The sequence below is a fragment of the Atractosteus spatula genome, chromosome 3, assembly GCF_055471065.1.
Source record: "Atractosteus spatula isolate fAtrSpa1 chromosome 3, fAtrSpa1.hap1, whole genome shotgun sequence".
Taxonomy (NCBI): domain Eukaryota; kingdom Metazoa; phylum Chordata; class Actinopteri; order Semionotiformes; family Lepisosteidae; genus Atractosteus; species Atractosteus spatula.
In genome coordinates, this window is record NC_142708.1 from 14,266,096 (window position 1) to 14,327,043 (window position 60,948).

The window sequence follows — 60,948 nt, forward strand, 5'->3', positions numbered from 1 at the left end:
CATATCTAAGATCATAATATGCAGTATTAACAAATCTTTAAATAGGAATTTATATTAATTGATATTTCATTACTATCTTGGGTCTGTGTAATTTACAGTATATCCTATGTCCAACAGGACTTTTTGAGTCTAGGTGTTCCGTTCTGATTACATTTTTTACAACTCCCTCCAGACACAGATATTAAAACTCACTATGGCATGATGATAGAAGGACATTGCATCTTACCAAGCAGGCCTTTGACGGCAGTGTGTGATGTGGCAACCATTGGGATATGATACAAAACAGGAGCAGTAAAGAAATGCATTGTACTCAATAGTCTTAAAACTTTCAGAACTGATTGAAATAGCAGACGTCAGAGATCTACCAATAACTAGTCAGTTAATAGTAAAGCTATTTTTGTCACTTATTAGATTTCACACCAGGCTATTTCCATTAAAGAACATTGACATAAGGACAGGAATGTTCTTAACGCATTTGAGATGTAATTTAACTTAATTATATAGTGAAAAGGCCGAGACCTGCAGAGTGTTTCACTTCACATTGGCACGGCACTGTGTTCAGCGTGAGTCATTCTGGGAAATGAATATATTTAATGATAGACATATAGATTTTGAAAGATCTAGAAATTAAAATCTCTATGGGGCTTATTCATTTACTGTATAAGTGCTAAAATTATTACCTTCTTCACATCACATGTAAATGGTTTACATAAGTAACTCAAGTTAAATACGTCATTTCCATGCACCATACCACATACGGTAAAAAAGGGAATAGTCACACAAAGAGAACAGAGAGATGCAGCTGGCTAATATTGAAGACATCAAGCGCCTATACATCAGGGAGCGCAGTCTAGTTGTACTGATAGTTGAAAAGCAGTCCAATGGCAGGGACTGATGTTTATAGGCTACAGGTCGGAAGAAAAGGTTAAATATAATATAGATTGTAGAGTGTGCTAGAAGCTCCACTTCAATGTAGTTAGCAAAGCTGTGTGGTACAGTAGCTGTTCTAAGCAATATGAGAAGCATAGTAAATCTCAGTTTCTGTTTTCTGGCTCTTTAAGGACAGTTGTAATTACAAGAATAAAATGTGCTGTTGCTTGTTGTATTAACCATGTCTTGCTGAGACTGTGAAAGTCTGTGCAAACTGTTACATTGCATATAGTACATCCAGAAAGTATTCACCCTCCTAGAAATAGCAAATAATTGTGTTTCTATTGAAATTAATTTTGTTCCCTTTATTCATGCAGCACACACAACAATTTAATGAGGCCAAAACATTTTTGTTGTGTAACACAAAAGCTATGATAAATGACAAATGGAAATATCTTGGTCACTTCACTCATTGAGTAAGTACTCTGTAGAAGCACCTTTTGCAACAGTTGCAGCTGTGAGTCTTCTTGGGTAGGTACAGTATATCAACATTGTACAGCACATCTGGATTAGGTGATTTTCACTCTATCTTCCTTGAAGGTTTGCTTAAGCTCTGTCAGGTTGGATGGGGAATGTCCATAAACCACAGTCTTCCACAAACTTAATGGAATTCAAGTCTGGGCTTTGGCTGGGCATCTCAAACACATTCACCTTCTTGTTCTCAGGCCACTCCAGTGCTTGGGGTCGTAGTCATTCAATAATGATTTTGTATTCAGGGGAAAGATGTATAAAATGAATAAAGTACATGGTGAATCTGATTTTAAAAATGAAGGAAAAATGCTTAGAAATGAAAAAAAAAGTGTTTTTGTTATTATCAATTACCTGACGTGAAAATTCTCTCTGGCTTTCATTAAGTGAATGAGTCATGCCTGCAAAAAAAAGTATTATAGTGGAAAAAAATTATATGTGTTTCTTTGCAGTTTCTACATTATCCTTGTAAATTAAGATATAAGGCTTGGTTACGTTAAAATTATTAGTTAGGAATATTCTGTACTTTTAACATTTTTTATAGTTTGTACCTTTCGAAGCAACATTAGTAGTATAATAATCTTGAATTGAACTAATTAGAACTGAGTAGAAAAACATTACAGGGTGTAAATTACTCCAGCATGCTGCCTATTCAATGTGCTTTCTTCCCATGCTATGTTGCATGCCACTAATAATGCTGCTCTTGGATAATATGATGGGTATGTAATGCATCTGGTAATCATCAGGCATTCATTAGCCACAATTAATTAAGTTGTGGCTATATATTATACATATATATACTGTATATCCTCTATATATTATTCACTTGTAACTACTTTTTACTTCTGTTTTGTTTTCACAGCATCCAGGTCCGTTTCACTTTGAAGCAACTAATGAGGTATCACAGATTACCGGGCACAGAGAAATGAGCATTAGAACATGGAAATGTAATGTCCCCATGGCTCCATCTTTTTCTTTAATTTTCTCATACAAGTAAATGGTTGAGATATGTTCTTCTGGAGACTGAATTCTGTCCCTTCCATTCTGTCTCTCTTCAAGAAGACACCCTCCCCCCCTCCCACTAGAATAATTTATTTTCATATGTACTTTTTGTAATACAGTATAGCACCAAGGGCGTGGTCTATCAACTTTTGTCTGTTATTCATCTTCTTCTCCTTCTCCTTATTTGCTGTGATATATTGTTTTTAAAAAATGGGATACTGAAATTAATCTTGCTCCTTCTCTCTTAATTCACTCAGTTCCATGTTTTTCATTTCATTTTTGTTTCCCTTGTTTACTAAAAAGAGAGGCTTTCTATTCCTACTTTCTCTTCCTTGATGGCAAGCATGTAGTTTCCTGTTTTGAGGAACACAGAACGTCAAACAGAGGGGGGACTGGTTCAACTGAGTCCATGCTGAGTGATCTCAAAGGAGCTGTCGAAGCTGGTATATTCCGACTTTCTAATGTGATGTCATCAGGGCATCCAGTCCATCTCAGACCTGAAATTCCCTCCCTTTACTGGAGTTGTGGTCATGGTGGTTTCTCACTTCCATTCTCGCTCTGGAGATAAAGAAGTGCTTCTTGCCAACAGTGTTGTTTTGGCCCCTCATCTGCTGCAGGACTTATATTCAGGATAATCTCACATGCCCAAAGAGGAATGGTGTTCCAGTCACAGACCCGAGATCCCTCGACAGATTTCTCAGAATAGTGTACAAGCATGCTCTCCAGTCCAGGTTTACCCAAGCTGCCCAAATCACAAGAAGTGCATTTGACTGATTTTCTAGAAAAGCACATATAGTATGAATTTTGCATTTTCCCCTTTAGTCGGTCTCTTGCTCCATGCACATTTGCACATTTGATGTACGGTACAGGTCTTAGGGATGTGAGAACACCCTCACTGCCCACTCTTGCTTTGATCAAGGATGGAGACAGTATACTGGGTATTGATTATTTGGCACACAATTGGCATTACAGCTGTTAATACACCTTCAGTAACCCCTCTTCCTATATTCTTGAAGAAAAATCAGGAGAGAATGAGGAGTGGTGCTGCTTGTGGCTCTCTGTTAGCCACATAACCCTGACAGCTTCTGAATAGTGCCTCAGGCTTCAGTGCACATTTTGGCACCCCATCCTGCCATGTAGCATCTGTGGCATCGGCCCCTGAATGGGAACATCTGTCTCTTCCTAGTTTTGTCTCTGTCCATTGTTACCATAATACATGCTGCAAGGATGCCCCCTCTGCGTCACCTCTACTCTTAGAAATGGAAACTGTTTCAACAGTGGTGTTTGGATCAGGTTCGGAACATAGTCTATTAGCCAGTGGCAACAATTCCTAGTAATGTTTGCAGTCCCTTTCAGATGAGAGCCAGTTGCCATATTTCAGGTTACCTCCTTGTCCAACAACCGTGCTGCAACCAGTTGCTACTCTGGGCTACTCTGCATACTATTTCAAATTTTACTGTCTGAATCTGACTGGTCTCTGGACTCCCTCTGTGGCCTCCATTGTCTTGGAGACATAACTTGGAGTATAACTGTCCCATTAGATGGCCACTATTTTTGCAATGAAAAGGAATGTTAGGTTACCTTGTAACCCTAGTACTCTGAAAGAGAGGAGTGGTCACACAGATTTTTGGGTCACTTGGCAGCCCTTGAGCATGTTTGTCAATGAGAAATGGAATTTCTTTAGTTTAGGTATTGAGATAGGAAACACGGTTACAAGCGTAATGCACTTTAAAGTAGTGACAATCTACAATCATGTTTTATTTGAAGCATTATAGTGTTTGTTTTTTTTCCGTTTCTGCATGGCTGTTGCCTAACTATTATAAAACTATGCTTCATTTAACATCTGTGCTGCGCCGCCTGGGACAAACAGTAAAACAAAAGAAAAAAATTGACACTGTTGCAGTGGAAGACTTGACATCTTTAATGATCTCTTAAAGAGAGGAAATAGAAAGAAGAAGGAGATGGCAGTAATCTGCTTTTATTCTACTGGGTAAAAATGTCACCTTGATTCTAAATGTTTGATTGTCTTTCTATTATACCATTATGATTCACTTCAAATAATTATTTTCCTTCTTTAATTATAGAGCTAACTAAAGACATTTGCAGCAGATTATTCTTCCAGCATTATTTACTGTATGTTTTATTTTTTTCCCCAATGAGATTAACTCTTCTTGCTTTGTTATTTTGTACACATTGTGATGAAGCCTGGACTTGTTTTCATATTGCTATTTTGAATTCTCTTATGTATACGTAAATACATGGATTCTTTAATTAGCAGGCAGTGCACACTAAACACATTTGAGAAATAGAGGTCATCATATCAAGTTCAATTCATTTTCTGGCAGAAAGACAGACCTGAGGTGCACTGAATGGTAGGACTGAAAAGTTGCCAAAATTGCAGCAAATCTCATTCATGCATCTAACCTCTCCTAACCTCTGGATTGTGAATAAGTACTGCCATTTTATTTTTTATAATTATTTGTTCTTAGGTTTACAATCCGAAACAGATTTAGTTTTCATTGACATATTTATTTATTCACTGGTTCATTTCTACATTTTTATATTAAACTGCTGATGTTTAGTCAACAATCACAATTATGTTGATAAAATTGTATTCTACATGAGGGTTAAGTGTTTTGAGGGTAGGAACAGTTTTATTGAAGATTATGCATATACATTTAGTCTATTTACTGTGTATTAATTTTTTTTAAATTAAAAATGAGAAATGCATACATGGTCTCCAGCTCCTTATAACCTCCTACACTTAAAACAAAAAGCCATCCTCCACAGCAATAAAGGTATGAGCTAAACTAAGGTGGCTCACTGAGCTATGGTGTGAAGACGAACAGTGAAAAGGAGCCTCTGTTGTGGCAAACTCTCCATAAATCCCCGTAAAGACTTGCTCTACAAAAACACCAGACCAGTAGCTACCACTGTAGAGAACGTTATATATCAAACAAGCCAATTTCCATTTTTGAGAATGTGTTTTCTTGCCCTACACAAAGTATCCTGAAATTTCAGTCTGTGACTGAACAAGTCTACCACATTTTCTCCCCCTCAGCTTGAAACCAAAGTAGAGAGCTTCAACCTACTGTACTTCAAACCAGGGCAGGATGGAGACAACCGTGTTATAAAGATTACCCCTGGAAATCCTCCACCATGTAGCCTGCTCCAGGAGACAGTGAGGAGCCTAAAAGTTTTCCTTTATAGGGACCTGAATTTTGTTCATTGTTGTCTCCTGGAGGCTGTGCTCAGGTCGCTCTAGGCCCAGTGAAAGTCCTCCTCCAGGAGAGAGGCAGCGATGTCTTGTCATCCTGGTGACAAACTGTTACCTTAGACTTACACATCAAGAAACCTCATTGAAACCCCTGAGGTTGAGTTTTGTTACAGCTTTATTACGTATTCAATCCATTTTTTAACCACTTTATCCAATACAGGATGGCGGGAGAGTTGGAGCTTATCCTGGCGAGCAATAGGCACATTTCAGGATACACCCTAGATGGGATGTGTCAAGGCCCAAACACTCACAGCAAGGACAGTTTTCCCAGAAGCCAATAAACCTGACAGTATGTTCTTGGACTATGGGAGCACTCAAAGGAAACCCATGTGAACTCAGGGAGAACATCCAAACTCAATGTAGAAACCTCTACATAGTGAAAAAGGAATGCTAACCACTGCGCCACTGTGCTGTCTTTTCATGTATATTATTTTTGTATATTTTGTATCCTTTGTGGGGTGGCTTTTCCTTCGTAGATGTGTTGGGTCCTGGATTTGTTTCTGGACTGAGTCACTATATGGAGTTTTCATGTTCAATACATTTGCCTAGGTGCATTAGTATCCCCAAATTGTCCCTGTGTGTTTGTGTGAATGCTCTTAGATTCACTGGTTCCCCATCCAGGAAGTAGTCTCATTTTATGCATACAACCTGCTTTTGAAAGAATAAGTGGCTTTCTTCTAATGAATAGGTGGAATTTCCTTTCTTTATAAGATGTAAAATTAGTGTGAAAAAAGCCATTACTATTTCAAATTGCATTAGATTTACAGTATATATTCACAATGTTTCAGTAGGTTTCTGCTTAGCTTGATGCCATTTATGAACAAAATCAGATCCCAAGCGAGTAGTTACTTAGCTGAATCAAATTTAGACATTGCAATGAATAAAACACACACATTGCAAGAACAGATCAGAAATCTAAACGGTATTTTACGGATGAAAAAAGAAATATTTTTCATGCTGTGACTTTTTGTAAGTAAGTAAAATCGAGGTTCCTTAATGAGTTCATAAAATTGTCTTTTTCAATTCAAAAGATTGTGCTTTCAGAAATAGTTTGATAGATGTTTTAATTGCATGATAAACATGCAGGAAGAAAATAGGGGCCATACGTACAGACTGTCTATGCATGCTGTGAAGCATGATGAGTGTGTACTGCCTAACAGCTTTGACAAAGAGACCCAATAAGCTATGAAAGGTTTTGAATGAATGTGGAGTTCATAAAGAGATGGAATTCAATACCTGGTGAAAGAGAAGGGTAGATTGCAGGATTTGTCACTGCTGAGCGATAGCAGTGAGTAAATCCCAGAATGACAGAAAGCTGAAGCTTACCGTGATTTATCACTCTTCGTTTTTCAAATGCCAAATTCTGGCAATCCTATTTTGTTCTTGAAGTAATGCCTCAAGTTACTCCCACAACCAGTTCCAACACATACCAATCACACAGTGTCCACATGTGCATTGATATGAACAAAGGTTTACTTTTATTTCAACACTATCATAATACACAATTAAAAAACAACTTTGATTACATGTTTTTCTGTTTAGAGAACCATCATATAAAAACAGTTTTATCATATCATCATAGAAAATAACCTTTTTATCATTCACTACAGGATATTAGGTACTGCAATTTATTAATAGCAGAGTCATTCATTTACCGGTTAATGTGTGTTAACTAGCAACAATTTTGTAAACAATTATTCCATCAAGGGAGAAAACATCTAATTATAAAAGTCTTTTGTTTGAATAAAACTCTACATCACGACATTTAGCAGTTATTTACATGAGATGCAGTGTGATTTTGAATATTGGTAATGTCAGAGTTTTATTTATATTAATTTAATTTATTCATATTAATTGCACGCATCTTTGTATTTTCTGTTTGAGTTAGTTTAGTAATTTAAGTAGACAACATCAATAGGAACCAACTTATTTAAGTCAAATAGCAAGTATGAAAATGCTAGTCAATTACTGTTGTTATTGTATTAAATTCATTGGAGTTTTCAAAACTGCTAAACCCAGAAGTGTACTTTTAAAAAAGGTGATCTCTGTATGTCCACCTACTGTGTGTTATTGTGCTGAAAAACATTTTCATGCTCACATACCTGCACTTCTGTCACTGGCAAATGTTTATTCCTGCAGAACAACCAGAGTTTTATGTTTAAAGCTGTTTGATTCACCCAGCAACCTACACTTCATTATTTTGGACAGCTGCTAATTTAGCATATATTAAAGGAGTTAATATATGTGTTAATATACAGAAAGGAGTAATTTAACGACTACTGAATTCTTAATTTACAAAGTTGAAACAGAATATGAATGAGGATACAATTCGCAGGGCAAATGACAAAAGGACAATTTCAAAGGTTGATGCAAGCCTGACTAATTGCTCAACTTAGTGCCTCACTAAAAGCTCCAATACAGATACTAAAATTCTATGAAGATTCAAAAGATAGCAAAACATTTCTTCTGTTAATCCAGGATACAAGGTGGGAGAGCCATCAGTGGAAATAATTGAGGGAGAAAGCAGAAGGCCAATACTGCACCATGTACTGTAGGGTGACAGCAAGGAATCATAAGAAGATAAGGAAAAATTACAAACAAGAAGAAGCCTTTCAGCCCATCTGGTCCATTTCGTAGTTAGTAGCTTATTGGTCCAGGGTTGTCATCCAGCCATTTCTTGAAGGAATCTAAAGTACTGGCTTCAACCACATAACTGACTAGCTTGGCCCATAGTTCCACAGCTCTTTGTGTGAAGATGTGTCTCCTCTTTGGAATATTTACTTCAGGTCCTTTTGTAGCCTTCTCTGTTCAAGGCTAAAAAAAGTTCAGTGATCCTCAGCCTGTCAGTGTAAGATATTCCCTTAACTCCCAGAATGCATGTGGTTGCTCTTCTCTGCAGACTGATTCCAGCAATAGCAAGATCTTTTTAGTAACACGGTGAGTAGAACCAAACACAATATTCTAAATGAGGCCAAACTTGTGCATTTTACCATCTTTAACATACAGTAATATCCGTTGATTTATGGCAAAAGTGCCTAACATTTTGTTTGCTTTTCTATTGCTTCCCTGCATTGCCTAGAGGATGTAAGTAAACACCCAAGTCCAATCATCTTTACAGACACAAGGACTGTGACCAGAACGTTCACAGAGAAAGGACCGCAGACCAAGCACTGAGGATGGCGAGGCCAGTGAAAAAGTTACCCTGGACCCACAGTGGATGCGAGCGCCCATCAGCAGCCAAGTGGAAATTAGTGGTTGAGGAAAGGGAAAAAGACAAAATGCGACAGGGTGAAGGCGAAGGTGCAGTGAACAGAATGTTGAACAAGGAAAAAAGGAGGTGAAAACAGAAGACGGAAAAGGGGAAAGAGCGGACCAGGAAGGAACCGCTGGTCATGGTCTGAATGACGGCAGCAGTAGTATTTGAGACCAAATGAAGGAGACAGATGTGGGACACAGAGAACTGGAATGAGAAAAGCAAGCAGTAGGGGAAGGGTGATGGCAGATTCAAGCTGCATTTCTGAGGAGTGTTGAGTTTTGGGAGAAATGCAGCTTTTGAGTTGAGCTGGATGAGCAGGAACACCGGGGTGTGATTTAGATCAAACAGGTGAAAGACCTGTATTAAGCAAAAAAGTAAAAGAGTGAAAAACAGCTAAATACTGGGGTAGAGAAGCAAGATTTTCATTTTTGTTGTGTACTAATGAGTTGCAGATTTGAACCAATCAAGGAAACGTGACCAGATACAATATCAAGTCAATTTGTTCCAATACTGAAATCGGGAGGGACTGAACATAAAAACATTCTTATTCTGACATGAGTTAACATGTATGCAAAAAAGATTTAAAAATAAATAAAATCTAAATTATAAATAAGTTGAAATTCTGTATTTTTGTCTCATATGTATCTTTTGATTTTAAATACAAATTTCAGAAGTGCACGACCCAAATGACAAATTTTGCGTCACTGTCTTATAACTCACACTTTTCGCTGTAAAATAACAGTATATGAGATTTAGACTTATGTAGGCAGTAGTGGGCGACATAACCTCTTATTCTTGAATGGACTGTTTTAGATACATTTTTCTTTAAAAAAGATACTTTTTTATGAGCCTTGGTAACATGTGACTCAAGAGGCTTATGGAATTCGAATGTTTTATATTTTAAAATGGAGGAGAGAAAAAACACCATCAATATTTATTTAAAAGACTGAATTGGGTCTTTTCATACTTTCACTTGTTTTTTTCAGTTCCTTTTGAAACCCTTACCAGTCTAATTGTGTATATGACACGGATTCCTCTTGCCTTACAAACATGCTTACTGTATGTTCCATTCTTATAAAATTGGGGATCAAAAATAATTAACCAGCAAGAACATGGCTCCTCCAACTGCATCACTGTAAGATACTTACAGTAAATTCATGCTTAACATATTTTAAATTACACATTATGAATTAAATTAAGGTTTTATGAAGCACAGTAAATTGAATATTAAAATGAAGGTCAGCCTTAATTTTTACCTTTAAAATGAAAGGTAATTACACATTTTCATACCAGTGTGACACATTTTCATCCTGAAAATATGCCAGGAAGTTCAAGTGTTATTTCATTTCTGTCTCTTTAAGAGAGAGAGAGAGAAAGGGAGAGAAAAAGATCAGCCCCGTATTTGTAATAGCTTTTTTAGTCTCACAGCCACAGATGCTCTCCCTATTTCCTACAAAACGCAGTGGACTGAGTTAATTTTCACATAATCTGTACATAAGAGCTAATAACAGTGTTCCACACAAAGAGGATGCAGAATTGCTCTCAGTGGTGAGGTGGAATGAAAATTCACAATTCCTATTTTAAATTCAAGTTAGACTATAAACCACTCACCTTACAAAGTCTGCATTTACAATCCCTTTTGACAATTTCATCACTGGATGGTTAAAGTCTCATAAAAGGAATCTTCTTGGCAAGGGATCAAGTACTCACTAATCTGAAGGCATTTGGTAAATCATAGGTAAGTTGAAAAGCTGTTGGGAATCTTTATGTATTATTGTAAGATGTACAAAGATGTAAAAAAAGTGTCAATTGTCTTTTTTCAAATATAAGACTGAATTCAGTCCTGAATGAAATTAAAAGTTTACGTTTTTGACACCTGAAAAGTAACTGATTTTAAAATTGAAGCACAATTCCATGGGATAATTATCAGCATGTTTACTGGAACATCAATCAATCCATCATCCTTTACTGCTTCATCCTAGGATGTAAAACATTTCCATTTATTGAAGAATGCCACATACAGAAAAGCTGTAAACCCTATGTTATCATCATCAGATTATTTACTGCTGCCCTATGTTATCATACAGAGGCAGAATCTGCGCTGAGATCTTCCTTCACAATTTCTGCAGAGGTTGACTCTTCATCCCACTGTTGTTAGGAGGACCAAATTAATGCTATGGTGGAAACAACTCCAACTGCAGTGAACTCAGCGAATAATTCTGGACTGTCCTTTTGTCACAATGGCTTGGATCTCAGCATACCCTCAGAAGGATCAGAGGCTGCTTTTTCTCTTGGCTCAGGGTGCAATGGGTCAACTGTCAAAGAGCAACAAAGCCCTCCACTACTGGTTGATGCCTGGCTCGTTCCTCTCTTTTTTGCCCTAATTATGTTGGTAGGGCTGATAGGAAACTCTTTAGTGATTTATGTGGTTACTAAGCACCGACAGATGAGGACTGTCACCAATTTTTACATAGGTAAGGCACACTGCAATATTTCACAATACTGTTTGTGGCAGTTATTAAGAACAATATGTTATAACTGTAAGTGAAGTGAATATTTTAAAAATCATATTTTAAGTTGATTATTTAGAATCCTTTGAACAGTTCTTATTTTTATCATCTTTATTTTACCTTATGAAAAGGAATGTAACCCCTTAAGCCAGTTTGTAAGGTTTTTCCATATATTGTAGTTTCTCTTCCTAAATAATAATAATAACTTACAGTAATTATATATAGTGCCTTTAAAGGTGGCTTCTCAAAGTGTTTTACAAAATGACAAGAGCAACAACAACAATTAAAAATAAACAAGGATTTTGAAAACCTGACAGGAACCCACTGCAAGGACTTCAGGATAGGAGTAATGTGATCACTTGCACTAGACCTGGTCATGATTCTGGCTGGTGAATTTTGGACATACTGGATACTAATAATAACCACCTTACTTTCTTTTATTGATGAGGGGAGAAAACTAAAATGTCTGCAATAATAGTAAGAAACAATGCCCTCTGATCTATGATTTAACTGCACATTTTTTATTTGCAAATTTTACAATTATTAGTAATCAGACTATGCTAAGTCATATGTTTATTACATTTTAGAAAAAAACAGTTTTAAGTTTTTGCTATACTCCAGTTGCAAACCTAAAAAAAGCACTCGGATATATTGTTCTTTTCTGCAGCAAATCTGGCAACAACAGATATCATATTTCTGGTTTGCTGTGTGCCTTTCACTGCTACTCTCTACCCACTGCCAAGCTGGGTGTTTGGAGACTTTATGTGCAGAATTGTGAACTATCTGCAACAGGTTAGTTCCTTTTCCATGGCTGCTCATTATTTACATTTATCACCTTTTAAAAATTGGTTTTAGAGTTGAAATCTAAAATAAAATGGGAAATTCTGAAGAGTGTGGTTATTATAAATTAACATTTTGAAATATCAATGAGAATATTTATTGTTCATAAAGAGGCTGTCAATAAAGGACTCATCCTAAATAAGGTCACAGAGTTGAAATTTGGTGGTTGTTCCACCTTACAGCTGCTGGGGTCAGAGCTCTTGGCTCCATTATGTGTTTCTAAATTCTGCATATCAGTGCGAGGCAGCATTGCTAGTCATAGCTCTCGAGGCACTGTAAGACATAACACTGAACTAATTTGACAGACCTTTAAGTTTAGTCGTAGAAATGACTACTGACTACTACTGACATACTGGAATTAAGCAGCAGGGATTCAGCTAAACCAAGGGCAGAATATAAAAGGAATATTCAAGGATTTTGAGAGTGTGAACATTTTTAACAAACAAAAATTGAGGTTGTGGGGTTTGGGTATTCAATATATTTGGAAAAAAAATGATTATTTTTAAGGTTTCGAGCTGTAGCCTAAATGTATTGTTTTTCACCTTGACAGGTAACAGCCCAGGCAACATGCATCACCCTAAGTGCGATGAGTGTTGACCGCTGTTATGCCACAGTCTACCCACTGCAATCACTGCGCCACCGCACTCCCAGAGTAGCGATGGCTGTTAGTGTGAGCATCTGGCTAGGTACTGGCAGTATTATTTATTATTTTATTTTTGAGAATCAGGTACGTTTAGGTATTTCGTTGTGCCACTCCACTGTACATGTACTGACTATGGACCAGATCTGTCATTATCTTGTAACAACACAAATACGAGGCGTGCCTGCTTAGGTACAGTAATGTGACTTCAATTAATACAGATGGTTATATTTCAATGAGTGGCTTGCATTTTTACTGTATTTCATCAAAATTCTTGCACAGCAGCATCATTAACAATTGTCCCTTGAATTTTAGAATTCTTGAAAATGCTTTTGCAAATATTCTTCTTTTTCTTTCAGCCTAGAATATACTCAGTACTACTGTGGTCTTTGACTTCCGTGTATTTTATAATTCATTTTTTCCTTCTAGGTTCTTTTGTTCTGTCTGTGCCAGTTGCTATATACCAGAGGCTGGAGTCAGGATACTGGTATGGACCTCAGACATACTGCACAGAATCTTTCCCTTCAGCATACCACCAGAAGGCTTTCATTCTCTATACCTTCCTGGCCGTTTACCTTCTACCCCTTATTACCATCTGTTTTTGCTATGCATTCATGCTGAAAAGAATGAGCAGGCCAGTTGTTGAACCAGTAGATAACAACTATCAGGTGAGATACTGAATAATGCATTTTATACCTCTTTAGCTGTGTGTAGCTCTTAATAAGTGTCTAAAATAGAATGATGCCGATGCTTCATATTTTTTCTGTTTGATTAAAGGGGAACTGGAGTCTCAATTTCTCGGACCGGTTTTTAAATCTCATTAACAAAATTACTTAATTGCCAGTATCACGAAATCCTGGACTTTGTGAAAGTACTGAGTACTCACCATGTTGTCGCAACGGGTGAGACCGAGAGTTTGCAGAAATTGTGACTTAAACCAGCCCTTCCTGCTCACTAATCACCGTAATGACTAATCTACTGCGATGCACGAGCGAATAAGCACAGGTTGTACAGCAGACATTTCACTGCAAAAATGTTCCAACATTACTTGTATGCAGAGTTATCAACTAGTATTTGATGTCTCAAAGTCCAGAGCAATATTTCTATTGGGCTAAAAGAGATATATTCACATGCCTACTTGTGTACAATGTAGGGCCAGTACACATCATCAGGTATTTAGACATTTAGTCTAATTTTTTATGTAAATTGGAGGTTTAACTCGTTCCCTTGTACATTTTATTTTCATTGTGGTTTGAAATGCACTCATCAATGGCAATGCTTTCTAACCCCGAAATATAAAAATAGCATTGCAGTTCTCCTTTAAACGCATCTACAGTATATCATGCAATTGACAGGTTTATTCACACACACATTAAAAAATCTCTAGAAAAACATACATATTATTATTAGAACAAAATATCACAATGAAATAAGCATTATTCAAAGTTCTGAAATTGTTCTAGCACCTTGAAGGATGCAGTGAAAACTGTGTTTTAAACACATTTCTTTATGGGAAGGAACAATTTTACAGCTCTGCGACACAGAGCTGCAGTAGTAAGCATTGCCACCTCCAGCACTGTGCTGGGTTCCTGCACTGGGGCACTGTGTTCAATTCTTGGGGTGCTATCTGTATGAGTTTGTATGTTTTCTCCCTGTTCAACCTGGGCTGTTATCAAGTGGGGATCTACAGAGACTTAAAACTCCTGGCCAGACCATTATACATGAATTAACCCAAAGAGTGTTTTGCGGTACAAAACAATTACTTTATATGCTGGGAATAAAAATCATCTTCTTCAAACAATCTTCTATATTACAATGCTTTTTAATAGAGGAAAAAACACTATTCCAGAAATAATCTAAAAGAAACCTGATTATTTTAATGGCTCAAAGAATGGCTCAGAGAAAGGTTTTGTAACATATTCTGTAATCACATATTTCTTGAAACATTCTAAAGAATAAATAAAAGAAGAGATTAAATACATAGTTAAAATACCCAAAGGATGTTCTTTCATACAGTACATTAGTTCTGAGATTATTGTTAAATAATTAGGAGTCACACTGTAAGTGATATTGAATTTGTAAATCATGATAAAGAAACCTTAAGGTAAGAAACCAGAAAGAAGAATCCAGATTGTATGAAACATAAAATTATTGTCAAAATACATTTCTTGTAAGCCTGCAAATTTTAACAGGATTTACTTTTATTTCATCACCTTGGATGACTGAGCAGATTGCGTAACTAACTTATCAAACCTTGAATAGCTGAACACATTCTATACTTAAAACCCTGTTGCTGTGATACCCTGAAAGAGCTTCTGCTACAGAGAGGAAATCTGTATTTTTAAAGATTTCCTTTACACAGCTGTTACAGTAAGGTGATGGCATGAATCTGACCCCTCAAACAGATTGTCTTAGTTCTGACATTTCAAGAACTCCTCCGGGAATTTTGCCATCTTCCACTTTGCATTTAGTGCTATAAAGGCATGACCAGACTCACTAATTAAAAATAAAAATAGAATTAAATATAAGGATGGTCAACCCCTAATTCTTCTGCTCACATAAGTATGTATATTCTTGAACATCTGTCTGTGCTTGATCACCTCACTTTACCTCATCTCCTTCCTTGTAGCAGCTACTTGGCTTGTCTCTAATTAAAGGAGGGAGGGATTCTGATAGCAATGTCCTTATGTTCAGGTACTGTAGTTGCTTTCCTCAGCCAGGTACTGTACTGTAGGAAAAAACATCATGAGTGACTCATAAGGAGTCAGACTCTTTGCCATAGTCTGTGAGAATGAGTCAGGACAGACTGCCAGGGCATTCATCTCAAGGTGAAAGAAATTTATTTTCTTTTATGCAGTAGACTATTAACCATGTACATGGTATTTGCTTTCACTAGAGCAAATTCATTGTTTTTGATTAATTTTAATATTAATAGATCATTGACACTGTACTGTATATTGTATTGAGCTTTATGAGCTGATAACGTACAGGCAAATCTATAAAATAATATCTTGATTAAATCATATGCACCTTGTTTAACGGCATTAAGAAAGGTTACAATGGAGGCTTTTTGGCCTACGTGTATCTAGCTCATTTAGTGGTTAATAGTTAATTGCTCCTGGGAGGATCGAGCTGTTTTTTTAAAGAAACCAACTCCAGTAACATCCTTGGGATGCTTGTTCCATACTCCGTGTAGATAAAGAAGTGACTCTTGCTCTTGATGTTTTTTTCTGGACAGATTACAGAACAGCATTATCTTTTCGTGTATGCACGCTTGCGTCGTTGCGCCACTCCTGTGCGCGTTTTCGCTCAAGTCTGCAAGGGCTAACTAAGGCTGTCCCATTTCTAACGAGCGCCCCCAATGCGCAGTCCTCTGAAGTCTCCATCGGAGCGGACTCCGCTGAAGGGAATCACCCCCCAACTATTTGCGGACTGGTGACGTTTCAAGCTGTAGCGGTAGCCTATCAAAGCGGAGAGAAGTTGCCATGGAGAATAACATTTTCAAGCATTAGTATAACAGACATTTTTTACATTTTTAAAACTCATAATATTTTATGTAAAAACAAAATGTCATTAGACTACTTTAGATGAATAATTTATTTTAGGCACGACGTTTTGACATAAAGCTTGCATTTCGTCACCCTATTTCGACTGATGAATATCCATTTACCTGTTATGTGCTCTATACACGAAATGTTTAATACTACTAGCCGCATTTAATAGTAAAAAGCTTTGAGGTATTGCCAGGTTTACCTTACTTAGTTTACTTTGAATGAACGCATTATGTTCCCCGTACTGTCATTTTCTTTTACAGGGACAGACGAGATTAAATGCATTTAGTAGTACACAGCTTTAAGCAACCTTGGCAAAACCACTCTGTTTATTCAGTTTGCCCGTTTTGAGTCGAGCCTGCTCAACATGAATGAATCATTACTTTTGTGCAGGTATAGACGAGACATTCATTGTCATTAAACTGCGAGAGGAGAACGAAACATTCCTTTAAAAAATAATTAATGGTTACATGCACTTAACCACTGGAAAAGAAGCATCAACACTAGGAGGCACTTTGACCCTGAGCCGTGTAACAAACGAATGACGTCAAGCGAGAGCGTCCCACTGCGCACTTGAAGTTCGCACTTGCTTACGTCACAGACATGAGGTCTTGGAGGAAGGGCGCGCAACAGAAAAATTCATTGTAGTGGCTCTTCACTCACATTTGAAAACGTGCCGATAAAAAAATATGCTGAAAAGAGAAGATGGAAAACACTGCGTTTCGGCTGTGAAGCCTTCTTCAGGCTTTCTGTCTTCTCTTTTCAGCGTGGAATAAACCTATTACTTGTTCCTTTGCAGACTACGTATGCATACGCAGCTACTAAAAAGTATGTTGTGTTGCACGTTAGGGGGCCTAGTTCTCCTATGTCTGGCCCTGCTTTAACCTTAGTTAAATTCCCTTAAACTAGCTTGATATATTTTTGTATTTACTGATTTGTCAATATATTTATTAATTGTCAATCGGTTTTGTTTATATTGACACATGATCATGCTCAAACCTGCTCCAATAATAACAATAATCTTTTTTATGTGTGTACTGTACTTTGGACTTTACTATCTCTCCCCTATATTAGGCTGCCATTGCTTCCATGCATTGAGTTACTGAGTTTGTGCTCAGGAATGTGTTAAAATGAATATACATCAACTTACTTTGATTGGAAGGACATTTTTTTTTATTTAGGCCATTACAAGCAATCATAATGTAAATGTTTAATCATTTAATTAAGGAATGGCTCTTAATTTTGGGTCCATGAATGTAACTGAACAAATGTTATTCAGCCTTTACAGAATGGTAATGGAATCCTAAGCAATTCTTCCATTCCAAACAATTACCTTGATCATACGCATTGCCTTATAAAAATTAATGTGGCTTTTACATGTGGAGATTGCAGAAAAATCAAGCATCACTACCTTGTGCACTGTGCACTGAAATTCTGACATACATACAGAGTATGTGGAATTGAACTTTTTTTTCTAGCATATATAATATCAAAATATACAGTACAAGATAATACTCAACACTTTTTGAAACAGGTTAAAAATGGCCATTGTTAAATGATCATTTACATGTTCCGTCCTACTTAAAAATATGCAAATTCTAATATCATCAACACGAGTAATGGTCAAAGGAATGAAATAACTGATTATCGATCAAACCAGATCAGACTGTAGTTTTAAAAGTGAAACCTCTGAGAATACTAATATACCGTGTGTCATGTTCTGAAGGTCCAGCTTTTGGCAGAGAGGTCGGAAGCCATGCGCACAAAGATTTCCAAGATGGTGGTTGTGATCGTCGTGCTCTTTACTATCTGCTGGGGCCCCATTCAGTTCTTCATCCTCTTACAGGCCTTCTACTCCAACTTTCGAAGGAGCTATGCGACATACAAGATCAAAATATGGGCTCACTGCATGTCCTACTCCAACTCATCTGTCAATCCGATTGTGTATGCTTTCATGGGGGCCAACTTCAGAAAGTCCTTTAAAAAGGCCTTTCCTTTCATCTTCAAACAGCGCGTCGGCACCACTGGAGTTGCAGCTGTGAACACTGAAATGCAATTTGTTTCATCAGGAACATAAATATGACGAGATGTTATGAGCTTTTTTAAAAATTTGATGACAGACAAGATAACAAAAGATCAAAATTTTAACACTCATTAATGTGTATTTTTGTCACTTGTGTCAGCCAGCATGGACAAAACAGATAATGTTATGTTGCAAAATTATGCAACTCTCTTTCAACTTTACTTTCAACTGTGTTGAAAAAAAAGATCATGCTGTTATCTATTATTTCCACAAGATTAAATTCTGTTGGATTCTGAATTATTTGTATCTTCTTGCCCCTTAACAAGACCAGGATTAGAACTATCATTTTATTTTTGTTTCTTGGCTGAAATTACCTGAACTGTTTCATAGTGTTGTGAGAAGAGTGTCATTTAGTGGTCCATATATCAGGAGAAAAAAGTTTAATGAGAGGGGAAAACAGTTTAAGTGCTCTACAAAATTAAATCACTTAGAAAAACTTTACAACAGCAAACGTTAAATGCAGCAGCAAAATACAGGGTTGTTGTTTTTTTTGCCACAACACTGGATCAGAAATGTAGATTATTTTTCACAGTTTAAAACAAAACTACAGCTTTAGGTCATATTTCAACATGAGCATGAGGTGCTAATCTGTCCTGGCATTGGGTGTCCTTCTACAGGCGTGTACAGAGAGTAGTTGCACTCTCCTATCCACTGACCATGAGAATTTCTTTAAACAGCAGAATAGTATTCGTGCAAAACTGGATCAATGTGAGGTGACGGAGGCAGACTTCTTACTGATCAGATATTTGAAACTGGTTGGACTAGAAAATGACTCCCCTGCCACTGAAAACAGAGCTGTTGGGCTTCTAATGTCCACACCATACAAAGAACTCCTCTCCAATATCTCTTTAAAACAATGGCACTTCTCAAGGTGCTTCATCCTGTACTATACTGTGCTGAAAGTTCCTTTGCTCATTTGAAAAAAGCTTTATCATGTTGATATGTGCCTTTTTTGTAATTGTGTTCAGAGGTCTTTGATAGCATTTGTGCTTTTTCTTTCTAAATATATTTCAAAAAGAATCTTTAAAAAAGCATTCAAATTGCAAATGACATTAATTGACAGACTTGATGGAATTTTGTTTAAAGGTTCTGTCAAACTGAAATACAGAATGCAATTCTGACTACTTTGCTTATGATTTGTGTATTGCTAAATATGGTTTGTGACTATTACCATGTTAGTGAATTTCGGTTGTCAGTTAAGTGCCAGGATGCTATTTTAAATGCAGCAGCAAAATATGGTCTGTGAGTTATGTTCTTTAAAATAAAAAAAATGCACTCAGATTAATGTGTATGTGAAAAGTTCTTATGTAAAGATGATTAAGATGCAGCATATATTTCATTAACAAGAGCACTACATTAGACAAATAGCTTTTTAGAGCTGTTTTTATCAACATAAGTAAACTGCTGAACTTTGATGGCCTCTGAAGACGGAGCTGTTAAATCACTTAGTTTCAATGTTTAATCAGTGTATGTCAATTTATTTATTCCAGAAATGGAAGGAAACAACAGTTGTAATTTGTGCTTTAACACTGAATCTAAGAATCCAGGACCAAGGGGAATACTAATCCTTCTATTTCCTCTCAGGTCTCTAACATCACGTCACCTCTCTGTATGTCCCTCTTCCTTTAAAGCAGGGATCTAATCATCCATTCATCTGCCTAGTCACCACATTTAAACCCGAAACCATGGTAATTCAGTGCTCTGACATTGAGCTACTCAAAGTATTGTAATTGCCTGCCTGCTTCAGGAATCTGTGTTGTAAAATCCTGATTCTCCAAATCATTGTTTTCCTATCTTAGCATTGTTGAGATCGCTCTGCAAAAAGCCAGGTTTGTACAATTATTCCCAGTGAGTCAATACTTTTTGAGAGCACCTTTGATAGAAATTACAGCTCCAAATTGTTTGGATAAGCCTCTACCACCACTGCATATCTTTCCTGGTCCTGATCTTTCCTTTCCCAGTATGGAGCAATTTGTGCCCAATCACCTTTGCAGTCTTAGGCCGTAGTGTAGCTGGAGTTTTTTATATCATTTTTAAGCACATTGTCTGTGTTTTTCTCCTTTTTATTATGAATTCCCTGAAACACCAGTTTTCTTCTCCTACCCTGACACTGAGGGTTTAATAGTGTATCTTGAGTGTAGCATTCTCTTGGGTAGACTTATTTTGTAATTACTATACAGTATCTTTTAGCTCAAAAGCTTCCTTCTTCATCTCTTTCAAAGACAAGTGCAAAATCCAGGCTATGAAACAGACACATGATCTAATTAAACCCTTGTAAAGTAAATGGAAATGATCTGCATTGGCAAGTTGCATCTGCAACCACACATCTATTGCTTTGTGCTCTGCAATATTTAATTCAAAAAGATTTAGATAAATGTAAGATGGGGCAAACACATCTACATATAAAGTAGATGAGTGTAGAACATTCAGGATCATTGCACATGAAAGTGAGATACACTCTTTGTAGTCATTTCTTGCAGTCTAATGTGGCACAGGTATTGGGGCAGTTCTGTCAATAGACTTGACCCAGGAAGCAACAGCACTTGTCTCAGGCCACACATAGGAACACACTACATCATACAAACAAAAGGGAAGAGACTAGATCATACTGTCTCCCAGAGCATGACCTTCTTTTCCAAGACGTGACCAGAGAAGTCACTCCACAATTAAAAGGGACACATTCTGAACAACTATATCACAAGCAGCTAAGCAGGTGTGAGCCTGACCAGTACCTGGATGGGAGACCTCCTGGAAAGCTAAGGTTGCTGCTGAAAGTGGTGTTAGTGGGACCACTAGGGGGCACTCACCCTGTGGTCTGTGTGGGTCTTAATGCTCTATTATAGTTATGGGGACACTATACTGCAATAAAATACACCATGCTTCAGATGAGATATAAAACTGAGGTTCTGACTCTCAGGGGTCATTGATAATCCCAGGCTGTTTCTTAAAAAGAGTAAGGGTGTTACACTGGTGTCCTGGCCAAATTTCCCCCTGACCTTTACCAATCATTTCCTCCTAATAATCCCGCTTTGAGTGGAGTGTTCAGAAAAGCACTTTATAAGCATAATAATTATTATGATTATTATAACCAAAAACAAATATCTGCCTTTGCTTCAAAGATGAACAAAAAAGCTTTGATACTTGCTTTGCTATACACATAGAGCTGGTTAGGTCAGCATCAGAAAATGCCCAAAGAATGCAATTGCACCCAGGCACAGGCTTTGTGTGTACTCAGGTGAACCCTTTTTTTATTTTCATCCATTCTTTTATATTTTTATTTTAGGCAGTTATTACAGAACTATATTTCATATTTACATGTAATAAGCAGACACAAAACCTAAATTAATTACTGGACATATAAAAAATAAAAAAGACAAACACATATGAATTTCAAGACTAACCAAGTTCACAATCAAAATAAAATTACTGTGGGTCTCACAATGCTCTGATGCTAGGTCAATATTGAGAATTATTACTAAAACATTCTGACACAATGTGCCATTTACCAAGGGATATATGTTTAAACAATTTTTCACAGTGAACAACCAAGTAATATAATTATTTTTAGCTGTAAATATTGAACAAAAGTAATTAAAACCAATTTCTTAACACCAATCCATCATGAAAATCCCACCATGTCCTCACCCTCAGCCCCCTTTATCATTATCACAACTTTGTCCAGAAAATAAGTTATCATCCACCAAAGGTAAAGCAGGAAAGTAAATGACTGTGAATTGAAAACTGAGGTTGAGAAAAACATAATGAAGCTATTGGTGAAAAATGTAAAATATGTTAAGAGGGTGGATGGCAAATGGTTTTAACAAGCACAGAAATACATTATTAATGCATTAGCAATGGATGAAAGCGCCAAGGATTCTAATGTTGGGCATCTGCCAGCCTCTGCACATGAATCATCAAATGTCGACCGGGAAAGATACTGTAGATGCCAAACTCAGAAATACTCAATTTGAAAAGTATAGCAACATATTCAAGGTATCGGGTCATGTTGTGATCTCAGGCCTCAACCTATGAACCTAGTCAACCTAATCCGGCATCTTCTTCCAATTATTATGATCCAGTTTTGTGGCCTGAAGTCTGTACCACAGATCTTAGAAATGCAATTGTGAAGGAAATAGGGCACTAGGGCATTGTCACTTTTACCCCATGTTAAACAAGAAACGGATTTTCACCTGGATGTACAGTACAACATTGAAAAACACTGTAAAAACTCCAACTCTGGACCCTGAATGCCACATTTTATCAAGAGTTAATTAGGATTACATTTACGCAGTGATTTACTACAGATTTACTACACAGTGCCTTCTTGTATCCTTATAATATCTTGTATACTCTATACAGGCCTTTCTAATAAGATTATTATTCCTTTTACTTTTATCTTTAAGATGTATCATTATTTGATCTACTATGCCTTTCAAATCCATGTTTATTGTGGTTGAAATTAATGTATTTTTATATTCAGACCTGTTGTAATGCACCAAGGTGAGTCGTGGCAAGAGTGAACTTTGCCTTTGCCATGAATTATTTGCTATATTACAGAACACAAATAACAGAAGCAAAAGATCTTTAATTTTTTTTTAAAACTAAAAAGGTCACAAAATCTATGCCTCTCAGCGCCCCTGACATTTTGCTTCCAGGACCACAGTGGGAGATTAATCTTTTATTCCTGGAGTATCCTCCCACATGTTTCTATTTAACCCAACTAATACTATGCAAATGAAAGAATCAGCCTCAATTCATATTCTTCTGGTCTGTTTTGTGTTATTGTTACATCATGCCATTGTCCATTTACATGAATTTTGCCTGGTAAACCACAAAACGTCTGCTTATGTCTTGCTGCTGCATATCTGTTGGCCATTCTTTAAAAGTGAAATTCTGGGCACAGCTATTGATCTAGTATGATGAGGGTACTTCTTTCCCTCCCACAGAAGAAGTACCATCGAAAGCAATCAACATCAAAATATTTTAATCAATATGAGCCTGTTTAATCTTGTAAAACAAAATAAAGCAACACCAAACATAAAAAAAAATATTTTTATGAATCAACATACAGTACATGGAATGTAATCAATCAAATAAAACAAAGTTCTTAAAAATCTTATTTTAGAAAATGAGTCTTTTATTGAGCATGAGATGCATGTAGAAGAGCAACCACTGTCAAGTTGGAACTTTGTTATATATTGTAACGCTTACGGCCGTCAGGTACTGTGTAAGAGCCGGCGTACCAGAGCAGGTGACGTCACCGCCCTTCCCTATGATAGCAGGACTACAGCTACTGGGCTGGAGAGAGATCTCTCTTTAGCTCACGGGGCTAGGTCGCTGCAGAGAGACGCGGAAGTCCCGGGTTCGAGCCTCAGTCGGGATGGGGCCGACCAGATGCGGCAAGGGCGCCCGCCGGAGCCCCCGTTGCGTTACATTGGTGTCAGAAGTGGGATGGGATAGCCCTTCGCCGGGGACGGCGATTTAAGCGGGGGAGAGTGTAACGCTTACGGCCGTCAGGTACTGTGTAAGAGCCGGCGTACCAGAGCAGGTGACGTCACCGCCCTTCCCTATGATAGCAGGACTACAGCTACTGGGCTGGAGAGAGATCTCTCTTTAGCTCACGGGGCTAGGTCGCTGCAGAGAGACGCGGAAGTCCCGGGTTCGAGCCTCAGTCGGGATGGGGCCGACCAGATGCGGCAAGGGCGCCCGCCGGAGCCCCCGTTGCGTTACATTGGTGTCAGAAGCGGGGTGGGATAGCCCTTCGCCGGGGACGGCGATTTAAGCGGGGGAGAGTGTAACGCTTACGGCCGTCAGGTACTGTGTAAGAGCCGGCGTACCAGAGCAGGTGACGTCACCGCCCTTCCCTATGATAGCAGGACTACAGCTACTGGGCTGGAGAGAGATCTCTCTTTAGCTCACGGGGCTAGGTCGCTGCAGAGAGACGCGGAAGTCCCGGGTTCGAGCCTCAGTCGGGATGGGGCCGACCAGATGCGGCAAGGGCGCCCGCCGGAGCCCCCGTTGCGTTACAATATTTTATATTAGAATAACTATAACTGGCATGTCTGATGTCTTTTTAAGGGTGAATGTATCATTTGCACAATACTATGCATCCCTAAAAGTTATCTACAGCAGATTGTCATCACGTTTTCACTTTTACTTCAGAAGAATATGAATTAAGCCTGATTCTTTCATTTGCAATTAGTTCAGTGGTCATAAAAATACTGACAACTTTGAAAGAATTACAGAGTTCAATGGTTGAGACCTTGGAAATCATTTTAGCCACTCCACAAAGCTGGCCCAAATGACAGAGTGGCAAACCAATCTTAAATACAATCATCATGGAGTTTGCAAAAAGGATTAAAGCATTTTGTTAGAGCTGCTTTTCCGCTTCAGGGACCGGAAAGTGTATCAAGATTGAGGGAAGAATGAATGGAGCCTCAGTCTGCTCAAAACATAAAACGTATGTAAAACTCCGATGTATTTATTGTTCTGAGTTGCTACTGTTTAATACGTACCATTTTGTAATGTACTGTCTACATCCTGTGGTGTTGACTGTTGCACTGTCATCTGCTGTACTGTGCATGTCCTGAGAGATCAGTGCAAATAAGAATTCCAGTGTACATGTACATATGGCAATAAACTCCTCCTCTCTACCCTCTTATATTATTATTATCTTTACCACTTTTAAAAGTAGCTTCTTAAAGCAGTTAAGTTTAAGAAAAACAAAACAATGATAGGCATTAGCACAATTAAAAAAAGGTTTCAATGTAGTAGAAAATGGAAAATGGCAGGCACAGATATCAATCAAGTAAAGTTCTTTCTGAAGAAGAAGGTTTTGAGTCTTGATTTGAAAGCAATCAGGGAAGGTGACTCACTGATATCCTTGGGGATAGAATTCTAAAGCGCTGGGGCATAGCAAGAGAAGGCCATATTACCCATAGAATGTGGACAGGTTTGAGGGACAGAGAGGAGACCAGAAGAATGAAGGCTGAGAGGAGGGGAGTAGGACAATAGTAAATCAGACAGATACTGAGGTGCCAAGCCATGTAGTCTTATGGAGTAGGTGAGCATGGAAATTTTGATGTCGACACGAATCTTGATAGAATCCATGACAGGAGTAATGTGATGATTTGTACATGACCCGATCAGGATTCTGGTTATATGGACTTACTGAAGTTCGTTTAGTGTGGATTTAGATGCAGTATACCTGCAAGAAGGACATTGCAGTAATCAATTCTACAGAAGATGAAAGTGTTGACCAGCAACAGTGAGAGACAACATAGAAGTAAGAATGTAGTCTGGCGATATTTCTGAGATGGAACAATGATGTTTCTTACAATATTTTTCACATGTAGGTCAAATGTCAAGCTAGGATCAAATATCACCCCATGTTCTTCAATTTAGTCTAAAATTCAAGTACAGTTGAATCCACAGATAAGGTTACTTTCCATGGTTGATGGTAGGTGCCAAGAAGCATGACTTCAGTCTTGCTGCAGTTTAAATTAAGGAAAGGTTTTCATACAGGTTTTTATGGCGGAAATACAATTATAGAGTGCGGAAACAGCCACTTCACTGTCAGGTTTAGTAATGGATGTAGTTTTGAGTATCATAAGCATACTGTAGAAATGATAATTCAGACCATGTGATCTTAATAGCAGACACACAAAACTAACTTAGTAAGACATTCACATCAAGTTGAGAGAAACTAGAAAGAAGGGAGCCAGCAAGACCAGGCACGCAGGGAGGAGGTATAGTAATAACATTCACTGTGGAGCAAATGTGATGCTAGGTGTTGCCAATCAATTGTGTCATTATGAATTTTATGGCATATACATTTTGCTTCAAAATAATACATTCTCTTTGCCGAAGTCCAAATCTAGACCAGATAGGAATTTATTATATTATTTGGGTTTGTGTGAGTGAAAGATTCTGTAGATAATTGAAATATTGTTTGAATCGACAATGAGACATGAATAATAGCACACAAACAAGCATTTGTTTTCAAAAAAGGAAATGGTTGGATAAAATCCTTAGATCAATTAGTGAAAATCCTCATTTACAATATTGGCTGAAGTTACTCCTCATTTGCAACTGTTTTTATGTAATATGTAAACAAGAAGTACAGGCATATAACATTCATTAGTTTAAAAGCCTTTTGCTCCAGTAACAGATGCAATTGCCTGGCTACATTCTACATCTAATGAAATAGATTCCTGATATGTTCAGGAGAGGATGTTTCACAAAAAAGGTTAAAAAAAACCACTATGTTACATAACCAATTAAACAATATCTCAGAAAAAACAGTGGATCCTGTTTCAATCTGCAGTTCATTTTCCTGCTTATTGCTTCTGATAATTTTTAAACCAATATTTTGATTGTAAAGATATCAAGGTTCATAGAAACTATTAGGGCAGAGCCCAAATACATATCTTAACCATCATATTATTCTTATTTGAATAACTTTAAATAAGTACATCACATAATTAATACCATAACCAAAAATATGAAAAAATACAATAAAATTGAATGCTCTACATAGTCATGAATCAATTGAATAAACACTCTCAAATATAGTTAATTATTTAAAGCCTACTGTATGTAACCAAATTGTGTAACTTAAAATCCAAAGAAGTCTCCTTTTTCAGTAATACTTTAATTCTCCATCACATTTTGGTAGCACTGAACTATATATTTAAAACCAACTGGAAAGTGTTTAGCAGGTTGACAATACATAATTAGTGTACACTATTACTAGGATTTTACTCTTTTTCCTTACCTCAGTTACCCTTTTTAAATGCAAAACAATTTTCTGCAGTGCTTATTCTTAGTGATCCTGTAGTCATTCCAGCATACACTTCAATACAATTTTATTTGATTACACAATGAAGTATCTAGGAGGAGCAATTAGTAAAAAACTAATTTTCATCATGAAATTACATTGTTTGCATTGTATACATCCATTACACTGATAATTACAATATACTAAATTATCACCTATTCTAAACAACATGTGGCAAAAAAAAACACATGTGGAGATTTGGAGATTCTTGAAATATGCATCCAACCTCTGGGTTAGGTGTCAGGATATGCCAGTGTTGATTAACCACACTTTTTATGTTTATATTGTGTTGTTCCTTTTTTTTCTTTCTACTGTTCATCTTGAAACTAACCTCTAGTCTTTTGCAGACATTCCATAATCTGTAGAAGCATTATTGGTAGGATCAGAACATCCAGAACAATTTTCTTTTTATTTGTTCATAGCAAGAATGTTCAATCATTTCATCGCTGTAACATTTCTGTTCTGATTTACTTCTCTCATTAATACAGTAGCTTCTCATTATAAATCCTCTTCCGCAATATTTTAAATTGACTAATTGGAATAAATCACTCAGTTAAGCTCTGATTGTTTCGATATAGCTCTTTAGTCACCTGTTCTTTATTGCTCTGTATGTTTATGTCAAAAAGTATTTATTTATCTCAAGTCATTAAAAAGTAATTTAATGTTCAATTACCATCTTGGCATTTTCTGATTTGCAGTGAAAAACATCAACATGACTTCTGAGATAGAAATTGACTTGAGTCTGCATGGAGTGTCATTAAAATAAATTTGTAGGATTTGTAAAAATCCAGTAATGAGTCTCAAAGTAGGTGAGTGACATGTAGCGCTCTCGGGTTCACATGGGTATGTGCCCTTGCCGCTACCACCTCAGGTCAGCCCCCCCACCGCAGGGGACTCAAACCTGGGCCTCTGGTGTCACTCTACAGAGAACCAGCCAGTTGAGCTAAAGGGAGATCTCCCCTAAGCCCACGGCTGTGGTCCCTGCTATTCACAGGGAAGGGCGGTGACGTCACCACGTTGGTAAGCCGGCTCGAACAACCTGAAATGGCGACCGTATGCGTTACAGACATCTGACTGGCCACTTTGGCTCGAAAGAGATTGTCTTTGGTTTTCCTCTTAAGGTTCTGTACATCTGATAATTTGGGATTTATGAAAGTAACTATATTGATTCTAGACCAAGGTCTAAACAACGAGTGACTGAGCAGGATGTTTAAATTTGTATGAAACATATCTGTTACTCTTCTCTGCTATTTGTAACAAGAAAACTCTGCCACCTCGATGGCAACATGCCCACTTGGTGATTCATGAAATATGCCAGGGCCAGTATTGCTTTGGTTGGACAAACCTTTTCTCATATCTTATCAATAACACTGCAAACCCAAGTGCTGTTTGTGGAATGCCACACATGATCTATCTAAACAAAATGAGTGAAATAAATGGGATTATTTTTTAACATCACTTTATTAACCCTTTACAATTTCTTGCATTAGGAATTATCTTTTTGCATACCCCAGCTTGCTCTCCATGAGACACAGACAGACAGGGAGAGAGCCTGGGGTCAGAGCACAAGGTATGCCATTGTACAGCACCCCTGGAGCAGTTGGGGTTAAGGGCCTTGTTCAGGAGCCCAACAGAGTAGGATTCCTCTGCCACCTGTAGGATTTGAACCAGTAACCTTCCAGCCACAGGCACAGAGCCCTAGCCACAGAGCCACCACTCCACCTCAAAGACTTTTAAGCATTATACAGAAATAGCTTTTAAATTCATGACCCAAGGAACTCGTACAAAGTGGCCACTAACTCTTCCTAGTCTCCAAACAAAAATAGAGTACAGTTTCATAAACATTTCCTTGATGTGTATCACCTTGCTTTGATTGCTTTATTTTGTCACTTACAATATCAACTACAAACATAAACAGAGGCAGCATCCTTTTCTTCAGGAAGGAATACTTTTTGAATTTACCTCTAGGAACTCATAGCTCAGTGGTGAAAAATAAAATTTTACTACCTTACTTGATAAGTTTGTGTGCCTGAATACAGCAGTATGGGGACAGTCATGAAGAACCTGAATTTTCTAGGAAAGGATGAGAATTGGCACTCACTGTCTTTATCAACTTGTACCTTCAATCTGCAGCAAAGGTCAGGATAAACCTCCTTTGACAACAGCTGACCAAACTGACTGGATCAACATTGTTACCCGGGATGAAAGGATCAATGCTGTGAATCCCAAGACCAAGACTAGCAAAATATTAACTGATTCATATTAGCAGTAATATTACTCTGTTAGTATTAGTATTTTGTTATATGTTATAAATTGATATTAATTAATATTAACTTTATAAAATATTGTAAAAACATCATGCTTCCATCATATAGCCATTCATTTTTTCTGGAATTGTTTACTGTAATGCCTTATTCACTGGTGTATCTAAATCCAAACTGAACAAACTTCAGTATGTCCAGAATTCGGCAACCATAATCCTGATCGGGTCATTTGCAAGTGATCACGTTACTCCTGTCCTGGAGTCCAGACTCAAAACCTTCTTCTTCAGAAGGGCTTGAACTTAATTGGTTCTATGTCTGCCCCTGGCATCTTCTTCTGCATTCTAAACCCTTGTTTCGAATTGTGCTAATGTTGTTACATCTTTTCATTATTAACTTCTTTTCTCTTACCGTAAAGCACCTTGAGGAGTTACTTTTAAAGGCACTATATAAAATACAGTTTATTATTATTATAACCCCAAATCGCTTCTGGAAAACTGGAAGAACACTGAGAATTGTTAATCTGGCTGGATAATAAATAATTTCATTAAGATGAATACTGTATATATTATTTAAAATAAGACATTCCAATAATAACACAGTTGCTTGAAAATATAGAAAAAGGCAAGAAATTCTTTCCTAAGATGTCCATCAATTATCAGAAAGCTAATTTGATTATTTGCTTTAACAGTTATTACTGTTATATGTTATTGCATTAAATATACCCATATGTATTACTTGCAAAAGATGAAAGACTTACTATAGTTTATTTTTTATCTGAAAGCACATATGGTAGCTGTATCAAATTCTATAGTGGAAATTTATAATTGTTTTAAAGCTTTTATAAATCAGTCTTTTCTGCAGTACAGTACTCATATTTCTTGAAAGACTGTAATGCTTAAATTTTTGCCAAAGAATATAATTAGAAACTCCTAAAGCATATTTAAAGCATAGGATATGTCTTACTGTATTTTCAGTTAATATTATAAAAAGCCAAGAGCTCCTGGCAGCAGCAGATACTTATTTTTGGAAATTGATATTCCATCGAGCAAGCTGTTTTTGGCTTATGAATAAAAATCCTATAGTTTGATCAAAAATAAACTTTTGATATTTCCAAAATCAGGCATTTCTTTGCTGTCCTATAAATACCTGTTCTGAACAGCATAGTGTTGTGCTGAGCTCAAATAATAATTTTGTAAAAGCTTAACATACAGTACTTGATTGACATTTTTTCAGAATGTTTTTTTTCTGCCTATTCACTTTCTATGGATTACTGGCAGATGTAACAACCAGATAGGCCTAATGTCCACTTTGTTTTCACCGGAAAATACATTGCCTGACCAAATGATTGACAAAGAGCACAGTGGATGCACAAGTCTAACCCCTGATTATATCAATTATTCATGGGAGATAAGGAAATACATATGAACACATGAAGAGGTTGTATACAATTTTCTGGGCACAGCTGGGAACAGATGGGCTATTTCTCTGTGTGTAATTATTTTTTTTGACGTAAAATAGCAAGAAAGTATGTTTTCCCAAATTTAATGGATGGTTATGAAAGAAAATGATTTTTAAATATACTGTAGCCGCGATGTTCTGTTGTAGCCTTGCTGTGCTAGGCTGCAGTGCTGAGATTTTAAGTCCATTTAAATCAGGATCTCCTTAAAACCGGGCAAATGTGCAAATTGAAAATGTTTTTTAAAATATTTCACATTAGGCAAATAACTGATCAATTAAAATTAAATGGCTGAAGGGTGAAGTTGGGATGACTCTGGTGGTACAACACGCTATGCTAGACACAGAAACATGTATAAAGACTTTAAAACTTTATGGACATGTTGAGTGGACAAAAGAAATGGATTAAGAAAGACAATTAAACCAAGAATGTTTGATAACCTTGCCCTAAAAGATTTAAAGACCCTTTGTTTAGACCTAGGGTATGTAAAAACATTGAGACACAGAAGACATTTTGAAGTTACTGCCAAACTAAAATTCATTTAAAAAGTAGAAGCAGCTCTAAGTAGAGTGAATCGGGATGATAAAACAATAATAAAATAAAAACAAGTTATATGAATTTAAATGGAAAAAATGCAATTCTAAAATTAAGAATAATGAATATATCCAATTATTAAAGATTAGTTATTTCTGTACATATTTAAACATGATTTTCCAAAGCATTAGATTGACAAATACTTCATGTTTTGTTAATGCCTCTAATTATGTAGGAATGGGAAAACAAAAATGAACGGTGTTATTAAATGCTAGACAAGGAAATTACAGTTTTTAAAATTAATTTTGTATCTGAAACTGTTACTGTTTCATTTCACACCTGCTAGTATCCACAAAGAGGTGAGAGATGTTAAATGTGATTTTCACACTTCATATGGAGCTGTGAATCTCTGTACAGGCATATGCAAGATAATCCTTTTAAACTAAGGGACCATTTTTACTGTTTCAGTTTTGTTTGCTTACTTTTATCACAGTTCTAAATGTGGTGAGGTGACATTTATTCAAAATTATATAGTTCATATTGGCAATATGTTTTTTTATTTTTTGTAGTAATCTAATGAGATATCTTTGAATATATAAGATTTCCTGATTTCTTTATTTTATTTTACTGTCATCAAAGCTAACTTTTCCATTTTACTGGATGACCCCTCAACTGGAACTTTTTTTTCCTTCCTATCATCTCCTACTGATGACCACCACAACTATCATCCACACCAGTGCATTTCACAATCACCCAGAGAACATTATATTAATCTAGTAGTTCAAGTAACAAGTGTCAGCATGCAGAGGCTGCAAAGGACCAGGTTAAGATTTATTTCATGCTGAAAAGAAAAGAGACACAATGTTTCAGCTGTCACCACCTACACAAGGTTCCACAGCCAAAATGTTGTGTCTCTTTACTTTTCCTTTTAACATGGAATAAACCTTTACCTGTTCCATATTTATCTACTGATCTCATTTCCTGCAACTTTAGCAGAAATTGACCTGCCATTTGCATCAGTAAGACAGAAATAAAAAGAAACACAATGTTTCAGCGGTGGAGCCTTCTTCGGGTGTGAGAGAGAGAGGAGAATCGAGCATGGGAGAACAAGTGGAGAGGAGGCGGGATCAGGAGAGAAGCAGAATTGACACTTGGGTGGTGTGAAGTAGAGAGAGGTGTAAAGTCAAAACCTGCAAATCAATAGAGAAAATTAGATGGAAACGAGTCTGTCATTGAGAGAAGGGGGAATGTGTGATCCTAGTTTCAGGACAATTTTGGTTTTGGATGTCCTTCTGCAATAGGAGTTCCGAAACCCCTCTTTGAGAATGCAGATGGAGAGATCAGTATGATCATGGCCATTAGAGATGAAATGGGAAATTACAGGCATGGAGAGATCTTTGATCCTCACAGTCCTGACACGTTCTCCAAAACGGTCTCCCAGTCTCCTTCGTGTTTCACCAATGTAGATAGCGGAGCATTTTCTGCAAGAGATGCAGTAAATATGCAGGTACAAGATGTCATCTGAGTGATCTGGAGTTGTCCAGAGGGGCCTTTAATGTGCGTGGTATGGGATATATATTTACAGTGATGCAGCGAGTTTTGTTGCAGGAGAAAGTACCTGGTGTGGATGATTACTGTGGGCAGTCAAGGGAGCTGTGAACAAGAAGGGTACGTGGATTGGGTGGTCAGCGATATGAGATGATGAGGCAGCCAGGAAAAAGGGTACCAGTGGAGGGATCATCCATTAAGTTGTCATTAATGGTCCTGGAGATAGAAAGGCTGTTGGGGTGGTAGGGAAGCACCAATCGAATGCAGTTGTGAGGCCGGGAGTTCCTAACTGAGTTGATGATCCTATTTTTGGCTCGGGAAAAGGAAAGTTTCTTTTTTAATCCTCTCTATTCATTTACAGATTTCAGCTGTTCAGATTCTCCTCCAGATCCCCCTTAGTTCTTCTTACAGTATAGACAATGCTGAGAGCCTGCACAGATCTTTCTTCCCGATCCAAAGTGGATGGTTCTGCACACCATCCTAGCCTTCTATTCCTTAGTGTCTGTTTTGGAGCCATCTATGTCTGTTGCTCTTTTGTTTCAGCACTTAGAATTAAATGGTATTCCATGCACTGTTATGGTACCTGCTCCCATCTGACACCCTTGTTCAGTGTCCTGATCTCCAGACTCTTCATTGATCTTGGCCTACCCATCAGTAACACCATCTTTGTGTTTGTGGTGAGATATGTTAGGGGAAAAGAAAGCTATTTCCCTCACAAAATCCCTGTGGACTTGCCATCTATAAGGCTCAGAAGAATAAGAACTCAGGTACAGGGTCTGCAGAAATGGTGAATGTGTTTGAAGCATTGGTAAAGAGCAGGTCTATATTACAAACCTTTGAGGAATTTGTGTTTTTTTGAAGTGTAGTAATGTCCTAAATTCATTGGACCCTCCACCACTGCTCCACCCATTCAATGGTCAAGGGTGGAACATAGAAAGCAAGTGACAAAACAGGAAAATGCTGAATAACAGCAGAACCAGACGGACAACAATGTATAAGAAGGTATCACACAAATAACCACAAACTAGTGCACAATTCGTATAGTTATAACAATTACAAGTGGCTATTGAACTGGCATAAGCTAAGGGGCAATGGTTAGCACCTGGCTAGCATCAACATGTACAGTACAGTTCTTGGGAGCTCCAAGCAAGTAGATGTTTACTGAGAAAAAGATTTATTGATCAAACAAATTGCAAGGTTTATTTTGCGTTACTTAATTATTTGGAAATTATTAGGAGTGACATCAATAGTCGAGGAATACAGCATAAAAACAGGCAGGTACAGAGAAAGAAAAGTGAGAAAAGGGGAGAGACAAGAGAGAAAACAGAGGAAGACAGAAAGAGGAAAATAATAAACAGTACTGTTTTAACATACTGTTTTAAGTATGTTTACAAACTGAAATATCAGTTATTGTCTTTCCTTTCTACTGTATCAGCAGAATAATTATTTCATTCCATGGTGACACTGAACTCTTGGAAAAAGCTAAGTCCTGTATATTGTGCACAATTTGTTTGTCAAGCATTTGTGTGTCAAGATGCTATTTGCATTTATTCACTCAAGGTTCAGTGTCTCACTTGGGTGTCAATACTGTAAGTGTTTGGAATTGTTATCACGTGTTCATGTGGGAAAAGGTTTTGTGTATTTAGGTAAATTCCTTTAAACAGCTTAGCCGTCCCACACAGGGTATTGTCTCTTTTGTTTGCCATTCTGAAATCATCACACACATAAAGAAGAGAGCTCCCTGAATCTTTTGTATTTAACTTTACCTGGGGCGTTAAATGAGTGAAGAAGACTCTTGTTGGCTGTCCCTCCCACATTAAGGATCTTCTTTCACATTTAAATTGAACAGCCTTTTCTATTGGAGCTTATTCAGTGGGATATATGGAGCTTTCAATATTATATTGATAAAAATACCTTAAAATAGATTCAACAATTTTTATTTAAAAAGAACCTCCCACAATGGTCATAAACTCATACTGTACATTGAATATCTCTGAGGTGATAAGTGTTACAGTTAACGTTAAGATTTGACATGGTTTAATTGGCATAATCTGTACCCCACAACAACTCTTTCCACAGTGAAAAACACTGCACAATATTTCCTGTTTTTATGTTTTAATTGTATGCTATTGTTATTATATGCTGTATGCTTGTTATAGATAAAGCTGTATTAGATTGCAGTCTTATCTGCAGTATGACTCAGTACACCCAAAGGCCTCAATTCCCATTCCACCACTTTTACAATTCAAGATGTATTTTTAACAAGATCCCAAATGCTTCAAATTTGTGAGGAAATGTAATTTTTTCTAGAAAATGTTTAGATAAGATCACCACCTGTGTCTTATCGAAATCCTGTGTTCCTATTATAGACTGAAAACTGGCTAACGTGTCAATAAAAAACAAGATGACAACATAGTTCCTCTAGTTGTCAAGCAGCAAGAAGGCACCTCAGTGAACAGGTTGTTATTCAGAGAAACTTTACATTTCTGTAGACATCTAGTGTATTATAAGGACTTCATAATAGAAGTAACAAACGTCATAACAGAGAAAACAAAAATTATATAAGAATAATTTATCCACAGTAAGACTGATCCTTTTGGGAGATTTATAATAGGCAGTCTTCCTTGCATAGAGTATACAGAGCATGTGTAGCACAAGCAAATACAGTAAACTCAAGGAAAAATCAAATGTCCTTTATTATCAATCACCATTCACTAAATGCATGTACAGCAGTTTACAGTATTACCTACAAAATGTGCAGCTGTACTTCAGAAAACTAAAAGACCTTTGTAATACAGTGCATGTGCAAAATATTGGAATTAACACCAAAAGATTCAGTAGCAAAAACTACCTTGCTGAAGACATCAGTGGAATTAGGCAGTTCTATGGAACATATGCTGCACTGATCAGAAAGAAAAGGGGGCATAAATGTTAAATTCTTGAAACATCTTGGAATGAATTTATCAATAAACATTTTAAAATGACTGCAATGCATTTCATGTAACACATTCAAATGTAAAAAAATGACTGAATGTACAGTAAGCCCCATGAGATGCTAGTGATACCTAACTCCAAATAAAGCAAACTTTCTTGGCCAATTTATCTGCCTTCACTGGGATGCCTGACCACAGCTGTTATTGACCAACATTTACAACTTAAGATCTGTTTTACTTCATTAAATGTTCATTTACATTTGTAGCAACACAGTAATGTATTGTTACACTGATGTATTTTTAATGGTTTAAGCCATGATCCCTTTTTAACAGAGATTTCTTGTTATTCCTCCCAGTGGTTCAATTGGAAATCTATTTTAATTCATGAAGAATGTGCTATGAATAACCAAGCACAAAGGCACAGCAGGAATCAATTAAAATTCTTGTTTGAATTATCAAACCAATATGATGAATTTCTTTTGCAGACATCTTGCTTTAATTTGGAAAGATGCATCACAATATGTGTGAGGGATAACAAGAAATTATACCAGAACAAATAGAGAACCTTGATTATAAGGATAATAATTGAGTCTCACTTTGATGTTGAATGCTTGATTTAATGTTAGTGGAAAAAACTGTTCTCTTCATTGAATTATTGCATGTCTGCAACAGTAAATGTAAGTGTAATATATGTAAGGGTAGATGTAATATTTTAGAAAACAAAGGCTCCACATATAGAATAAAACTATTGTAGTATAGTGGGCAGGAATAACAAACCTTACAGTACACAGCAGCACCTGGGGATACCCATGGCACAGGTGATTTCAGATTAAATTAAATAATATTTGATGTTATTAATGCTTCTAGAAGTCACCTTGATCCCACTGGGTTTTAGACAGGACTGGAAACAAAAAATGCTGTCAATATGGTGGCTTAGCCAGATGCTAAATATTAGATGGGTCTGAGGATTGTATGGGGGGGGGCTTACTTTTAACCCACGCCTCCTGGTGTCACATTGTATTCCATTACTTCCAAGCACTGTTTACAACTCATGATAAATACTGCCAGAAGAAAAAGAAACAGAACTTACTATTAATTCATATGTAGGAATCCGCAGTTTTACTCAATGTTTTTGTGAAAGTAAAATATCAACTATCATATGTAATTTAGGAATCACACTATGAGTAATGATCAGTAAAACAAAAGCCTGAAAAAAATCTCTAAATCTAAATTAATTTGTTGTCATTATTAGTATGGAAGATTAGCGCCACAGAGAAAAATAATTATTTTTTCCGTTCAAATGAGAAACCTATTGCGTTTATACCAGACCCAGCGCCACAGGGGAGAGGGAGAGGGGACAACAGGGGGCGTCGCCCCCTCAACTGAACGGTCCCGCCCCCTCAGTTTTGGGCAAAAGGATTTTTGAACACTTTCGCTTACTTAACTTGCGCCCTAAAAAATAGTTGTACTTTGTCAATGGTCAGATAACTACACTAATCCTGAATTCACAGTTACTACATCGGATTGTTTGACTTGCACTGGAGGGCTATCAGTCCAGGAACGGCACATATTACATCGTGTCTACATTATTGGGTATCAGCATTATTACGATCTTATTTGTTCAGGTGGACCGATTCCTTGCGGTAGTTTATCCTTATACTTACAATCGTTATATAACTAGGACTGTAGTTATAAAAGTTTGTGCTTTCTGTTGGTTTTACAACTATTTTTTCTTAACGATTCAGAACCTCGCTACCGTCGATGTAGCTGCAAAAATTAACGCAGATGGTATTTTGTCGTTCCAGGCAATAATAATCGCGAGAGTGCTGATGAACGTGAAACTGTACTTCATCGCTAAATACCAGATTGGTCGTCATCTTCTATCGTGAAGCAAGAATCAGTGGCGTGGTTGCGAGATTTCACTTGGTTAGTTGCAACGCCCCCCTCAGAATTTCAGACGTCCCCCAACAGTTTTTCCCCTGGCGCCGGCCCTGGTTTACACACTGTGCTAAAATGTGATAATTCGTTAACAATACTGTTATTGTTGGTCAATCGCTGAAGCTTTACAAACCTCAAAGGATTTTAGACTATGTTTACTTCATACACATTTTTGTATTTGAAATTACATAGCAAAATGCAAAAATGCAATCACATAGCAAATTACATAGCAAAATGCAAAATCTGATGCGAGAAGAAACATTATTTTTTGTCCGTTTGCAGAGACATGAATATAAAAAGATTGTAGACTGCCAAACAAAAAGAAAAAACAATTCCAGTTTGTACATTGGCAGCTTGCTGTTTACTAAAATTATTATTGTCAGCAGCCATATCATTCTGCAACTCACAACTGGCAACCCACTAAAGCTAAGCAGGTATGAGCCTAGTCAGTACTTGGATAGGAGACCTCCTGGGAAAAACTAAGGTTGCTGCTGGAAGAGGTGTTAGTGGGGCCAGCAGGGGGTGCTCACCCTGTGGCCCATGTGGGTCCTAATGCCCCAGTATAGTGATGGGGACACTATACTGTAAACAGGTGCTGTCCTTCGGAAGAGATGTAAAACCGAGGTCCTGACTCTCTGCGGTCATTAAAAATCCCAGGGTGTTTCTCGAAAACAGTAGGGGTGTAACCCCGGCATCCTGGCCAAATTTCCCATTGGCCCTTACCAATCATGGCCTCCTAATAATCCCCCTCTATGAATTGGCTTCATTACTCTGCTCTCCTCCCCACTGATAGCTGATGTGTGGTGAGCGTTCTGGCGCACTATGCCTGTCATTTCCACTTTTCACAAAGACACGTTTCACCCAGGAATGCTCACAGACAGGGTGTTATACTTGAACAAAGAAGAAAATGAACAAAATGAAGCATAAAATAAGCAGCCTTAGAAAACCCGATGACCACTTCATGTTCATGTTCAACGTCAAGTATATAAAAGACAGTGCACGTGCTCCTTTAGATTAATTATGTTGCACAAAGAGGAGTGTGATGATATTCTTCTGTTGTCTGTTGTTAAAGCAAATGCTAGTTTATATGAAACAATATTATTGCATATATATTGAAATATTAATATAGTAGGCAATAATGTTCACAAATTAATTATTAATGTTATCTTGTACAAATGCAAAAAGTATCTAGTTTTAACGTAATGTTATCTCGTATAACCAGAAAAAGTTTCTCGTTTAGATGCAAAAAAAAATTCAGGCGAATAAGCTTCTGTATATTAGCATCATTCATCCATTCATTTTCCATTTTCTAACCACTTTATCCAATACTGGAGGGGAAGCCAGTCCATTGCAGGGCACACATATACCGACAATATACTTTGGGTATTTGTGCAATACATTTATAATGTGGAATACATCTTCTTGTGTACTGTACATTCTGGTTTGTTTTGCATCTGCTGTACTGTGTGCAATTCTGGATACTCCATTTTTACTTCACTTCTCATGGACTGTACTTACTGTATTGCATTGTTGTATTATTGTATCATTTTGTTACACTGTGCTGTTTGGACTGTGCCAGGCTGCTGTTGCACTGCAATTTCCTTCACGGGATTAATAAAGTATCTATCTATGAACAGAGGTAAATATACAGCACAAACTCCATCCAGATGGCACCTAGGACTGAAATTGAACCCAGGGTACCAGCACTGCATGACAGCGAGGTTAACAACTGCACCACTGTGCTGTCTCCAGTAAAATAATATATTTTTAATGTTATCTATACAGCATTATTTCAAAGATACTCTAACATACAGTATACAGTGGGGTTGAAATTGCATAATATGATAAGATGGAGACCCACGTGTATGAAAATATAAAATGCATACTATATATAATGCCTTTCAAATGTATTCAGACCCTTAGACAATTTTCTTTCTTTGCTCTTTTAAAGCTTGCAGTCTTGATATTTTGAAGGAGAAATTAATATTTGTTATGTATGAGACAAAGCCCATCCATTCTCAGCAAAAAAACCCGAGATTATTAATGTTAAAGAAAAATGGAAACTCATGATGTCTAAACTATTCAAAACTTTTTCTAAATTAATTTCGTTTAATAGAATTACCTTAATATGCCTTACAATTAGTGTATATGTGTGCAGTAGTAGTAGTTTACATGATTTCAGAATACTGTAAATACACTTATCTCCGTAAGCTCCCTCAGGAAGGTAATGAATTTCAGGCTGCCACCGTAGTACATAATATAATAATAATAATAATAATAATAATAAATAATTATAAATCAATACACTTACTGCAAAATTAATGGTAACTGTAATCTAAAAGTGGTTAATACACATATATTTTATTAATGGGGTCCACAGAATATTTCAAAATCATATATGAAAAAGCATTAAAAACTCAAGGTATATTTAGGTATATTAAACGCTATGTCAATCTAATATTCTTTTCTTAAATCTAATATATTACGTTCGTTTTTATCAATGTGCTTTTGATATTACTATGTGTAAATACAATTACAAGGGAATATCACATATTGTATGAAGCGATTGCTGTAGTTTAAAATGACAATTTTTATTGTTAAAAGCACAAAAATTGCTTTAAATAAATATAGATTATTATTATTAAAAGTACAACACATTAAATTAAATGGACGAAATTCCAAGTCATAACTTAACAGAAGCAATTACTCGGGCTTTGCAGCAAGTTAACTAGGAAGTTTAAGTTTGTGAAAAGTAAGTATTCGAACCCATCTGTGCGCAATCAATTCTATCGATCCACTGTATATCCAACCATTTGCTACCTTTCCAGAGGAGGGATCACATCCCGACGTCTGTGTTGCCAGAGAACATTTAGTTTCACAGACTTCCGTGCTTTTTTTCTTACTTCCTGGTTAGTTTTTCTTCCCCTTCTTTCTGTAAACTGCGGTGAAACGGGAATAACAGATAGTTTGCATTGACCCTTTCGTGTAATGGACATCTTACAGATAACTGTATTATAACAGTTAAAAAGACCGGAATATCAACAAGTCTTTGTCATTAGGGCCATTGGCCTTGGTTGGGATTTTTGTAGGTGAGTAATTCGTGTGTACGTGTAAACTTCTGATGGTTGATCGATGTCTGTGTATGAATGCTAAATCCGCATATCTGCGATGTAGTAGTACAAAGTTGTTTTATGACATGTATGATAGAGCTATACGTCTGTAAACAAAGTCGAATCAGTTTTTTCGGAACTTTTGTTTGCACAGCAGCTTCCTTCTCCATTACTTTGTAACAAAAAAGGCTTTGTGGAGGTCTCGCCGTGAGTACGGCTTAGGAAAACTAGTAAAACAAACTCTTCGGTCGCTGAATAGATTTTCTACGATTACATTTCCTGCTAGTAGAGCTGGGACGTACGAAGTTAGTGAAATCTGATCACAATTAAATGTACTTTTCCGGTCTTTGTGAAGTGTTTCTTAATGCCATGCAGATTCCCTTCCCAGCACATTTTGGTTACGTGCCCAATTTACGTGGTCACGTTAGAAATCGAACTAATCAGGAAAAGGTGTGTCAAAATGGGTTTTCCACTAAATGGAAAAAAGAAAATAATCTATTTCATATAAAGAGATAAGCAAAATAAAAACATGCACAGAGGATGCGTATACCATCTGATAAGTTTAGTTATCGATTGTTTACGTACGTCACATATGGAAAAAAAAGGCCAGCTATAACATCCAATTTGAATGAATGGGAACAGCTCTTACAGTACCTGTTCAGTTAGGCAAAGCTATTAGTAAATCTAGGGACTGCGGTGAAAGTGAATGAGCAACATAATTCTCTCCCTCTATTGCTCTGCCCATAGTGGTTTGAGTAACTAATTTGAAGTGGAGCAATCTTGAAATTTGTAGGCCTGTTGGGAGTTTTTTGTTCCATGTCTGCACCTCTGATTCAGAAATGAACACTTGTGATTTGCCAATGATATTTATAAAAAAATAAATAAAAATTGTTTTCAACCCTCATTTTGCAGACTAAAATTTGAGATGGCGGGCTTGGGAAACAGTCGCCGAGGTGGGAGGTCTCTACTCTTAATTGGTGCCTTAATTGTGTGCACAGTAGTGCTGGGTTTCAACTACTGGATATCAAGCTCTCGGAACATAGAACTGCAGGTGAGTTTATGCTTCCTGTCTCTTGTTTAGAGAACTTGTCAGTGTGATGATACCATAATCAGAGTAAGAACAGTGAAGGAGAGGAAAATTATATCCATTGTTTGAAGCAGTGTATATAATTAACTTGTGTTTGCCAGTGCTACTGCAATTCAGTGAAATTACTTGAGAAAAAAAACAAAAACACACTGCAGGTACCACTGAAGTTTCCCCACATGAAATATGTGACAGCATTTAAAATTATATTTTTTAAATGTTAAAACTGTTAGACCAATCTTATGATTTGTAATTGCATAAGCCTTAATAAAACATTAGTAAAACTATGCAAGGAGATACCTTGCAATATTTTTTTTTCTTTTAAAAGACATTCCCAGCTTGCAAAGAACAAATTGATGACATTTTTGTCATGAGGTTAAGAGAACTTGTCAGTGTAATGGCATAATCAGGGTGAGAACAGTAAAGCAGAGGGATGTACAGTATGATATCCTTTATTTGAAATAGTGTTTATTAAATTGTGTTTCCCAGTGCTAATGCATCTTTTTTAAGTTGTTTGAGAAAAAGCAAAAACATACTGCAGGTACCACTGAAGTGCCCTTCATTTAATAACAGGATTTTGAAGTATATTTTTTAAAATGTTAAATCTATTACACTGATCTTATGGTGTGTATTAATGCAATAGTGATTAAACTATGCAAGGAGAGAACTTGTAACATCTTTTATTTTTTTCTTTTAAAAGACATTTGCAGTTTTGCACAGAACAAATGGGCGACATTTTTGGTGTGCTGGTGAAAAATAAAAAACTTGGGACTACCGGAACATTTTATGTTTTGTGACCTGTTTTTAATTGGCGGCTTCCCTGAGAAGAACATCATTGCTGTTTTTTGTGTAATGCTTGGCTTGAGAATTGGAACTTTGCGTTTTGTTTTGTTTTGTTTGTTTTAGACTCGTGTATATGAGTTGGAAGGCAATGTGCGGCGGGCAGCCTCTGAGAGGGGGGCTGTGGAACTGAAGAAGAATGAATTTCAAGAGCAGCTCCAAAGGCAGAGTGAGCAAATGAATCAGATTGAGTCTCTGTATCGGCAGCAGCTGCAGAGTGCGCAGGCGTCCTGGAAGGGTGAAAAGGTACTGCACTCAGATTGATAGTGTACTCCAACGGAACAATCCGGACCGTCTAGGTGGCCCCATATGGTTTACTGCGCTTTTTAGCACTAGTGCTGTTCACCACACTGTCCAATACCCAGCTTGCCCTCCTAAAGCGAGTCATCATGAACTTGGTTCTAAATCTTCAACTGGGCGGTGTTGCATGGGAGACAGTTTTAAAAGCGATCTGGTAATGAGATAAGTAAATAAGATTATAGCAATTATGATGCTGTAGCATGTGGTGATTTTTGCTGATTTTAGTAGCAGTGCATTCGTGCAGAAATTACATATGCATCAGGCATTGAAGTCTCAACCCAATAACTGGATGATAAACACCCTTCACCTTTGTTTTACTGGAGTAAAACAACAAAACAACCTTTGTTTTACTGGAGGTAATCAGGTGCTTTGTGGAGTGCTTGGTTAATCTCACTTTATAAATTCTTCATATCTGAGTAAAGACAGCTGTGCCGGGAAATGTCATTTTTTGCTCTGGGCTTGGGGAAAAATTTTTTTCAGTGAAAGTTTCTCAGTTCTCAGTAAAGTATTTGTTTACACGTTTGACTTGAATGAGATGCAAAAAGCACAAAAAATATAGCTCATTCCACATCTTTCTGCCCATGCTGGTGTTAATTTAAATATACTCTTGCATAACATCTGAAAGTTAGAGCTTTTGAAAGAAACCTATACTGTATGTGCAGAAAGTTTTTTGCATTCCATTTAGTAATGTATTGTGCATATCCAATTCCTGGTGGTTAGTAGGTCAATTCAGACCTTTCTTCAGAAAAGTACTCACTAAATAGAAATTAAATTGCTGTATAGAGTGTATTGTACCATCAGGTTTCTTGTGTGGAATAATAGTCTTGCACTGCTGGGTTCTGTCTGTTCACTTATTTTTATGATAAAATCAGTCAGTCCAAAAATCCATACAGTATATCCAAGTATGACTTGGTGTTCACAGCATCAGACAAAGACATGGGTTTTGACACCTTCCCAGTTGTAAGTAACAAGCCTGTTATTTGTTGGCAGGTTTTTGTTTGATAGAGGCCTTTTTCATTTACTCAGTTGTATTCTGCTGACAAATTCTGTCTTTATTGTTTGTGTTTGACAGATCAATCAACATAACCTTGATATGAAATGGGCCAAAAGTGTGAATATTTAATTTACTGAACCTGAGATCAGGCTCAGAGCAGGAAAAGAGAAGAATTTCATGTGCTTTAGTGCTTACAGAGCCAGAAGAAGAAAAATGTGTACTTTTAAACTACATAAACAGACTTCCCTTTTAATGATGTCAATGAAATTTTAGTTTGGAATATATCCCCTTCATACCTGGTTCTTAAGTGCCTCACCAGTTCCAAACAAAATTGGTTTTGGATTGTTTATGTTGAACACTGACTTTTTTTGGCTCTTTTTGTACAATTTTGATATTGCTCTGATTAATGGAGAACTGACAATGAATATTGAATATAGGCTGAAACACAAGGCTGAAATACTTTTTACATTTGCACAATTTTTTATATTAGACATGAGATACTTAAATCTTGATTTTATTGTACAATTCTATTACTAATCAGATTCAAGTAGCCAAGATAAAGTGAATGGTGATTAAGTGCTTATAGTTAAAGCACAGACTACTAGAAATAAAATGTTTGAGAAGCGACTACTTCAACAGGTGGTTATGATGTAATAGGAAATTCACAGAAATACGGCTAATGTTAATGACGATGAAGAGAATATTAGTGGAAACACAGTGTACCAGAGAGACATGAAAAATGGAAGAGGCAGATGTGTAGTACCATATTTCAAATATTCAGCATTCAGGCTTAGGAACTTAAATTATGGGAATCAAGAGCCTTTGAATCTATGTGAGTTAGACTCATTAAGAAATGCCAAAAAGGCACTTTGTTAGCAGTTTACTACAGACCACAAAGCACAGATATTTATTATAATTCAACCTTTTATAATGAAATCCAGAACAAATAGCACATGGCTAATGACTGCTCCCATGTTCTGTTTGTCAGAACCTGCACAAAGTGTGTGTAATGATCTAATATTAGTCTAATTTCAAAGTCAGCATAGAGTATGAAAACAGGGGTCATAAAGAGGTGGACTTTGATGTTAAATATTTTGACACCACATGCAGAATTCAATACAAAGTTTGACAATTACAGACCAGGCAATGAAGGAATGAGGTGGAGTTGAAGAGAAACAGAGTGGGAAGGGATAAATATAGAGAGTGGATGGAAAAGGCTTAAAGATATTGTTCTTGAAACACAGAACAGTGCATTCTGAGAGAAATTAAATCTAAGCCTAGTCAGCAGTGGCCTAAATGGTTTCATAAATCAATTAAGAAATATATATGGTTATAGAATATGATTTACAAAATGATCAAAAAAGAAATGGAATCTAATAAACTAAAAGGAATATAATAAACTGCTAAGAGCAGGTAAAAAAAAGGATATTAGGAAGGCCAAGGGGGAGATAAAAAGGAAAATTGCATTTGACACTAAATTTAGTACAAGTTTTAATGTATCTTTTTATTACAATGGCAGAGCAGTAAAGGATTAAGTAAATGTCTCTGGCATAATAATGTTGGAAAGTGTCTAGTTGATGACAGTATAATGACTTATGTTTAAAGAGTATTTTACTGAGGAAAAATCTATATAGTACCTTAGGCTGAGGCCACACCAAGTTCTGTATTAAATAATATGAGCATCAAAAAGGCAGAAATGTCATGGATGTTAGAAGCACTTGAGTTTAAATTTTCAGGCATGAGGTTATTCTACCTATTGTACTTCTTATTATTAAAGTTCCTCAGAGGACTAGTTCTTAAATTGCAAGCGTGAGGCACTTCAGATAATCTGCATATATTTTACTGGGAATAAATAAAATCTCTGGTTTATGGATTGATACATTTTTTAATTGTGGTGATGTCATTAGTGAAGTATTGCAAGGATCTGTATTGGACCACTGCTGTTGCTCACATTATAATCTAGATTTTGGTATAGTTAGTATACTAAAGTTTGCAGGAGATAACAAATTTGGAGGCAGCAAATGTCAAATGTTGGCAGCAAAAATATGAACTATAGCTATTGTGACACCTTGAGTGGTGGTTACAACAGCTGGAGTTTTTATTCCCTCTTAACTCTAGTGTGAGAAGATGCTGTCTGTTGCAAGGAAAGTATTTAAATGTCAGAAGGGTTGAGTTCATTTGCAGTAGGAACACTTACTAATAAATCAAACAAAAACCCATATTTGGAGTACTAAATAAATAATTAAATTCCTTCCTATGCCTTCTCAGTTTCTCTCCGAGAGTCATTCCCAGACTATGACAAGCTGTAAACCAGTAAGCACTGGTTTTCTCCCATTTTCTTTTTCCGCTCAGACACTGTCTGCTCCTGCAGTGACCATAGGCTTTGTTTCAGTTTCCCTTTCAGCCTTGTCCTTTTCCGGCTACTGGCTGTTACTTGGGTAACTATAGAGACAGAGAACACACAAATTCTACTCCTACATCAAGATATAGGGAACGCCTGTGTAGGAAAACAGATCATTATTGCCACAGCTATATTAACTCCAGTACCGCCAGCTATGTCTTTGAAATACCACAAGGGCAAGTTTTGAGCAGTTAAAACTATCTGTTAAGATTCTGTATCAAATCGCAAAGCAGAAAAAAGTTTTTGCCTGCCAGCATAAAACTGAGCACAGTGAGGTATATTCATCATAATGTATTGTGAGGTTAAAATTATTTTCTGTCAGCAAAACATAGTATCTTAATTTGAATTCATGTTCTTCTTAGTAATGGACTAAAAGAGCCATGTTATTTTCCATCTGATATAATAGTGCTCCAAGATTATAAATTTGGATGCTGTTTATTGATGTTTCCCATCTCAATGCTTGCTTTTGATGTGAATGTAGAAGACTGTATATTTGCCTGGCAATGATAATGATCACAATTTAGATTTTAATGTTTATTAAATAAAAAATATGAAATAATGTAAATTAATCAATAGTCAGGTTTTCTAACTTTAAATACAATTAACATGCTATTGTTTTTGGAGTATTTTATATTCTGTAATATTCCAGGAGGATTAAAATTCTGTACATTCTGTACAAATGTAGCCTGATAGAGCAGGAGGTATTTCTGCAACACTAAAGATATGTGCAAATGCATTTCAAATGAGGAAGTAATTTTGTAGGCAATTTAAAAAATAAAATATGCAGCCCAGTCAAATTTAGATTATGATAATACTTCCTTGCAATGATAGAACTTTAATCAACCGCAAATGTAAAATGTGAGTCATAATATAAAGTCATTCAATTCACTTATTGTACAGTACTAGCCTATATTTGTGTCTGGTTTGTAAAGTAAAACAAGTGTCACTTTTTAAACTCAAAACATGAACAATGATTTTATAACAGTTTCAAATATGTATACATTTATAAAGCTCTTAAAACATATTTATACCTCTGATGAACAGATTTATACACATCAAATAAAAGATCGGATTATATTTCTTGCTTAAAAAGTTCTACAAATGTTATTCATATTAATGGCAGTGAACAGAGCAAAGTCAGATTTGTAATAAGTGAAGCCCAGAAAATACAAGGGTCACATTTATTCACTCTGCTGTGGTTAGTATTTTGTAAGTCCTCCTCTGGTAGGGATCATACTGACTTGGCACCTCCTGTAGGATGCTATTAGGTTCTGACACTTTAGAGGAGAAATGCTTGAGCATTCTTCCATGTAGAATTGCTGTACTGTAAGTCTTTCTGACCTTTTTGTTTCCATTAGTGAACCGTTTTAAATTAGAATCGCAAACGTTCAATTGAATTGAGGTCAGGGGATTGAGATGGTCAGTCGAAAACATGTATCTGGCCAAAATGTCATGGTATGTGTTGAAAGTCATGGTTTCCACAATCTTGGCATGGGTTTCAGGATCCATAGATCCAAAACGAATCCCAAAACATGAGGCGTAGACAACATAGATTCCCCAAAATATCTTGGAGTGGGCATAAGTACAATATGCAATATGTGTTTTGTAATGCCAAACATGTTCTAAAAGCTCAATTTTCATTTTATCTGAACAAAATGCATTGTTTTCCTTATCGTTCAAGTGATGTTTGGCAAGTTTATTTTGTGGCTTATCTCGTAAGAGGCTTCCTTCATGAAACCCAGCTCTGAAATACACATTCATCCGGTGACTTTCATTTGTAGTTTCAGCACTGTTTCCTGAAGAGGCTAGTGTGAATCAGGAAAGTCCAGCTGTTGCCTTTTCATTTATGCTTGCTTCCCACACTCCATGTTTCAAATCTAGTAGGGCTCTCACTGTACCAGTAGCCTTATTTTTTTTTTAAATGGACACTACAATAGAAAGTGGGAGATCAGCCTTGTGTGGGTTCTTCTATTACAGTTCTCTAACTTTAGAGGTCAGTGACCATTTGCCTGCAATTTTGAAGAGCTGTTTGACCTTAGGCATGATAATGCATGCTATTACTGAATGTTTTCCATTCATTATCTCTTTTATACCCCAGGAAAACAGGAAGCCTTCAGAGGCATCCATATACAGTATTTCCAGAGGCTTCCATTGCTCTTCCAAAGAGCTTAATATTACTGTAGATTTTTTTTGTTGAATTTAATTTAAAGGAATACATAGAGAAATGAATAAATGTGACCCTCTTGTTTTTTCAAATGTATTTTTGACAAGTATGGCTTTGCTCTATGCAATGCTATTATGGTTACAGCATTAACATTATTAAAAGTATTGAAGTGAGACATTATCCAGTCTGTAACTCATTCTGTTATGTGATTTTTTTTTTGTTCCTGTTTCATCTGGGATATGAATAAATCTGGGAGCAAAACATATACACAATCTAAAAACATCAGAAAAAACATGTAGGTAAAAAAATAATAATTATTGAATACTGTACAACAATCATGTATTGTAACTGAACTCTGGTGCGTTAGCCTGATCCTCTGAGATATATTTCTTTTTTTAGTGAGTGGCAAACTCAGAAATATCAGGTATTAGAGAAAACCATGAAATGGGCAGACACATGGCAAATTAACAATGATAAGTTAAATGATATCTACACTATACTATACTTATCACATAGGAGCTGCAGGAAGATACACTTAAAAAGCACTCTGGCTGTGTCTGTAAACTCTTCTGTTTCCTCATCAAAACACTGTGGGGAAATAAAAATAAAATCGAATGGTGGGGAGTTATGCTAAAGCTTTACTGTGCAGTAGTAGAGCTAATTTAATTTGATCACCTTACCAAAAAGGATGGTATAGCTTTAGAGAGAATTTGAAAGAAGCTCAAAAATAATTCCTAGTCTCTGGGGATACTGTTATTTTTTTCACATAGGGATACTGGAGGTTGGATGACTTTGTTTAGGAAATAAAAGAAGAAAAAACACCAGACTAGTTCATGCGGTTAAGTACTAGTTCATGCAGGCCCCTTCTATATATCACTATGACACACATAAAGAGATCTGATAACATTAAGTTGCGCAAATATGGAAACATTCAGAAAATCCATGGTCAAGAGAGCCACTCTTCAGTCTAGAAAAAAGGATATTGAGAGTAGATCTGAAGAGGTTTAGATATTGGAAACCCTGGGGACTATTTCACACTCTCTAGCAAAACAAGGACATAGGGGCACGTTTGGAATTTTAAAGTGAATTCAGTTGGCATGGAGGATAGAAAACGTTTCTTTACACAAACAGTCCCAGCCATGTGGTTGAAGCCCGAGCTCTTGGTGCCTTTAAGAATGATTTAATAGCTCGTGCCCATCTTCGATTCTGTAAAATAGTGGTTATTACTGTAACATTTCATGCAGCCTGCATTCTGAAAATCTGTTATTGCATCTCCTTATCAAAAATAGTTGAAGTATTTTGTGTTTTAATGGTTTAAATACCTCTGAAATAAATCTGGCACGTTTTGCACTCCCGAAAAGGGCATCTCACACCCACAGGGGGTGTGCACACCCCAGGCTAAGAGCCACTGCTGTAGAACCTCACTGCTGGAGATGCAACAGCCATCCAATACTGATGCGTGATGTGATGTGTTCTATTGTAACAGCTGGACAAAAATACTCATTTAGTGCGTTTACCTTATGTTTACTAGTGTTTGCCATCCTATTATCTTGTGATGTATTTACAGTATTTGAGGCTTTACAGTTTTTTTCATTGATGTTAAATTAATGAATTTAAATTTAAATTTTAATTTGTTAAATTAATGAAATTAATGAATTTTGAAAATACCATCTGACAACATGCCTTGATATGTATTTAGCTGTGACTTTCTCCAACTTTTTTGCATAAAGTTGCATATTGAAATTATTTTGGTTGAATCGGTTAAATCATTTTTTATTTAAATGTAGTTTTCAGCATTGAATGCTTATCAAAACTAAGCTGTAAATTGGGTCTTGTAAGTGGTGAAGTGAGCCTGGTTCAGTGTAAGGTAGCATCACTTGTATTGAGATGGATATGAGGTAAGTGGCACTAATATAGAGGGAGAAAAAGCCTTGAATATAACTTGGTTTCTAGAAGAGGCTAGAATACATTGCTCTTGCAAAATTATTCCTATTCTTCTTCAAGAAAAGGCTGGATGAGGGTCTTGAATCGGAAAGCTACTGACAAACGGGCCGGATCGGCTGGATAGTCTCCTCTTGTTTGTAACTGTTCTATTAGTCAATATTTAACTTATTTATACCTGTGTAAAAATACCTTGATTTGTACTTTAAATTACAGAGCTTTGTGATTAAACACATTTTGCACATTAAACACATTTTCTTGATCACTTGGTGATCAAGACACATTTGTCTTTATATGTAAGATTTTGAATAAGAAATGAAATGCTTCCAACATTGGTTTTTGAACACAATTCTTTGAAATTAGATTGCAAATTCTGACCGTTTAATTTTCATTTTTTAAAGTAATACATTTGTATATTTGTACAATTTGGGCAATTAATGATCACTTATTGAAATTGAAAGTTTTCTCAAAAAAAGCCTGTTCTTGTTTTTGTTTAGGCTGTCCTGCTTCTCAACATCTCTTCAAGTGCTAGAACTATCAAGACAATGAAAGGTAAGATGGGGGGAAATTAAGCATTCACAAAAGTGTGAATCTACACTAATATAATTGTTGTTTATACTGTTATAATTTTAAATGAACCTAATGTTAAAATAATTTTTGTACTATAAATGTTTACTTTTGATGGGTTCAGAGTAGCTAATGCCATCTCAGTTTTTACATCTTGTACAGAATGTTCACACGTGTCTTGAAATTTTTTTTCCATTACTTCCGTAGTAGGCCAGATTAGTTTCCAGATGACCACATCAACTTTTCAACATGTTGAATGCATGGGGATCCTACTTGTTGTATTATAGTCTGTGAACTGTTGTGTATGTCCTTTCTCTTTCTCTCCGTAGATCAGTTTAACACTTTGTTTAAAGATATGGGAAAATTACAGCAAGAACTCCAGGAGTGTCAGAGAAACCAGAGCAGTCTTCAAAGAAAAATAACATCTGACATGTAGGTCTCTTCTTTCTTCCTGTGCAGATTATATGTAAAAGTCTGTATCAGCCAGCTCATTTTGAATTATGTTATTTACCTTTTCATTTTCAGTTACATGAATGCAATCATATAACTGAAAATGAGCCTTATTCATACAATGAGCCACGAAATGAGCCAGCAGCCATATCACCCTGCAACTCACAACTGGCAACCCACTGAAGCTAAGCAGGTTTGAGCCTGGCCAGTACCTGACCAATCCGCTGGCCCCAACACTTCCAGCAGCAGCCTTAGCTTCCCCAGGAGGTCTCCCATAGATCTTCTGGGAGAGCTAAGGCTGCTGCTGAAAGTAGTGTAAGTGGGGCCAGTAGGAGGTGCTCACCCTGCGGTCTGTGTGGGTCCTAATGCCCTAATACGGTGATGTGGACACTATACTGTAAAAAGGTGCCATCCTTCAAATGAGAAGTAAAACCAAGGTCCTGACTCTCTGTGGTCATTAAAAATCCCAGGGTGTTTCTTGAAAAGAGCAGGGGTATTACCCCAGTGTCCTGGCCAAATTTCCCATAGGCCTTTAACAATCATGGCCTCCTTATAATCCCCATCTATGAATTGGCTTCATCCCTCTGTTCTCCTCCCCACTGAGAGCTGATGTGTGGTGAGTATAACCTTCAAGTTCGTGGAGTAGAGCTACAGTACCATGTACCTACAAAGTGCTTTAAGTGGAGTATCCAGAAAAGCACTATAAGTGTAAGGAATTATTATGATTAACCATTGGTTTCATTATAAAAAGTATGATTAATGCTAAAATATTAAGGTACTGTAAGTCAGTGTTGTTTTGTAAAATGCTGGTGAAAGAGGAGCTGAGTAGACTTATAAAACCATTTGTATTCACTGTACCACAGTTTATTGGGTGTTTTTTGTTAAAGCTGTAACGTAGGGAAGATCAGTCCCTTCTTATCACTTGGTCTTTTCTTCAGTTATTTCAGTTAAGGCAAAAAACAGATACCAGACTTATGGAAATCAAAGTCACTTTCATGGTTTATGATTCAAGACTTAAAACCTTATTTTTGATTCTACACTGGGGTTCTGCTGTTGGATGATTTATAAGACCTTTTTTGATGCTTCTGCATTTTAAGGCACCTGCTTAGAATGCAAACTGAACACCTTTCTCCAGACATCACTGCTTTCCGAGTGAAGTGTCTAACTTTCTGTCTCTTCCTTTCTACAGCACAGGAAGGCTTGAAAGTAAAGTCTAATAGTACTATTTACTAATAGTATTAGAGTAGATTACAGATTACAATCTTTATGCCAAATCCAAACCAATTTAGTCAGTGAAGCAGTTCCCCATTGTTGCTCTGTTGCACCAGGACATGTTTTATTGAAAATGGCTGTGGGGTAGTGCATATGAACAGCTCATCTTGTTGTTGTTTTTTATTTGTACTGCTTTTTTAAAACAGTAGGCTTAAATGAAGAATTCCTATTATATGTATAAGTTCTAACTTCTTTTTCAAAGAAAAGTGGGTTAATGCAGCGAGTGTCACCATTACGTGAAGGTAGTAGAACATGGTGTTGATGCCCTTAATTCTGCCCTTTCTTTTTCAACAGAACATCATAAATAAAGCACAAGCAATTTGTATCACTATAGTAATTCAGTAATGTAGATGACATGCTTTAGGTAGATATACTGTAACAATATAACAAATGAGTGTATAACCGTTATTTGGATACAGGGTCACTGATTATGTCTGTATCTGTCACTTGCTTAAGTGTCTTGTGGCAAATAATGTTCTCCAAGTATTAAATTCTTTAGGACAGATTAGCTCCAGATTTGTTAATTTTGAGTAGGATTTTCTGTTGTACTGTTTGCTCTGCTCTTTTCTGTTCTGCTTTAACAATACAAATGTTGCCCATATTCATTTTCAGTCAGTAGAAGAGCTGATTTGATTTATATTTGCTTAACGTCTGTCTTGGGAATCAACTTCATTTGACGACTTCATCAAAGCCTTACTCTTTCATTTTCAAACACCAAATAGACTCTCGAAGAGAGAAAGCAAGGTTCTGAGAAATAAGAAACATTTTTCAAATTGAATAGTTCTTCTTTATTTAATAGTTTCTTTAATTTAGTTCTTCACTTTAATAAAGTAAGTCTAGCACTAAATGTTTTTTTTATTGCAGACAAATGGCTTATTAAAATCTTTATTTGGATGCGGTTGGTGCAGTTCTGCTTTGTAAATTAAAAAGTAGCACAATAAGAAAGTCTTGTTTGGGTTAAAGCAAAGTTTAGTTGGGACTGATAGTTCTTGCAGTTGTTTAGGGCTCTGGACTTTGGAGAACAGAGTTATGGGTTCAACCATGGGACAAAGTACTTCACTAAAATTAAATCAGTAAATATCCCCTTAATAAAAGCTGGTCTCCAGGTCATTAATTTCTTCTCTAACATGTTTTATATGTTATTGAGATACACATTACAGGACAGAGCAGCAAAGCCAGAGCAGAGTAGGAACAATATAACAGACAGAAGCCTAGTGTTGGGTTTTAGCACCAGAAGAGGTACAGGGGGAAAATGACTTAGATCTACCATGTGGAATGGTGCTGAAAAGGTCATTTTCTTCAAAGACAGCAGTCTTATCTCTTCATTGCATTTTCTTGCATTTCCTGCTCTTAAAATGTCCTGTATTTCTTTTATGTTTAGGTCTCAGTGCAATGCACAGATTACAGAGGTGAAGGAAGGCTATTTACAGCAGCTTTCAGCACTCAAAAAGGATGCTCTGCAGAAGGAAGAGAAGATAACTACTGAGGTCAAGGTGTCTATGGTAATGCATCCAGTTATATCTCACTTTCCTAAAATTTACAGAATTGTCTACTGAGTGCATCAGTGCTTGTTTTTATAGGGATTCTGCTATTCTGATAAGGACAGAAGAATCCACACGGCGTGTTTGGCTTTAAAAAGATATCAAGCAAGTGAGACTTCAAAATAGCGGTTAATTACTGATGATCCTTTAACATTTTCATTGTGTGCACCTGACCTCTTACTGCATTTGTATCAACAGCTTTTCAGTGAGCTTGTCTGCACACTTGGAATCATGATTTAGGAAGCTAAAAATGGTCAAACTGCACTTGTATTCTTTAGTATGGAAGATAAAAGTAAGGCTTTTGCTAAGAACATACCTGAGCGGTTGGTATAGATACAGGCATGTAAATTCTTCGTTCTCTGGCATAGATTTGGTGAAAAGAGTAATAGTTCATTTGCAAGGCACATTTGCTTAAACAAATATTTAACAATGACAATGACACACAGTACACTACAAAAAACATAAACGTAAAACATGTTTCACTATTTACAAGTTTAAGGAGACCTATGTCTAGACCACCTAGAAAACCACAGACTACTACCAAGTATTTGGGTCTTAAATAATGCGTACAGAGGCCAAAAGAAGAGATAAGATGCCACCTAAACTAAATAGATAACATCCAATGATTTAATCTCCCTCTCTGCAAATCCGGATTCCATAAAATAAGTGGGTGCCTATCTCCCTATTTTAAAACACACTCACTAAGCACGAGAAGCTGTTTTAAACCAAGGGATTCTTCTTCCAGGAACTCCAAGTTCCCTACAAACTACAGAATAGCAAGCTCTCCTAGCAAGGTTTAAATACGTAGCTCCAATTGGGTCTTTTTGGATGATCTGAAACAAAGACTTCTCGTCTGGCAGATACTTTTAAGTTCCGTCCTGCTGTCCGTCCCTCTCCTCTTGTGGTCTCTCTTTCTCTCTTGTGTCTTTTCTTTCCCTTTGTCCGTCTTGATCTCATCTTATATTGTTGTATAAACGTTATGATTACTTTGATGACAGAATCTGGACCCCCAACATCTCAGCAAACATCCCTTTTCCTTTTAATCTGGAAGTGGACTGCTAGAGATACTTCCTAGTCACCTATACTGTAGCTGTAATAAAATATTGTGATCTTATAATGATTTTCAAAAATGATCCTTCAGGAAGATGAAAATGCATGCAAGGTGGTGTAATGCAGGTCTCTTTGTGGTGGTATATTCACCACTCTGGAGGCTGGAGTACTGATGTACTTCACTTTTAATTTTGTTTTCATTTAACCTGGACTATTTTTTTTCTGGAAGGCTTATTGTGGTGTGCAAGACAATGAGGCAAAATATGATTTCATTCCATCCGGAAAACTAGAATGAAAATGAAAAAAAATCAGCCCGAACAAGACTAAATTGCTGCAATGTGTTTTTTTCTCCCTATAAGCTTGAAATTAACCTTTGTGGCCTGCACACAGACACGGGTTCCTACTTAAACCTCTGAAATGATGAGAAATGGCAAAATACTACATAGGACAGGTAAAAAGAAAGAAATTGAAAGAAAGATGGGCATAAGTCAGACTGCTGTTTTATAACAGAACAATGTTTTATGTAAAGAAAGAGACCATTTTCAAAAGTGTATTTTAAATTTGCATTGGTGTTTCCCTGCAGCCCAAAGCAGTTCCCACAGGAGTTAAAACCAGAACTAATGAAGTCAGAGGGATAGAAAAGCAAGAGAAGGAAGGGACTAAGCAGGTCCCTGTCCATCCAAGAAACAGCAGTCGTGAGACAGAAGAAAAACCAGTACAAACTGAAGTTCAAAACCCCAAACCTGCTGAACTAGAAACTTATGAGATTCCAGAGAACACAGGTAGGACACTGCTATTTTAATGTTTTAACTTATTTTGTATTTGTTTTTTTTTTACAACTGATTGAAATAAAAGACATTTCTTAATGTCATTTTGCAGTTATGTTAGGACAGTGTGTTTGATTACTCTTGGAAAAACTCTTGGTCTTGAGCTAGTCCATTTTGTCTAGAGCATATTTTGTCTTTGCAGGTACTGGTATTACATTTCAAAAGCAGGAGTTTGTTATATCACGGCTTAAACCTGGTTTTATTGACTTCAGAAATGTGACTGTGATATTTTAAACGATGCATTTGCAGGCAGCAGGAAAAATGTTGACGTACAGCAGCCTAAAACAGTGGCTGTTAAACAGCAGGATAAAGACAAAGCTGAAAAACCAGAACTGACTGAGATCAAAGAAAATGATCTGGAGAATCAGAAAAATGAAGGGGGCAAAGATAAAATCGAAGACCTTGAAAATGATGACCATAAAGGCAATGGCACAGAGGAAGAAGTAGAAAGAGAGCAGTTAATTCAAGATGGGCTGGAGATCCTTGATGATTCACCTAATGGAGACCTAATAGCAGATGGTTAGTAATCAGTAATATGTTTGATTTACAGACATGGACAAACTTTTGTCTTTTGGTTTTGGTTTCACGAAGTGTGTTACAACTGTTAAAACAATCGGTGAAGAGGTGTGGAACTTGAAGTCGGAATGTTTCCAAGGTTTTGACTCTTCACTGTTTACTTTAGTTTGTAGTTTTATCATGAGTCAGAAACAGGATCTATGTAAATATGATGAAAAGCTGAATGTATCCCTACAATGAGTAAGTAGCACTTTCTAGGGACTGACAGAGAACCGAAAGACTAACATGATACAAAAAACAAAACCAACAAAAATACAAAGAACCTGTTATGTTTTTACAAATATAAGGTATAAAATGCTATATGTCAGACTTTTTAAAATAAATTCCCCCACAAGCTCCTGAACAGTGCCCTTCCAATGTGAAAAATAAAATAGTGAAATTAAGACTTAATGAAACTAAATTTTATGTCATTAAAAGGTTCCAATCATATATTTCTATTGACAACATTCAACAGTGTAATTTAGAAAATGTTGACTCAGGTTTTGACTTGTATTGCAATACATTTTTTATTTTGCAAAGTTTATGGTGGAAGAAAAGTGCTTTTCTTACTTCTGTAGCCTTGCCTCCAGTACAACTGATTGTGACTAAACATTCAGCAGTAGTCACAAATCAAGCCCTCATCAATCTGTATGTCAGCCAAAACACAAGACTCCTCACACTTGAAGTGCTCAACAGCAATATTACTGATTAAATAAACATTAATCAGCTCTAGATGAATACTGTTTCTTAGCAATTCATTGTCACTGGCTTAGCAGCAGATAAATGGCTTATTCAGTTATGTTTCACGGTGTGGGACAGTGATTACTGGTACACATCTGGTTCTTTGCATTTTTATAGAGCTTTACATCCCAAAAGTTCCAAAGCATTTACATCTGCAATTGTGCCATCTGTGACTGCCTTAGTACGATCTGGGGCATTCTGTGGAGATAATGTTGCATTTCAAACAACATATTTTGTCTCCTAATAACACACATTTTTCTTAATTTTAGGTAAACAGAATAATGAGCTGGTGATGGGTGATGAACTTGCTGATTACAACGGCGATGAGGAAAATGTGGGAGAATTTGAAGCAGACAAACAAGCAGAGCTTGCAGAGAACACAGGTGATTCATGAACACACAAGACCCAAACACCTATGGATACTTTATTGAAGAGGTGTGCACCACCCCCACTAATACCTAACAAACAAGTGAAAGACAACGTTACCTTAGAGCCAGAGATAATTGTTTTATTCTGCTCATCTAGAGTAACACAGCAACTGTAATGAGGGCCTAATAACTAATGCCAAAATAGTGGCTTACAAGGAGCAGAGTTAGGAAACCGATGTTAATATTTTTCTGTATCATAAGTGGATATAATGTCTTCTATCTGTGTACTGCAGATAAATGTGTTGGGCTGATAAGTAAAGTTTAATGAAAGAATTCTGCATTAAGCTTTTTTTAATTGTTTTTTTTTAGAATGAATCAGTCAGTTTAAAAAGTAACTGCACAAAAGCCATCATTTAAGAATTGAATTATATTTTGCTTTTAGAATAATACCTTTTGAAATATGTGTACAGCATTCATTAGCTTTTACGTTACCACATCTAAGTTGTACCCGAGGACATACAACAGAGGAATGTAATGTACATTGGGCCAGTATCCCCCATTTGTTGCCACAGAGAAATCTGTTCTGCAAGGGAAGATTACTGTATTTACACACATACGTACAAACACAGCTCTGTCCCACCCACACCTAGCAGATATGATGCAGATACAACATGCCGAAATGTGTGGTGTCATGACAGCTGGATGGGTATTTATGCAAAGACTATAGATGTTTACCATGTAAGCTTCTCTGTTGCACTAAAACATTGTCTGCCATATCCCTTTCTTTCACCAGGAGTAGACCAGGACCATCAGCTCTTCAATGAACAGCTTTAGAAGAGTGTGACAAAAACAAAGTGGAGTTCTGAAAAACAAATGCAGTTGCACTGTCAGTATAACTGGAGTAAAAAATACTTGAGCTTCCAAGTGTTTTCCTTTGGGATTTGGGACCATTTTATTTTTCTTTCTAATTCTTCAAGCCAGTGGAAGCACAGTACACATGATGTATTAGTTTAAATAATAACTGAATGATTGGTTCAAATTGAATGTATGTTAAACAGGGTTCCGAAGTAGATTGAGTTTCCTTTAACTATTGCTGTATCAGCAATCTATACATACCTTTTTTCCACTGTGTATCTGAGCTTCATGTTTCATATTTAGGAAAGAGACAACACATGAAAACATCACTTTGAAGTTCAGAGTTCTGACTTCCTGTTTCTTACATGAATGTTACTTTTCTTTCTTATCAATTCCCTGTAAAATGTGTTTTTGTGTTAGTCGTTGACATTTGTTACACAGTGTAATAACAGTACAGAACAAATACCTCTAAAAGGTTATTTTGAATGGATAGTCTTAGCTCAAATACTGTAAAAAGAAGGTGTGCTTTATTGAGAACTAATGTACAGTAATTTACAACATGGAAAATCTATATTTACGATGAAAAGTACTGTGAAGTGGTCTGTGCAGATCACAATAATTGAATCTCCGTTTGAAAAATGAAGTCATGAACTTATATTTTTATGCTGCCCAATACAAGGCAGGCATTAAATATTATTTAATTCAATGTTTATGAATATTCTAATAAGTTAGAAATTTGTTTTATAACCTATGGAAACTTATTTTGAATACATATCATCTAATGCATCGATAGAAATGATAGATTCCTTTATTTTGGTGAAGACTTAAATTGTGGTTTCTCTTTAAAACATTCTGTACGTTTTAATGATCTTGAAAACTGTACTATTGACAGTTTTCAGTATTCTATTTCTTTTAATACAGCAGAAATGTTCAAGAATTTAATATAATCTTAAATAAGCAGAAGTATGACACTAGTTGTACTATTATAAAAACATTTAAACAAAAACAAAAATGTTATTTAAATTTATTGGGACCCGATTGCTAATCTTTTTAGACATGCACAATTTTACATCTTAATGTGATCATCTTTTTGTTTTGCTTTTTCTTCAGAAAGTGTTCTTTGCTTATATTTAGCTTGCTTTCACCAGCCTTGTATTAAATGTCTTCCTTTCAAGTCTATAAGTGAATAAAACCAGTTGGGGAGAGAAAAGTACTTTTAAATAGAAATGAAAAATGAGAGTGTATTTTTCTAATGACTGACCTGAACTGATTCATAAAGAAAGCTCATTGAAAGAAAGGGATTAACACACTAAAATTAAGTATCATTTATATTTGCAAAATTGGTGTTAAAGCTACTTAGAAATAGTTATAAACATTTTCTGCATCAGATTTTGTGACATATACTTAATTATAATTAAATCACAGTCAGTAAATTAACAACTGAATATAATAATTGGATAAGAATTCATAACTAAGCTTAAATGGAATGTTATACAAAGCACAGAAAGCCAAAACACTTACATGCATTCTAGTGGCCCTTTTAGTTTGATGTCCAGGATAGAACCCCAAAAGCCCTGAGACTTGATCAATGTAGCACCATGCAACAAGTTGCCATCAATCACTGTAAGTCGAGTTCTGTAACAACCAGACATACCTCCCCATAGATTGGTCTGAGAAGGGCTTGGGAAAGATTCACATATAATTCTGCATGCTTGTTCCCCACTTGCAGATGTCCATCACAAAAAAAAAAACCTTGATGCACAGCTGTAGGTCTACCCCATGTGGCTTTGTCCACATGAAAGTGACATTCTCTAAATAA

General features: G+C 36.5%; 2 protein-coding genes across 3 annotated transcripts; both read left to right on the forward strand.

The window, feature by feature from the left end:
- Positions 1–11,104: 11,104 nt before the first annotated feature.
- Positions 11,105–18,551, forward strand: LOC148837456 (G protein-coupled receptor 54-like). The gene is made up of 5 exons (XM_088910668.1): positions 11,105–11,407; positions 12,111–12,235; positions 12,834–12,969; positions 13,353–13,591; positions 18,201–18,551. The coding sequence occupies exons 1-5, from the start codon at positions 11,110–11,112 to the stop codon at positions 18,549–18,551; spliced, it is 1,149 nt and encodes a 382-aa protein (XP_088766794.1). The 5' UTR covers positions 11,105–11,109.
- Positions 18,552–40,894: 22,343 nt separating this feature from the next.
- Positions 40,895–60,363, forward strand: golm1 (golgi membrane protein 1). Of its 2 annotated transcripts, none has more exons than XM_088910563.1 (10): positions 40,895–41,158; positions 42,092–42,230; positions 43,170–43,349; positions 51,401–51,455; positions 51,800–51,902; positions 54,574–54,694; positions 56,367–56,565; positions 56,860–57,129; positions 58,176–58,341; positions 59,068–60,363. In XM_088910563.1, exons 2-9 carry the CDS (start codon positions 42,105–42,107, stop codon positions 58,298–58,300), a joined length of 1,179 nt encoding a protein of 392 aa, XP_088766689.1. In that variant the 5' UTR covers positions 40,895–41,158; positions 42,092–42,104; the 3' UTR covers positions 58,301–58,341; positions 59,068–60,363. The 2 variants fall into 2 exon arrangements, with proteins under 2 accessions (XP_088766689.1, XP_088766688.1); XM_088910562.1 differs by having other exon boundaries at positions 58,176–58,289.
- The last annotated feature ends 585 nt before the right edge of the window (positions 60,364–60,948 follow it).

Coding starts and splice junctions, on each gene's coding strand:
- LOC148837456 (XM_088910668.1), top strand. CDS start 11,110: ATGGTGGAAACAACTCCAACTGCAGTGAACTCAGCGAATAATTCTGGA. Junction 12,236..12,833: donor TTGTGAACTATCTGCAACAG/GTTAGTTCCTTT, acceptor TCACCTTGACAG/GTAACAGCCCAGGCAACATG. Junction 13,592..18,200: donor CAGTAGATAACAACTATCAG/GTGAGATACTGA, acceptor CATGTTCTGAAG/GTCCAGCTTTTGGCAGAGAG.
- golm1 (XM_088910562.1), top strand. CDS start 42,105: ATGGCGGGCTTGGGAAACAGTCGCCGAGGTGGGAGGTCTCTACTCTTA. Junction 54,695..56,366: donor CTGAGGTCAAGGTGTCTATG/GTAATGCATCCA, acceptor GTTTCCCTGCAG/CCCAAAGCAGTTCCCACAGG. Junction 57,130..58,175: donor TGGAGACCTAATAGCAGATG/GTTAGTAATCAG, acceptor TCTTAATTTTAG/GTAAACAGAATAATGAGCTG.